The 72089-nt window shown below is 44.4% G+C and overlaps 4 long non-coding RNA genes across 5 annotated transcripts; all 4 read right to left on the reverse strand.

Moving 5' to 3' along the window:
* Window positions 1-13219: 13219 nt before the first annotated feature.
* Window positions 13220-16874, reverse strand: LOC131401896 (uncharacterized). 2 transcript variants are annotated; one of them, XR_009218094.1, is made up of 3 exons: window positions 16806-16874; window positions 15515-15564; window positions 13220-14372 (listed from the first exon to the last, which is right to left on the reverse strand). It is a non-coding gene; the product is annotated as an uncharacterized LOC131401896 (long non-coding RNA). The 2 variants fall into 2 exon arrangements; XR_009218093.1 differs by having other exon boundaries at window positions 15515-15596.
* Window positions 16875-34912: 18038 nt separating this feature from the next.
* LOC131401895 (uncharacterized) lies at window positions 34913-44964 on the reverse strand. Its single transcript, XR_009218092.1, has 3 exons — window positions 44947-44964; window positions 42655-42819; window positions 34913-35184 (listed from the first exon to the last, which is right to left on the reverse strand). It is a non-coding gene; the product is annotated as an uncharacterized LOC131401895 (long non-coding RNA).
* A 1787-nt stretch (window positions 44965-46751) lies between these two features.
* LOC131401898 (uncharacterized) lies at window positions 46752-47676 on the reverse strand. Its single transcript, XR_009218097.1, has 3 exons — window positions 47508-47676; window positions 47181-47216; window positions 46752-46810 (listed from the first exon to the last, which is right to left on the reverse strand). It is a non-coding gene; the product is annotated as an uncharacterized LOC131401898 (long non-coding RNA).
* Window positions 47677-62299: 14623 nt separating this feature from the next.
* LOC131401847 (uncharacterized) lies at window positions 62300-63062 on the reverse strand. The gene is made up of 3 exons (XR_009218053.1): window positions 62996-63062; window positions 62693-62793; window positions 62300-62386 (listed from the first exon to the last, which is right to left on the reverse strand). It is a non-coding gene; the product is annotated as an uncharacterized LOC131401847 (long non-coding RNA).
* Window positions 63063-72089: the final 9027 nt, after the last annotated feature.

A 72089-nucleotide genomic window follows, 5' to 3' on the forward strand; every position in this document is an offset into this window, starting at 1 on the left:
CCACACGTTAGATTTTCAAAAACGTAAAGTAACACCAACTCTTGTCAGTAAAAATTGTTTGGCTTGAAAATTATATTTATTTTTTTATTAAATGTTATTTATGCTAACATTTGATCAGTTTATTATTGTATATTTTTTAATTTTTTATTGAGGTAACGTTGGTTTATAACATTATATAAATTTCAGATGTACATCATATTTTGGTTTCTGCATAGAGTATATCATGTTCTCCACCCAAAGACTAGTTACCATCCATCACCATACACATGTACCCTGTCACCCGTTTCATGCTCCTCCCTCTCCTCTTCCCCGTTTTTACTGAATTAATAAAAATATTTTAAAATCTCTTCAGTTTTAATTTCTAATAGGGTTAATATCAATAGATGTAACCGACTTTATCAACTCATTTCATTTTCCTGCGACAGAGTAATTTATTCATATCTTCTTTTTCCCTCAACTTTTAAAAAGTACACCTTGAAAAGACCACAAAAATAAAAAATAAAAAGAAATATAGGCCTAGCCCTGGAGTTAATATTTTCAACCCCAGGATAAATTTTATTTTGTATTTAAATTAAACATACAAACTTAATATCAAATGATGTATCTTGAACCAAATTTCTGTATAAGTGAATTTCCCTGGGCTCCTGATATGGTGATCCGCTATTTTGCAACTTGACCACCACACGTGAGCAGGACGGTCCCAGGCCTGTCAAGGCCGGGTCAAAGCAGATGTCACTGCTGTATACTTTCACACCCAGGACGGGCATGGCTAATCAATGATGATTTTCCCCAAAATGAATTTCCATTCCCTGGAAGATTTGTTTTGTTTTTCTTTAGTTGAAATATTTTGTCACAACAACTGTTCTCATCCTGAAGAAATTATTCAAATTCTGTGTTCCATTTCAACTTTTAATAAAGTAAACTGAACAAAAGTTGACCACTGAAGAAACAAAACACATAGTTGTAAGATTAATAGATTCTTCTCATTCCTACTTCCCTCTCCTGGGACCCAAAATCAATCCCCGAACCCCAAAAGACAGACAAACCAACAAATAGCGTCTTTTTCTCTTAAGCTTCTCTCTCGCTCTTTCCCTCTGTCCCTCTCTCTCTCTCTCTCTCTCTCTCTCCACCCTCCTCGGTCTCTCTCTCTCTATTTCTCTCTCTCTGTCTATGACTCTGTCTCTCTCTTTCCCTAAACCCCCACCCATCTCCTCTCATTGTAAGAGAGTGTATTTATCTTCAACCAAAATTCCCAGACAACTTTACTCAGTTCTAAGAAACCCAGATATGGAAAACTTTCTCTTTCTTTCAGATGTAGAAAAGCAACTTTTATGAGATTTTCGGCTCCTTGGTACACCATTTCAAATTCTTGGCTTTTGTTCGTGGAAATTATAGGAAATATTTTCCCACATGTTGTAAATTATCATCAAAGATCTCAGTCAAATTTTATTTTTATCTTCATAATCAAACTAGAAAAAAAAAAAGAAATCCACAACCCCCTGTCAATCATAAAGCATTGCAGGTAAAATATTCCTTGGGGGCCTGGCCCATGCACCATCTAACCATGTTGGAAAAACCAGATCTGTCTTCTAGCCTACGTTTTACTCTCCATAATTTCCTGTCATGAAATTAACACAGCCCTTTCAATCCCCTTGGTGAAAAAATGTGTTTTTCCTGGCTAAGGGTCTGATTTAGAATGGCCGTAGGAAAGCCACCTTTGTCGTAGCCTTTCCTGGTCGGTAAGATTCTCAGTTAGTTCTCTAGCTGCCCCCAATTTTACATATGACAGAAACGTCAGCTCTTGACAGCATTTGCAATGGCCATTTTGTAAACCTTTACCGATAGTCAATTAAACAGCACAATTACTCTTTGCAGGCAGGCGTTTACGTCCTGAGGATGTTTTCTGTATGTTGCTTTGTTCTTTGATAGATTGCTGATTAGGTTTTAGTACATATGTTGTGATTAGTAAGAATGTAACAATATCGTAAACAAAGAAATTGGCATTTATTACAAATTCAGATCCCCAATGTGGGGTCCCTTCAGAGTAGAGAAATCCCTATGTCGGCAGTATGGACCCAGCCTTCCTTTTAAAACGAGGGGCTCTTCTTCTGAAGAGCGTTCCCTGCTGTTTACCCACCCACAGATCTGCCTAGAATATTGACAACCTAGTGCTTCCCGACCAGTGCCAGAAGTGGTCCTTTCATGAACCAGGTTCCCCCAAATGAAGGCCAGATGCTTTACAGGTGACTTGAGAGAATGCCACAATTCCCCGATTCCCATAAATAATAGGAGAGCTGTCAAGAAGAATAAGCAAAGATAGATCATTTTAAAGTCCCTCAAAATTTTTGCTTTTTTAACTCTTCGTCATCTAAAAAGCCTTATTTTCTTTGTACTGAAATAAAAGAAATGGTGGTAATGGATGACAATTTTTGGTAACTTTTTTTGTAGTGGAATAAATATGGCTTTAATCTTGGCATTAAGAATATACTAAGACCCCTTGTGGAGCACTGCTGTGGGGCAGACAGAATGTATTGGGAGGAACATGGGGATCTCTTGGTGCAGTGACCACCCAACTGGGTAAGGCCGCAATCTCTGTTTCCTGGTCTCCCCGACTGGGTCTGTTTCTCTGCAGAACCCTGACCAATACACAACCCTAGCCCCAGAAGCCATTGATCTGCTCTCTCTACACACTTGATTTTTCTCTAAATTTCCTGTAAATGATATCCTATGATCTGTAGTCTTTTGTGTCTGCCTTCTTGTTTCTGAATAGTGTTTTTGTGATTCATCCAGGTTGTTGAATACATCAGTAGTTTGTTCTTTCTTAATTGGTGAATAAAATCCCACAGCATGGCTACACCACCACAATTTGTTTATTCATTTATCTCTTGATGGACATTTAGGTTGTTTCTATTTTGGGCTATTATAAATAACGGAGCTGTGAACATTCAGGCGCAAGTCTTTGTGTGGACATATGCTTTTATTTATCTGGGGATATCTTCATAAGATTGAGTTGCTGGATCATATAGTAAATAGATGCTTATCTTTTTAAGAAACTGCCAAACTCTTTTCCAAAATGGCTGTACCATTTTACATCCCCACCAACAATGTATGACGGTCCTAGTTTCTTCGCCAACACTTGGTAATGTTACACTTTTGGGTTACAGCCGTTCCACGAGTGTGTGGTGGTATCTCATGTGGTTGGTGTTTGTTTTCAATGGATAGATTTGCTAGGTATAGAATTCTTGGCTGACAGATTTTTTTCTTTCAGCACTTATGCTGTCATTTCATTATCTTCTGGCTTCACAGTATTGGTCAAAAAGTCTGCTGCCGTTCTTTCATTTGTGTGCCCATATGTGATGGGCTACTTTTAAGATACTCTCTTTATCACCGGATTTCAGCAATTTGTTTGTTAATATGCCTTAGTAGACATTCTTTGTGTGTCTGTGTATTTGTGTATGTATTGTTTCTTCTGCTTAGGATTTATTGAGTTTCCTGGATCTGCTGATTTAGAGTTTTCGTCAAATTTAGAAATGTATTTGACCACTATTTTCTCAAATATTCTTGTCTCACTCTTTCGGAAATTCCAACTATAAGTGTCTTATACCCCTTGATATTATTCTACAGGTTGCTGAGACTATGAGTTTTTTCCCAGCTATTTTTCTCTGTTGCATCATTTGAGATATATTCTACTGCTATTTCTGTAAATTCACTAATCTGTTTTAGGAAAACATATGGTCAAACTCATTTGTATAGGGTTGGAGAATAGATAAAATTTTGCAGCTAAGTTCAGGACACCATAATAGTATTTAACTACAAAAGGTGTAGCAAAACATGCTCTTGGGCTGGCTGCCTGTTTTTTTTTTTTTTTTAATAAAAATTTATTGGAACACAGCCACACTCACTCATTTATGTGTTGTCTATGAATTCTTGTGAGCTACAGTGACAGAGCTGAGGAGCTGCAACAGAGGCCACATGTCCTGCAAAGCCTAAAATAATTGTCAACTGACTCTTTACAGAAAAAGTTGTAAGAACCATGATCCAGGGAATTCTGTAGGGGACATGCTGCAGTAGACAAGGATATGATACTTAGGGCGTTGTCTGCTTTTTCTCACACATAACACCATTCTTTCCCATTTTAATGTAAAATTTACCTTAAAACAGCTTGATGATATTTAATATGATATTTATTGGAATACATAAACTCACATGTGATTTGTTTCCTTCACTGAATTGCAGTCATGAACAGTCATTGCCTAGTTTGACTCTGGTTCTCTGCTCCTCTATGAAAGAGACAGGCTTAAGTGTCCTTGTGAATTGCAGCTTTTAAGTGTTAAAAAGCCTCAAAATATACACACAATGCCCCACGTGCTTGAAGTTCAAGTGGCAATTTAGCCTCTTGGCTAAGACTGTCACCTTTGCAGGTTTACAGCTGCTGCAGAGTTCACATGCCTGGTAGGAGCTCTCCCTGAGCTGTGGTTGCCTCTACATGTGGCAGCCAGAGGCACAGCCCTCTCGAAGGGAAAGAGTGGAGCCTGGATTCTAGGACTGGCATTTGCCTCGCTTGAGCTGTTCTTAGAATGGGAAGCATTTAAACGCCTGCGTGAAACTTATTAGAAAGAGGTTATTACGTTGGGGACTGCCATTGAGCTCTCTGAAAGTTCCCTGGCAAACTCTTTGCGTAACAGGAAATCTGTTTTCTGCTATGATTTCAAATTGGAGGTGTGAGAGAGGAGTAGGAGACAAAGGAATTCCATAGCACAGAAGCTTATTAAAAGAACTGTTATTTCTCAACTAGAAGAAACACTTCCTTCATGCACATGCATGCATGCAAATGAATAACTAAAACTGACATGCTGCCCATTGTCTTTAGTATATTCTCTGGGAATTCAATCTGTTTTCTGTCGCTTTTCTAACACATAAAATGTCAGAACAGTGTTAAGCTTTATTAATGATGATGATAATAGCTAGCAACTTTTTCTATCTCTTGAAGTAATTTACATGTGTCATAGGAGGTAATCTTCACTGCTTTCCTGGGAGGTACGTGCTATCATTATTCCTATTTACAGACATGGAAATCAAAGCTTGGAGATGTTAAATGGATCCAGTCTATGATAGCATGTGCAGTATACCATTCTGTTGAATGAATATACAACTGTTTTCCTATGTCTGTGCACATATATTGAGAGCGGTAGGAGAGAATGTGTAGAAAAGATGATTTCTATGGAATTCCATAAATTATATCAAATAGATGACTTTATTTATAATGCTGTTTCTCAAATATTTCATTTTTTCTTCTACAGCTTAATTTTTCAAAAAAATCTATCCTAAAAGGCAAAAATGTCATAATCACACTGTACATCCTTGGATTATGTCCATTGTGCCCTTACTCACAACACATGCATTTGTTTATTTAAACTTCCTGGGCTTCACGTTCAGGGAATAGAGGTATGACAGGTGCTGCGGGAAATCCACCTGATTTCCTTTGCAGAGATAGTGAGCATCGCTTCTCTCTCTTTACATGAGAAGAGTAGCTGTTCCGTTGCCTTGACTGCCACTTTGTGTAGTCTTGACCCAGACCATGTCCGGCCAGTGATGGTTGTCAGTACTCACACACTGAGAAACGGCCTCCCTGGCCTAGTGTGTTGACAGCCACATCAGCCTGCCATCAGCCTGGAACCCAATTTCCGCAGGCTGGGCAAGGCTTTCAGGCTGTATATGATGGGGTGCTGAGACGTGGGCTTCTCTATCCCCTGAAAAGACCACTGGAATCTTACCAACTTCTGGGAAAATGATCCCATTTTTTTCAGATATGTAAGGATGCAGTTTCATGCATGACAGTTCAATAAAGCATATTTAATATATTCATTTCTTCAAATTTAAACCAGATACCTGGCTTGAGTGAAATTTCCAATTAATTTCTATCCCTCCAAGCCTCTGACATTTGTAACTGTTCACGTTAACCCAAACCACTCACTCACTCACCTTAGTAAAAGCATATTTTGGGATTTTATGTGCTGGGATTGGACATCAAAGAATTGCTTTTATTATAGAGCTTTTACTAGCCAAGTCTGAATTCAGAACAGACCTTGCTCAGCAGCAAATGGATCTAGTGAGTAGTTATGCTTAGTAATAAAACAGGTGAGCTGTGATCCATAAGATTCTAAATTGAAATCTTCCCCCCACTTGGATCTTCTAGGAAGAATCCCTGAACATTTTGTAAATGAAATTTATCTTTCCTTCCCTCAGATTACTTTCACTTTCATTTTCTCTCTCAGAAGTGACCTTTCTGTAATCACACCAGCGTCAGAACTGCCCAATGAGAGTACCTAGAAGGTCTCAGATTTACAGTCTGTGAGCTGCACTGGAGGACTGTAGCTTTGGATCAGACAGAAATATATCAAATTCAAAGAACATTAAATGGAAAAATAGAACAAAGTCCCTCTTGAACTGTGAAGAAGAAAGTATCCTTTCTCTGCCCCATCCCACGGCCAGACCCTGCCCACTCTAAGGTGACCACCAGCTTTGTCCTGGCGGCATCATCTTAAGAAGTGAGCAACTGTCATTGCTCACATCCACCTGGGATGGAGCATCACTGAGACCCAAGGAGTGAGGTGGAAGACTACCCACAGAAATACAACCTTCAGCTTCATCCTTATTTTTCCAGTCCAGATCCCTAAAAACACCTCTGGAAATTAAAAAACCTGATTCCTCTGCTTAGATGGAGAAGGATTGCATATTCTTTCTCCTTCATCTCTTGGGACAGTCTCACAGCTGATGTCATTCTACAGTTGATAACACTCCCCACACCTCACCCTAGAAACAGTAACATTGGGGACATTGATTCTGATTCATCTCCTGTCTATAGGAAGGTAAATTCTAAGAGGAACAGCTACAGTCTTCCTCTAGGACAAAATGAAATATCTGTAAATCAAAGCCAAAGCTTTGAGGTTGTTTTTCCTGAAAATTCCAATAGGGCACTCAGTTCTAAATATTCCTCATGACTGAATAAGAAAGATTGTCCACATGTTCACACAGTTCTACAAATGTCTGTTATTAATCATCATCCTTCAACCGCCATCCCTTGCTAAGCAGCACTGTATGAACGGAAAGTGTGCTCCTGGCTCTCCAAAGGCAACAATGCTTCCAAAGATCTACTTGGGACAATCACTTTTTGTTCTTTTTTTCATACTGCTGTTTATAGTTAACTACGAAACAGACTCAGTAAAATGAGTTTAAATCTGTGCATAAAGGTGAAGGGATTGAGGTGGGGAGAAGAGAAGATTAGAGTCGGAATTAGCCTGTTGTTGTTTTTGACGATGGGAATGTTTTTGATAAAGACATGTTAAGAAGTAATTTTTCTATCCTCAAAGATTTAAAAAAAGAGGAAATTGACTTAAATCAAAACAAAAAGTAAAAGATCTCAGTTTCATGTAAGGGAAAACAACTGGAAAACAGAAACAAAAGTTGGCCCTTGAGGGTGCATGCACACCACGATGTGAGGGGCCTGTGGCCTCAGAGCCTGCTCTGTGGGGCCTTGGAGGCATCTCAAGAGAACAGAGGATGGGCAGCACATGCTGGTGGCCCAGGAAGCCTCAGATGCTCAGTGTTAACATATACAATTTGTCTGAAGTGATGTCAACGTGTTGAAGCAACAGGCTCCTTGGGTGAATCTTGGTAAGGGGCAAAGCAAGATCATGTCACCTCGAGAAGGGGAGGAACCTGGGGCCCCTCATCCACTGCACTACCTCCTACATCTGGCAGGTGGAGGGGGAGGCAAGGGAAGCCTTTACTCCAAAGACTTTCCAAAAAGTGAAATGTAGCATTGCATGTGTGCTGTTCAGTCACTCGCCCAATTCCATAGAGGAGACCCAATTCTTGTATCTAATAAGATTTTTCAGGAAATGAACATTACATTTGCCACACTTGAACATGTTGGCTCAGGATAACAGATGAATCTGGGCACATTTACATGGCGGAGGCTCACTCCTATGTGGGAGCAGAAGCCCAAAGAATTGTGGAAACTTTATCTTATATCTGGCTTGTCTCAAGTTCTGTGTCAAAAAATGGAAACCTCGAAAGATCTTAGTGAAATTTCATTCTTATAAGCATTAATTTGAGAGATCCGCTCAAAACCCAGAACTTTCTTAGGATACATTATTTATCCCATTTTATGTACTTTGAAGAGGCAAACTGTACAGCGTCTGAGATGAATGAATGCTTGAAAGTCACATAGTTTAATGTTTCCAAATGTTGCCCAGCTATCTAAATACCTGAGAGCATTTGTTATAAATTAAGAATCCCTGGGCCTATTCGGAAGTCCTGAATCAGGTAGGTTTAACAATTATCCAAGGTAATTGGTAATTATACCAAGATCACTCATGTTTAGGCAGAACTGATGTGGTTCCACTGAGATCTGTGATGTAATCTCCTCCCTGTCCTCGCACCCAAATTGGCCAGCTCCCTGTCCGGTCAGTCGTCACGCTCTCTGTATCAGTGAAAGTACGCATATTTCTGGGCTCTATTCCCTCCAGAATTTCCAGTTCTGCCCTTGAAACAAAGGATATTTTCATTGAACCACTATGTTAATCAAGAGACAGGTACCTCTCACAAAAGATGTTTTCCTAAGCAAGCAGTTCTTCAATCCAGTGTTGGGTTAATGGGTAACGGCCATGGAGACCCCAGTCCTTTTACCCTTAAAAAGATATTTCTACATGAGAATCAAAGGTAACCTGTTGCATGAATTCCTTTGAACAATATGAAACCTAAATTTTTATTTTGAAAATTAAAAACCAGCCGTTGAAACATTCAAATAAAAAAGTAAATTCCGTGCTGTAAAAGACAGCTGTTTCTGAATAGGTCTGAAGACTGACAGCTGCAGGCAACTGCACCAGGTGTCGGTACATGGGGAATCCTGGGGAATCGATGAGGTTAGGAGCTCCCTGTCCACAGAAACAGCCTGTCCCGACCGGGCACCTGGAACAGACCAAGGGCGCTTTATTCTTGAATCTTCTTCCAGGGAAAATGTGCTGAGTTCACTCCATTGATCTACAAAGGCACGTGAGGTCGTTTGTCAAATGTGAAATCTCATATTTACAGAAGTCTAGAGAAATCGTTTCTTACCCAGTGTTTACTTCTGTTTGTCAGATTAAATAAAGTATAAGAAACAATAATCATCGTCACCGCCCCTCATTTCCATCTTTTGTTTCCAGACGTTTGTTCTTTGTCTTCTGAAAAAGTCTGTCTTTAAGAGTTTAGAGTTGGAAGGACACTTGAGGTAGTGATCTCTGAAACGTTCTTGATTAAGGCACCAGAAACAAAGTTCCCACACTCTTTACGGGACACCACTGGCTTTCAAGCTCTCTGCTGCACCCTGAGTAACCGAACAGAGTCTGGGACCTTCCAGGGAGAAAAGAGGAAGCTGAGAGCATGGTTTCTTCTACCACACCCCCACATGTCAGATTTACATATTAAATTTCCTGCAAAAGTGCATTTTAAAAATTAATTCCACTGGAGGGAGCCCACCATCCTGCACAACCCACCTTCTCAAATCCAAACTCTTGACATCCTAAATTTTAATCTCCTATGTAAATGCTAGGTCCCCATGGTTAGGACCCCCAATCACAGTGCAGTGTAAAGGGATCTTACCGTAGCGATTATTTATCAGTGCACGCATCTGTACTGAATCATCATGGACTCCTCGGTGTGAATTGAGATACTCTATGGTATGCAATGGCAGGTGTGCTTTTCACAATTGGGACTCTCCCTAAGGTGATCTCTCGTCTCCTGAAAGAACGAATCTAAAAGGTCTGCAGGTATCGTATCCGAGGAAGGAGGGGGAATGGGCCACCAGGCGTGATGTCTGCAGTAACATCTGTGTCGGATGCTCTGACCGGTCAGTCAACAGCGTTCCCTGCAAGGCCGTGCTGGCGGCATCATGCAGCACACTACAGCTGCAGATGCATTTTCTCTCCAGATCGACTATCAACTGGCAGACGCTGAATAGACCAGTTTTATCATTTCCCAGAGAAAGGCTCCTAAGTGGCTTCAATGATTCAGTCTGCCCTTTGTACCTCCTGCATGTGAAGGCAGACAATGTCCTGCTGGCTCAGATATAAATTTGTCCTCAGCTCTAAGGTGACATAAGTTTCTGAAAACTGAAACTGCAAAGATGTCCTTTGTCATCTGAGACCCTGTCTTCTTTCCGCCTGGAGTGCTAGCTGTGAGAGACGTGGGTCTGCCTCGGGTCTGCTTCCTGAGACTAAGCGTGTCTCACCCTCACATGCTTCTTTCCTGGCTCCACGTGGCCTGTGCTTTCTGCTGCTGGACTCATAAGATCATCAAGCTCTGCTTGATTTCACCTTTGTCTTTTAAAAGCATTTAAAAACAAAAAGGTAACAAGGTTCTTGTTTCTAGACTTGGTCTGGGCTGAGTTGAACGTTCTCTGAGGCAATGCTGACCACTTGAACAGCAGGCAGGGGACTCTCCCCTGGAGAAAACAGGGCAGCGCGTCACTGCTCTGCTGAAGGATGAGGGTCCGTGAGTTTCTTAAATACATCCGCCTTGTCCATGGGCCACCTCATTTAGACCTCACTCATCAAACCCCGAAAGCCCTTCAAACCCTGAGTTCTCACCTCTTGCATAGCTCTCTTGACAACATAAACAGATGCTGAGGTGTCCGAGGCCTCAACAATCATGACCTAGATTCTGCACATGCATGTCAGAAAAGAAAGATGGTGTCCTGGCAGACGAGATCCTAAAGGGGAGAGTTATCAGGGCTATGCTCCCTGCAATCTGTAGGATATCAAAAGCAATTGGAATAATGTTTCCTTTTCTAGTTCCACGCCTTATAAAATATCATCTTTAAGAAGTCCTGGATGCCATAGGCCATCAGTCCCACGATGCTCAGTCTCCCATAGTTTACCATCTCAGATGTTAGGATGATTTGGCAAACCCGGCATCCTATGGTGTTTGTCCAGGGACAGTTGTGAGAGGTGTCACTTCCACTGCATGGAGAAAATTGGGGGTCATCTCTGCAGGTGTGGCTGACCAAGGGCGACCTCTGGGTGTTTCAAGCAACAAACATGGAAAGGCCCATCTGAGAAAGGCATGTGGTCCCCCACCATTGCTTAAATGTACTCCATTCATGTCTGGGAGCTCAAGGAAGCCACAGCATCAAAACTTGCCGAGCGGTGTCAGCGGCTGGGAAAACACCGTGGCCGTGATTAGAGTCTCTTCTACGAAATGCTTTCACAGGCACTGTAGCCACAGTGGGCAGCCATGGTTAAGTGGAAAACATGGGCATTTGTGGCTCAGTCAAGCATGGTTGGAACAACTGTGCTCTGAATGTGAATATGTTTTATGATGCCTTCACCAGCTCACTTACACTGTCCTCTTCATGCTTTCCAAATAACGATGTATCATACTAGTCTTTGTCTAAATATATGGATTTACGTGGGTATAAGTAGAGCTATTTCAATAAACACATTGAGGAACACTTTCAATATGTATAAAACATCTAAGTCATAAAAGGGTATTTTTTTAGTTTAATCGGCAGTGCATTTTCATAAATAATGGCGAGTCTTTGAACTGACGGCAAGTCAGTGAAACAGAGAGTCATTGAAATCCAGCACTGAAATGGGACCATCTAGTGCGATGGACACCCAGTCTCAGTCACTGGATGTCAGGCTTCGAGGCCCCACGTGGTGCGTCAGGTCCTGCGTCCCAGTTAGCATCTCTCACGGCAGCCTGGAACGACCCACAATCCAAATGAAACTCCCCGTTTGCTGGCACACCTTTGAGCCGGGTGTCATAAGCACCTCCTTCAATGAGATTGCCTCCTTCAACCCTCTTCTGTATAAAATCTCATGATCTCAGGAAGGTTTAAGCACGCCGAGCCTCATTTTCCCACCTATAAATTCACATAGCCATGCTGTCTTCACACTGTGCTTCTGTGGTGGTGTTGACACAAACTCAGGCCGACGTGCAGCAGGGACGCACGGGCTCCCATCTTGCCATCTACACACCAGGCTTCCCCAAGTCTCCTTGGATGGTTCCAGGCTCCCAGAGGCACCGACACGGCACATGGATTTGTGTATTGTTGTTGTTATTTTAATCAAAGTCCAGTCCACCAGAAAGCTGTAGATATTTCTACAGGAATGTCTGGAGTCTGGTTAATTCAGAGGTTCAAGGATTCTGTTTAGCGTTGTTTAATGCTGGTAAAATAAGTAAATATGCACCCAGCACTGACACGCTTTTCTGCAGATGAGTGTCAGCAGCTCAGGGGTCGGATGTGGTCACCTGCGGAGCAGCCACCCAGCGTGTCCAGCCTTCATCCAACCTTCTCCCTTGATTGGGAGGAAACCCATCCCGTGCTTTCTCAATCCTTCAGACCTTCTCTACAATATGCATCTACGTCCTCTGTCCCAGCACCTCGCGGGTGGAAAGCACATGCTTCTTACAACAGCCGCCTAACTGAGCTCCCTGCTCTCAGCACTGGCTCCATCAATCTCTCCTTGATCCTTCTGACAAACTGGTTTTCTGACCGCCCAGCTAAGGGCTTTCCTGGGGCTCCCCCGACCCTTGAGGGGCTCGCTTTCCTCACCAGCTTCACGCCCTGCTGTCCTGCTGTCTCCCCTCCCCGAGGACGCCCCCACTTCTTCACATTCCCCTATCTCCACCCTCTTCTGTCTTCTCCTATATTCTTCTCATCTCCCGGTCCTTGTGTGGGTGAGGCTGGCTCTGTGGGCTCCTCCTGCTACCTCCCGGCCTGCAGTGGAGGCCTGCCCTCCCCCCGCCTGGGCCTGCTGCCCGTGCCTCCCGGCAGGTCTGTCTCCCCTGCCAGCCCCTGTGAGGACCTGCGCCTGCGTCAGTTCAGTGTTTTCATCCAGATGCCACACAGCACCCGGCATGTTGTGCGTGCTCCAGAAACACATATTCACTCCCCAAAACCGATGAGATTGCACACTAACGCCCAGCCCCTGCAAGGACAGGCCTTAGCTTCTCCCTGTGCACGTCCTTCCAGGAGGAGGCCTCCTCTCCTCTTCTCTGGGGCCACCTGTTCGCTGAGCCTTGGAGTTCTGACTGCCATATCAGTGCTCACCCCTCTCTTCCTCCTGCTGCCTCCTGTCACACAGCCGGCACACATCTGGTGGGGCCTGGGCGTGACCTGGAAGCCTTTCTTCCCGTACATCAGGGCAGCAGTCACTAAGGCCTCGCGGTGCATCCCTTATTCCATCCTGCCCTTGACCTCTGCGCTCACCATTCCGTGGAGAGTGAGATCTCCGAGGAAGCCCCTAACGTTCTGACCCTATCAGGCCTCTGGGAAACGTGTGGCCCCACAGGGACCCTCCTTGCTCGGCTTCATGGTTCACCGCCCTTTCCTGACTCTGCTCTCCCCTCTCCAGCTCTCTCTTCTCATCTCTGAAACCGGCCCTCCTCTTGATGAGAATTGAGCACCTTCCAGCACTCTCAGGCCGGCCGACTTCTCCTCAGAACACCTGACAGGCCCAACCCCCTCACCCTGCCTGTGTCAGTGGCGACAGTGTCGTGCCCACTCTGGCTGTGCCATGATCATGGACTCTGTTCTTAGGCTGTGTGTGTGTGAGAGACACGCCTTGGCGCATGTGTGTTGAGCACCATCACTGAACTTGTGTCATGTCTAAAATCAAGCTCCCCGTGCGTCTTCCCAGCCCTCAGAGAAGCCCAGCACGCATCTGTCCTCACCGTCCATGGAACACTCTTCTTCCTGGCCGGAAACCACTGCACATCTTCACCTCTCCTCCTCAGGATCTCTGCCTAATTGGTCCCATAAACCTTCCAGTTTGTTCTTGGAAATGACTCTGGGTCTGCTTCTTTCACCTCCAGTGGCCTTTCCACCACTGTGACACCACGACCTTGGTTCAGACTCAACATTCTCACCACTCGTGCCGCACGCTCTGACAGGTGACTTCCTGTCAGCGGTGTTCTCGTCCTGCGACTTCCCGTGGACGGACGTGGATTTCTACGCACTGCAGTCGGCAGAGTCTTCTGACCGAACAGAGTCTGCCACCTGCCCGGGTCACAAGCTCTCGGTGTCAGTCACCACGCGCTCCTCCATGCCTGCCTCCACGGGGCCTCCCCTCTGAACTGCCCTTCCTTCTGTAATCCTGCAATGACTGACTGTCAGATACTCCACGTGAATACACGGGGACGTCACTGGTGTTTCTTTCAACACCCAGCACGAGAGGCTCAATCCTCGATGAATGAAATGTTCCCCACTCCTGTGTCATGGACCCTTAGAGTCTAACATACTCCAGAGGAAGAGTGTGCTCTCAGTCCTCCCCAACACTCTAGTCCTTGTGACATCATGGGAACAGCAGGGTTAAAATGTTTTCCTGGAAAGAAAAGAGCCATATGTAAATAGTCTTGCCTAAAAGCAGATCTTTCTCCTTGAATGATCACGTTCAACAAATCGGGCAGTAGGAGGCCCTATCGTGTCTTGCAAAAAACATTAAAACATTGTTTTACGGCAGTGAATAAGAATTCATTTAACTGGTTCTTGAGATTTCAAATAAAGGTCTAATTAACATCGAGAATTTCATTTTACTTTACACTAAAATGAGCAATCATTGGTTTTTAGGGTTTTTTTTTGAATTTGACACAGATTTACTCTCACCATGTCTGAGTATATTGAAGAGGTGTTGGGGAGAAAGAGTAAGGATAATGGGCACATGCCTGATCTTTATTCCACTGAACAGGCATCCCCAGGCATCAGCTGCTTGTGAGGCAGCAGGGGGTGTGTTAAATCTGAGGCTGCATGTGTCTGTTCACAGGGCCCTCGCTGCACTGGGATGAAGTACATGAAACGGACTCTAGGAGAAGAGGAAACGTCTTGGACTTTTATAAACCTTAGAACACGTCTGTTTTGCTCCAAGGCATCTGAACATCTGGGCAGCCGTTTCTCAATGGATTAGTCTGGACAATGTCTTTCAAACACCCTGAGTGGCAGAGTTCTGCCTGAGGGGCAGACGGCAGCTGAAGGGCAGGTGCTCCACACACCCGTCACTCGAGCTAGGGGTATGTGAGAAAATGCATCCCCTTTCATGTGTGGATAAATAGTTCCATTCCTTTGATTTCTTTTGTACTCTCTGGGGCCTACGGCATTGTGATAGCGTGAACATTCAACTCTCGCTGACCAAGTCTCAAGATGATGTGCTCACTCCTGATCGTCATTTCGCCAAGCTCCACTCTGTTGCTAATGATCTCAGAGAGTTTTCTGAAGATGAACTGCATTTTCCTTCAGTGTAAGATTATGCAGTATAAATACAAAGACACAGACCATGCAGCATCAGAGTCTGCAAAAGTGTATGTGAAATGTGCTGGTTGAGATATTGAAAGTGCAGCTGAGAGATGAGAAACAGGAAAAGACACAGCTGTGGAGTGTGGGTGTCCATGTGGGTCAAGTATGTGAGTAAGAGAGTTGAGGTGGAAGACAACAGGGACTGATGTGGAATTAGTCACTATGGAAACTCATGACCTGTCTTAAGAGGCAGCCTCTACTTGCTTCCAGCCAGTTGGTCATTGTCACTATGGGACAAGAGTGTAAAATCTTCTGATTTCTAATAGGAGCATGAAATGTGTATTTTACATAAAAGACCTGATTTCCAAAACCTTATTTAGACAAAACAACCTATGATTCACCAAAGATGGCCCCCAGTGTGCCAGTTTGCAATTTCTTGTCTAGAGCACTTGTTTTTAAACATTTTTCAAAGGCAGAGTCTACTTTTCAAATGGAGTCATGCGTGAAACTCTAAAATAAAAACTGACAGAAATACTTTTCCATTGCTATAAAATTATTTTGTTTGTTTAACTTTCTCATATTTATTTGCTATAATTTAGAAAATGGTGGCTCTGTTTTGATAGACATTTAAAAGTTGAAATTCTGGAGAATAGATTGCTGTGGCTGTTTTACATAGCCTCAGGATCCAAGTTATCGCTATATTTTGTTTTGGTGACACTATAACAAAAAAGTTCTGATTTACACAGAATCAGAAATATAGTTGCAAATAGTGATTTTTAAAGCATGCCTTACAATCCTGGGATACGTCCAAATTAAACTAGATCTGGGGCTTTAAAGAGGGGTCATAGGAAATCCTCACTTCCAAGATAAATTGCATAGCAAAACGTAACCACTTCTTCTCTCCTTACCACAAAAATAAAAGTCAGCCAAGTAGAACCCAAAACTCACCATAAGCACCAAAACTATCTATATCCCAACCCTGTCATGACTCATGGTTTACGGCAGAAAGAACATGCATCTAGCTAACACAACTCTCTCTGGAAGTGAATAAGTCACCGTTACTGGGTATTCCCACTGAGCTACCTTCCTGGAGAAGATGTGCACAGACCTGGGTTCTTAGTAAATGAAGCTGCAGAGGTCTGATCTTCATAGTGAATGACATATTCACAGGTATACAGGGATGAAAGGAAATTTTCATTTAGGTTGTGAACAAAACTGAGGTCATTTGCTCAGAAGCAAAATAACGTGCTAGCATATCACGAGGAGCTGGTTTTTTAAAAAAAAGGAAAAGAAAACGAAGATTTGGGCAGAGGGCGTGTCTGGATACTCAACAGTGATTCCACTAAGCCTCACTACTTCTCAGCTGGAGACGACTGTCAGTTACCGACCGCAATGGGAGTGTGAAGAGCGTATTGTTTGAGGGAGTTTGGCTCGTGATAGTCATGAAGAAGTGTCAAAAATCTCTATGCTTTTATGTATTTGGCCCATGACACAGATTTGAAAATAAAAAAAAATAAAATAGGCTAACCATTTTCATTTGTAGTCACATGTCGCTGTTTAAAGAAATGGCTACATGCTCTTCTTTAATCCAACAGAATGAGACCCACCAACAGTCCATTATTCCAGAGGAAAACCAAAGAATAAACTACCATCCATGTCGATATGGATCCAGTCTTGGGATATGACCCTGAAGAAGACAGTCAAGATTGGGCTGGATTTTAGCCATACCCTGTGGAAAGTGTGGGGAGTGGTTGAGAGCATTATGAGTGACCCATCCAAAGGGAGGAAAGTAGGTGCTCCACAGGGGCATGGTTTTTTAATTTGCATTTGGGTCCCACAGCCAGCAGGATGGCTTTCCTGCTGGGTGGACTCCTAGCTCTTCTCACCTATTGGGAGGACACTTGGGAAGAGTCAGCGGTAGAGCTGACATTGGCTGGTGATGGTCAATTGCCTCCTTGACGACCAGATGCTAGAATCAGCCAAGCGTTTTTTGAGGCCCCTTTTTCAAATCATGATAGAGACTGCTTTGTTCTGGGCAGGGGCAAATGTTTCCAGTCAGATTGAAGTCGTTTCAGGTTTATTTCAACTGCAAAGAGTATAGTTAGGGAAAGCTGACAAAGACGCCCCTGCACACCGGCCAACGTCAATACTTGATATGATACAATGTTTGAAAGAAAGAGGAAACTCGTCCTCTTAGGGTCTCCTGGTGAGGCTTCCTCGGAGGCAACAGTAAATTGATGGAGATGTTCTAGCCCTGCCCCTTCTGCTGTCTCCACCCAAATTCTCAAGGCTCCTCCTGCACAGCGCAGGCCCCTAACAAGGAAATGAGGTTGGGATTCCTGGGACTCTCGTGGTCAAGGCCGATGGCTATGTGGGACTGCTCACCCGAGACATCCACTCACTCTGTCCCTGTCAGTCTGGGTACCAGGTTTGCCTGTTGGTAAGAGCAGATCCTGGAAGCTGCTGGTCTCGCTTCCTCTCTTGTCCCAACAGCCATACCTGACACATGGTTACAATGGCGAGACAGAGCGAGAGAGAGGTGGTAAACCTAATCGTTATTCTGCGGGCTATGGATCCAGCAAACGTCTGGTGAAACGAGAAGAACTGAGGGACAAATAACAGTTTGTGACATAATGGTATCTTTTATTTGAATTCATATTGTAGTTTTTTATTTCCGTAAATATAGAAGTTTCTTCCTAAACTTTTTTCTTTTCTGTTTTTTCCCTATAACATTATTCGTCATTTAATCAGTAAACAACATAAACTTCTACATTCTTTACAAGGAAGAGATTATCTGGGTCACGACTTTGCGATGAGCCTGGCTTCCACTTTATTCCCTAGTTCTAGTATCTGAAATCTTCCATCTCTGTGACCACATTTTCTATTTTTTCGTCTCCTGCCTCGGTAACCTATTTAATCTCTGGTGCCCTGAGAACGATGATCAGCTGTGCTCTCATCAGCACAGAGGTTCCTTTTGTTAACATGTTGTTAAACTTACTACTTCTGTTTGCCAGCATGTTATAGCCTCATAAGGATGTTTCCACCATAGTCCTTCTGCCTTTCTACTCTTCCTCTTTTCCTTTCTTTCTCTTTCTGTCTCTTCGTTCAACATTTTTCTCCTTTCTTTTCTGCATTTTCTCTCTACTCTTTCTCATACTCTCTTAAAACTCTCTTCTACATTTTCTTCCTCAATTCATTCCATTTTTTTCTCCTTCCCTGTAATTTTAAGACAACATTGTAGTTAAAGTGTGAAGAACTTCATTTAGGGGCCAGTCCCCTGGCTTAGCGGTTAAGTTTCCGTGCTCCGCTACTGGCCGCCTGGGTTCGGATCCTAGGCGTGCACCAACGCACCGCTTGTCCGGCCATGGTGAGGCAGCGTCCCACATACAGCAACTAGAGGGATATGCAACTATGACGTATAACTATCTACTGGGGCTTTGGGGAGAAAAGGTGGGGGAAAAAAAAGGAGGAGGATTGGCAATAGATGTTATCTCAGGGCCAGTCTTGCTCAGCAAATAGAGGAGGATTGGCGTGGATGTTAGCTCAGGGCTGATCTTCCTCACACACACACACACAAAAGAACTTCATTTATAACAGCCTGCCTGACGTCTCCCAGGAGCTCTCACATCATCTATCAATCAACTGCCTGTGGATACAGATGTTCAGGCAACCAACTTTCCCTCTCCAATCTTCGACCCTTCCTTCCTCATGTTGGGCCCTCGGAGATCACAGCAGCTGGTATTAATGCCTCAGGGAAGAATACTTCCATTATGATCAGTCTAGCAACTCTACTCACAAAGGGACATTTAAGGATATTGTTAGACATAGCATGACCTACCTAGAAAACCTCTGTGTCACTTCATATCACTGTTGAATCAGTGACAAGGTCATGCTTTCAGAGTTTCCAGTTTCCATCTTGAATTCTTTTTCAATTAGAGGAACAAAACTAGCCCATTGCTATTTTCCTAGCCTCCCATATATGCTACATACTTCCTCAAACATTACTGATAATAGTTGTGAAATCATATTTTTAATTTCAATAAGTATTCTCAAACATGATTAGTGGCTCTGCAGATTTAACTCTCTTTAAACAACTATTTATGGCATATCTCTCCATTTATTTAGGTCTGTTTCAATTTCTCTCAACAAAGATTTTTAGTCTTCAGTTTATAAAACTGCATATTTTTTTGCTAGATTTTTACTAGGTACTTGAATTATATAGTGCCATGGTAATGTTTTGTTACAGTATATAGAAATGCAATTAATTTCTGCAAATTGGCCTTGTATTCTGCAACTTTGCTAAGTTCACTTACTAGTTCAATGTTTCTGTAGGATCCCGTGGGTTTAGGATGTATACCACACCATTAAATGTGATATTTTCTGTACAATATTTTCTAAATGCACTTTTTGAGATAGAGGAAATTCACTTCTATTTCTTGTTTGCTGAGGGTTTTTACTATGAATGGACATTAAATTTTGTTAAATGCTTTGTCTTCGTCTATTAAGATGATCATATGATGTTTTTCCTCAATTATGGGAAAATGTGGCAATTAACATTGCTTGCTTTCCAAATTTTAAACCAACTTAGCCATGTTGTTAATATATTGTTGAATTTGATTTGATAACTTGGTTAAGAATTTTTGCATCTATGTTCGTGAAGAATATTGGTCTTTTTTCTTTAGCTATCTTTCTTAGCTTTTGATATCAGGGATATGCTGGCTTCATAAAACAAATTGCATCCTGTTCTCTTCTCCTCTATTTTTCAAAAGAGTTTATGTTAAAATGGTGTTACTTCCCTCGTATATGTTTGACAGATTTCACTTAGTGAAGTCATCCAAACCTGGAGTTATATTCATGGAAAGGTTTTTGATTAAACATACAATATCTTTAGTAGATATGGCCTAATTAAATTGTATGCTTTTATGTCAATCTTGAAAACGCAGGTCTTTCAAGAAATGTATTCCTTTCCCTTAAGTTGTCAAATTTATGCTAACAAGTTCTTCACAATATCCCATTATTAACCTTTTATTTTCTGTAGTAATGCCTCCTCTTCTGTTACTGATATTAGTAGTTTGCAATTTCTCTTTTGTCTTGGCCAGTTTTACTAGGAGTTTATTAATTTTTCATACTTTTTGATTTTCCTATTATTTATACATTTTCTATTCTATTGAGTTATTCTCTTTATTTTATAATTTGCTTTCTTTTAAATATTCTGAATTTAATTTGTTCTTTTTTTTCCTAGCTTCTTAAGTTGAAGCAAAAATCAATGATATTACAACTTTCTTTTTCCCTAATATAATTATTTAAACCTATAAATTTCCCTCTATGTACTGCATTTGGTACATCCCACAAATTTCAATATCCTATGTTTTCATTACATTTTAATTAAAAATATATTCTAATATCTATTTTATTTTCTTCCTTGCCCATTTTTATTCTGAATAATTTTGTTTAATTTCTAAATATTTGAGAAATTTTGAGATATCTTATTTTTATTATTTCCTAATTTAATTCTGTTGTAGACAATTTTTTTTCTTAATTGTTTCAGTCTTTCAAATTTACTGAGATTTATTTTATGGTTAAAAATATAATTTATCCTTGTAAATTTTCATGTGCACCTGGAAGAAATATATTTTCTGCATTCGAGTCTAGTGTTCTAGAAATATAAGTAGTTTAAGTTGGTTCATGCTGTTGTTCCAACCTTTTATATATTTTCTAATATTTGAATTTATTTAAAATAGTGTTCATTTCCTGATATAAATTGGACTTAAGTCTCATACTATGTAATTTTCTTTATTTTTTCAGTAAATTATTGTTATGTATGATAAAAAAATAGAAGCATACTATAAGTTGAACAGATGCCTTCTCTATATTATTTATCATTTATTACCACAATAGTAATATTTAAAGGACTTCACTTCTGCAAATGTCATATTTCTTATCTGCCTCATCATTTTCACATTTTCTACTTGATCAGTGCATAAACACGCTTTACTGTCCCCCATTTTAAAGAAAGCAAACAAACAAACAAAAAAACTTCCCAACCCTTGTCCCCTCCAACAAGAACCCGAATTTTCTTCTCTCCTTCTCAGCACTCTTCCTTCAAGGAAAGGACTAAACTTGCCATGTCCCATTCTCATCTTCCATTCTCCTTTCAATTCATTCCAATTTACTTTCTTTCCAATAACCCACTAAAGAGCCATTATGAAGGCCATGTATTTTTTTTTTCATCTTTTTAATACAACTTTTAATAATCTGATTGATTGTGAAATGCAGTGTTCAATTCTACAAATAGTAGAAGAAATAGCAAGATACATGAGACTGTTATACATAAAAAGTTTTCTTACAAAACATATGCAAACAGCTTTGAAAAAAAGACTGAAGGCATCATCCTTGATAATTTTCTTCTATATTAAAAAAATCTCATAACTAATGTTATTTTTAATTTTTCTTTTAAAAAATTAGATTTAGGTACAATTTGCTGATGTCTTTTCTATATACTTCTTTTACATGAACTTTTACTAGTATTTGATAATTTTGACCACTTGAAACATCTCTTCCTCTATGTTTTCAATATGCCACACTCTCCTAGTTTTTAACCTTCTCTTCTTAACTTCTAAATTTTTAGAATATAAAGTCTTGTCCTAGTTCCTTTTCGTTTTTACTAATTGATCCCAACTATTTCCATGGCTCTATATATCATCTCTATGCTTATAATTTTGGATTTGTATCTCCAGCCTGGCCTTTTCTCCTGAGCTTTAAAATGGAGTATCCAACTGCCTATTCCAAGAGTCCGTGTGTATCATAAGGGACAGCTCAACTTTAGCTAGGCCCAAACCAAAAATGTGATTCAACCTTTCTTAACACCTCATTCTTAAATCTACTCACTGTTCTTTCAAGCTTTCCTCACCTCAGTTACTTGGGACAAAAATTTGGAGCTCAATTTATTCCTTTTTTTCCTCATTTTCCTGCCGTCTGGTAGCCATACTGTCTTTCAAAATTACCAGTCTGATCATGTTACTCTCTGCTGAAAATTTTTTAGTGATTTCCCATTTCATGTGAGGTATAAACCATGTGTACCCTGGTCTCTAATGCTCTATGTGATGTGCTCTCCTTCTGCTCAGATTTCACCCCCTCCTCTCTTCCTCTTTATTCTCCAGGCTCCAGATGCACAGCCGTTCTTTATGTCCCCCAAATACTCTAAATGCAATCTCATCTCAGCACATTTGCAGGAGTTAATCTCTCTTCTTGGGATGATCTGCCTTCAGATCTTCTTAGAGCTGCCTCTTCATTGTTCGATTGTTTACACCAAAGTTACCTTCTCAGAGTCCCAGACTCACCCCATACCCCACCCTGGCTCTCTTCCACATCCCCTTTATTTATTTCCTTCATGGTACCTGAGTACCTGGCTTTACTGTCCATCTTCTTCCACTACAGTAAGTTGTTTCCTACTGATCACTCAGTTTAGATATGTCTCTGACACTTAGAAAATTCTCAGATGATATTTTATCAATAGAACTTCCGCCTTCACAAAATGGAGAGAAATGAGCATGGCTTTTAGGGTTAGATAGTCTACCCGGAGCTTGACCTTAACTTACTGTGACCTGAGTGAGTGACAGAACCTCTAAGGCTAAGATTCTTCGTCTAATATAAGAATAATAGCATCTACTCAATATGGTCATTCTGAGGTTTAATGAAATAAAATGTGTGTTTCACTAGCAGGTAGTAATTATCCAAAAAAGTTAGCCAGAGAAACTATTTTTGTTGTTCTTAGTAGTATTTACAACACTAGGTTCAATATGGACTTTACTCTTTGTTTTATAAATTCATTTGACTAACACATAAGAGAGTATCTACTAATTTATCAAACATTATTTGGGGACCAAGATGTATGAAGATAAAGGATCTCACAGTCTTCTAAGTAAGACATGGGTAATATGAGTCATATATAAATATTCTACTAATACACACTCTATGATACACATTTGTGCATATATTATATATCTAGCCATATATAGACTATTTAATAGATTACACATACAAAATGTAACTGCAATACTAAATGGCAAGTCCTGTATAAGCACAATAGTAGCACAAGGCGAAAGTGATGTATTTCACTTAATGTCTTCCAGTAGCATAACAAGTGTACTTTTGTCATTGTTTTAGTCATCTCCCTTTTTTTAAGGAATGTATTTAGAATCTGAGCTCGTCAAAAAGATTCTGTAGAAGTGACATCAGCGTCATGGCGGAGCGAGCTTTCCCGTAAACTCTTCCCCTGATAAGATACAACAAAAGGAACAGTCACAGACCAACAACGGAATGCTAGACAGTGAAAAGCAGGATCGGGAAGATCCACACTGCCGCACATCTGAGAGTGGAACGTGCTGGGCCCCTGGAGGAAGTGGGGAGAGGTAAGGAGAACTTTTCTCCCTCCCCATCAGACCAGCGATCCTGGTCTGCTCGGCTCCCAGAGAGGGGGGAGGGGCGGCCCTCTGCAGGGAAACCATAGCTCTTTGGGCTCTCTCAGCCAGTGGCAAACTCCCACACAGAGGACTCAGAATTGCTACAGGGTACCATCAATATCTGAGCACCCCAGAGAGCGGATAACGAGGGGCGAAAGAGAAGCCCCCAACGCCAGGGGCCCAGCGGGCAAAAGAGAGAGCACCCCCCTTCCCGCAAACCGGACCCTGCAGCTCAGCCGACCAAACCAGACCAAGTGACCTGTGGATCGAGGATGGCAGTGAACAGCCGGGGCAGAGGACAGGGGCCTCAGATTAAACAGCCCTTTACCCCCACACAGTGGCGGCGGGTGGAAATTACAACCAGAGATTTCCAGGATGAGGAAAAACAAAGCCAACGCAGGAACCGCAATGCAAAGATACATGAAATCCCCAGACCAGAAGGAAAATGACAAGCACCCAGAAACCAATCCTGAAGACAGAGAAATCCATAACCTAAATGACAGAGATTTCAAAATAGCTATCATAAAAACACTCAACAAAATACGAGACAACACAGACAAACAATTCAATGAGATTAGGAGTTTCTTCACAAAAGAGATTGAAATCATAAACAAAAACCAATCAGTGCTGATGGAGATGAAGAACACAATGGAGGAGATAAAGGAGAATCTGGAGTCTTTAAAGAACAGAGCTGACAATATGGAGGAAAGAATTAGCATTTTAGAGGATAGCAATACAGATATGCTCCAGATAGAAGAGGAGAGAGAACTAAGACTAAAAAGAAATGAAGAAAGTCTCCGAGAAATATCTGACTCTATTAGGAAATGTAACATAAGAATTATAGGTATTCCTGAGGGAGAAGAGAGGGAAAGAGGAAGAGAGAGCCTATTCAAGGAAATAATAGCTGAGAATTTCCCAAATCTGGGGAAGGAGCAGGAAATACCAGTAAGCAAAGCCAACAGGTCACCTAAACATGTCAACAGGCAAAGGCCCACACTATAACACCTAGTGGTAAGGCTAGCCAGAGTCAATGACAAAGAAACAATATTAAGGGCAGCTAGAGAAAAACAAAAAATAACGTACAAAGGAACTCCCATCAGGGTCTCAGCGGATTTCTCAACAGAAATTTTACAGGCTAGGAGAGACGGGAATGATATAGTCAAAATACTGAAAGACAAAAACTTTCAGCCAAGAATACTCTATCCAGCAAAAATATCCTTCAAATATGATGAAGAAGTAGTAACTCTCCCAGATAAACATAAACAAAAGCTAAGGTAGTTCATGGCCATGAGACCCCCACTACAAGAAATACTCAAGAAGGCCCTCCGGCCTGAAAAAAAGAAGAGAAAGGGAATACAAAGCTTGGAGCAAGGAGAAAAATAGGTAGATAAACTCAGAAAAATAGTAGATCTTTACCAGAATAGGTTAGCAACCACTTAAATACCAAAATCAATGATCAAAGGAAGTTATTCAACAAAAATAAATTTAACCTCATCACTGAAAATACATAGCCACAACACAAGATAGAATAAGGTATAACAAGAGCAACTTAGAAGGGGAAGAGGAAAGTGACTGAATTGACTTAGTATAAGGAAATAGGAGGCTATCAGATAATGGACTATCTCATACACAACATTTTTTACACAAACCTCAAGGTAACCACTAAACAATAATCAAAACAAAATCACATATGATAATCAAAGAGAAAACTAGAAGAGACATGAGACAGAACAACCAAACTGAATTGGCAGTCCAAAACAAATGGGACAAGAAACAAAGGAAATGCAAAAGAACCAGAAAATAAGTGACAAAACAGTAACATTAAGCTCTCATATATCAATAATTACCATAATGTAAAGGATTGAACTCTCCAATCAAAAGATACAGAGTGGCAGGATGGATTAAAAAGCAGGACCCAACAATATGCTGCCTCCAGGAAACACATCTCAGCTCTAAAGACAAGCACAGGCTCAGAGTGAAAGAATGGAAGACAATACTCCAAGCTAATGGCAAACAAAAGAAAGCAGGTGTTGCCATACTCATATCAGACAAAGTAGACTTCAAGATAAAACAGGTGAAGAAAGACAAACAGGGAAATATATAATGATAAAAGGGACACCCCACCAAGAAGACATATCACTTTTAAATATATATGCACCCAACATAGGAGCACCAATGTACATAAAGCAACTATTAACAAACCTAAAAGGAGACATTAATAACAACACAATAATAGTAGGGGATCTTAATACCCCACTTACATCAATGGATAGATCATCCAGACAAAAAGTCAATAAAGAAATAGTAGAATTAAATGAAAAACTGGACAAGATGGACCTAGTAGACATACAGAGCACTCCATCCAAGAACAGCTGACTACACATTCTTCTCAAGCGCACATCGAACATTCTCAAGGATAGACCATATGTTGGGAAACAAAGCAAGCCTCAATTAATTTAAGAAGATTGAAATCATAACAAACATCTTTTCAGACCATAATGCTATGAAACTGGAAATGAACCATGAAAAAAAAAACTGGGAAAGTGACAAAAATGTGGAGATTAAACAACATGCTACTGAACAACTAATGGATCATTGATGAAATTAAAGGAGAAATCAAAAACTATCTGGAAACAAACGAAAATGAAAATATGCCATACCAAACCATATGGGATGCAGCAAAAGCAGTCCTGAGAGGGAAACTCATAGCGATACAAGCCCACCTTAACAAACAAGAAAAAGCCCAAATAAGCAACCTTAAATTACACCTAACAGAACTAGAAAAAGAAGCCCAAAGTCAGCAGAATGAGAGAAATAATAAAAATCAGAGCAGAAATAAAGGAAATTGAGACCAAAAAACAGTAGAAAGGATTAATGAAACAAAGAGTTGGTTCTTTGAGAAGATAAACAAAATCGACAAACCCTTAGCCAGGCTTACTGAGAAAAAAGGAGAAAAGGCTCAAGTAAATAAAATTAGAAATGAAAGAGGAGAAATTACAACGGATACCACGGAAATACAGAGGATTATAAGAGAATACTATGAGAAATTATATGCCAACAAATTGGAAAATCTAGAAGAAATGGATAAATTCTTAGACTTATACAATCTCCCAAAACTGAACCAAGAAGAAATGGAGAATCTGAATAGACCAATCACAAGTAAAGAGATTGAAATAGTAATCAAAAACCTCCCAAAAAATAAAAGTCCAGGACCAGATGGCTTCTCCGGTGAAGTTTACCAAACATTCAAGGAAAATTTAATACCCATCCTTCTCAAACTATTCCAAAAAATAGAGGAAGGTGGAACACTTCCTAAATCATTCTATGAGGCCAACATCACCCTGATACCAAAGCCAGACAAAGACAATACAAAGAAAGAAAATTACAGGCCAATATCGCTGATGAACATAGATGCAAAAATCCTCAACAAAATATTGGCAAACCGAATACAGCAATACATTAAAAAGATCATGCACCATGATCAAGTGGGATTTATACCAGGGACGCAGGGATGGTTCAACATCCACAAATCAATCAACGTGATACATCACATCAACAAAACAAAGAATAAAAACCACATGGTCATCTAATAGACGCAGAGAAGGCATTTGACAAGACACAACATCCATTTGTGATAAAAACTCTCAACAAAATGGGAATAGAAGGAAAGTACCTCAACATAATAAAGGCTATTTATGACAAACCCACAGCCAACATCATGGTCAACGGGGAAAGACTGAAAGTCATTCCTCGGAGAACAAGAACGAGGCAGGGCTGCCCACTCTCACCACTCCTGTTCAACATAGTACTGGAGGTTTTGGCCAGAGCAATTAGGCAAGAAAAAGGAATTCAAACAGGTAATGAAGAAGTGAAATTCTTCACTATTTGCAGATGACATGATTTTATATATAGAAAACCCTAAAGAATCCATTGGAAAACTATTAGAAATAATCAACAACTACAGCAAAGTTGCAGGGTACAAAAATCAATCTACAAAAATCAGTTGCATTTCTGTATGCTAATAATGAACCAACAGAAAGAGAGCTCAAAAAGATAATACCATTTACAATTGCATCAAAAAGAATAAAATACTTAGGAATAAATCTTACCAAGGAGATGAATGACCTATACAATGAGAACTACAAGACATTATTGAGGGAAATCCACGATGACATAAAGAAACGGAAAGATATCTCATGCATGTGGATTAGAAGAATAAACATAATTAAAATATCTGTATTACCTAAAGCAATCTACAGATTCAATGCAATCCCAATCAGAATCCCAATGAGATTCTTCACAGAAATAGAAAAAAGAATACTAAAATTTATATGGGGCAACAAAAGACCCCGAATAGCTAAAGAAATCCTAAGAAAAAAGAACAAAGCAGGAGGCATCACAATCCCTGACTTCAAAACATACTACAGAGCAATAGTAATCAAAACAGCATGGTGCTGGTACAAAAACAGACACACAGATCAATGGAACAGAATTGAAAGCCCAGAAATAAAACCACACATATATGGACAGCTAATTTTTGACAAAGGAGCTAAGAACATACAATGGAGAAAGGAAAGTCTCTTCAATAAAAGGTGTTGGGAAAACTGGACAGCCACATGCAAAAGAATGAAAGTGGACCATCTGCTATCGCCATTCAAAAAATTAACTCAAAATGGATCAACGACCTGAAGGTGAGACCCGAAACTATAAAACTCATAGAAGAAAATATAGGCAACACACTATTTGACATTGGTCCTAAAGGAATCTTTTCGGATGACATGCCTACCCAGACTAGGGAAACTAAGGAAAAAATAAACAAGCGGGACTTTATCAGATTAAAGAGCTTCTACAAGATAAACGAAACCAGAATCAAGATGAACAGACAACCCACCAGCTGGGAGAGAATATTTGCAAAACATACATCTGACAAGGGGTTGATCTCCATAATATATAAAGAACTCACACAACTGAACAACAAAAAGGCAAACAACACGATCAAAGAACAGGCAGAGGAAATGAACAGACACTTCTCCAAAGAAGATATACATATGGTCAATAGGCACATGAAAAGATGTTCAACATCATTAATCATCAGGGAAATGCAAATCAAAACAACACTAAGATATCACCTCACGCCCGTTAGAATGGCTATAATCACCAAGACAAAAAACAACAAATGTTGGAGAGGATGTGGAGCAACAGGAACCCTCATACACAGCTGGTCGGAATGCAAACTGGTGCAGCCTCTATGGAAAACGGTATGCATATTCTTCAAAGAATTAAAAATAGAGATGCCCTATGACCCAGCCATCCCATTACTGGGAATCTATTCAACAAACCTGAAATCAACAATTCAAAGAGGCTTATGCACCCCTATGTTCATTGCAGCATTATTCACCATAGCCAAGAAGTGGAAGCAACCTAAGTGTCCCTCGACTGATGACTGGATCAAGAAGATGTGGTATACTACTCAGCCATAAAAAAAGACAAAATCGTCCCATTTGCAACAACATGGATGGGCCTGGAGAGTATTATGTTAAGTGAAGTAAGCCAGAAGGAGAAAGACAAACACCGTATGATCTCACTCATATGTGGAATATAAACCAACACATGGACAGAGAAAACTGTATTGTGGTTACCAGGGGCTATGGGGGTGGGGGGTGGGCACAAGGGGTGAAGGACAAACAAAAATGTACAACTCATTTCACAGTGTTAAAAACCATTAAAAAAAAAGATTCTGGAAAGCATACATGGCAAACCAAAACCTGTATAAGCCCTTCCTTTTGCATCCTCAGAAAGAAACCCGATTATATAAAATTACAAAGATGTGGCTAAATTAGTCAGATGTCTACTGTAGTAATCAATTTATTAATTTTGATGTACATACTAATTTAAAATAACACCTCATGAAAAATAATATATTTATTATTTAGAGATACCTTTTTTTACTCTTCCATTTCACAAAGTAAGTTTATTCAAACTTGTCACAGGTATTCTTCGAAATCAGTAACACTGTAATCATCAGAGCCACTTTCTTCCAGAGCATATTATCTTCTAAGTTGTTGGATCTGAAGCAATTGTTAAAAGCATGTAAGATGCCATCACTGGAAAATTTATGCCAAGTTGCAAGTACTATTTCCATAACATATAAGTAGCTTGTTTTTATTTTCCTTTTTTCTTTGTACTATATTTTCTTGAAATTCATAATATAACTCTTTCTAAATAGTTTTTTAGAGTGTTCTTTAAATGCATATGTACAACTGTATCCAATATTTGAGACCATAATCCCAGGAATAATTACTAAGTCTATGTTAAGATTCTTTGCATTTTTAAAAACTGATTTCATCAGTGACCTCTCTAAGCTTCCAAAATTAGCATCAGTTGACATCATTTCAGGTAAATATGTCTCTCTCAGACACTAGTTTGTCATCAAAATAATTAAGGAACACTGTAATAAAAATGGCTAATATTCATTGGGTGCTCACTAAATGCTAGACACTGTTCCATAGCCTTACATGCACTAACTCATCTAGTTCTCTCAGTGACCACATGGGGTGCTATTTTTCTCTTTATTTTTATGGATGAGAAAACTGAAGAATGGAGAGGTAAAGTAACTCACTAAGCTCGCACTGCTGGTCCAGACTGCAGCCAGATTCGGCAGGAGCAGCCAAGCTCTGAGTCTTACTCTGAACTACCATCCAACACATCCCCCCGGGTCATGAGGGCACAACACGAAATAGTGTAGAAGGATGCAAACCAAATTACCTGATGGATAACTTAGGGAGGAAACACATTCATCCCCTTATCTTCAAGTGTATATTGTAACTGATCTCATTGATGTAAAACTTCTTCCAGGTCTGTCCATAGGCACATCTGTAAACTTTGACCGTCTACCCTGGTGGCTCTACTGTCCCTCGCAGGCCCCCAGTTCTCTAGGTGTCTACCTTCCTTTGCACATCAGGTCCATACTTCTCTCTGAGAAGGGTTTCCTTCTTGACAGTTCTGCAACGGACTGAACGTTTGTGTCCCGCCAAAATTCATATGTTGAATCCTAACTTCCAATGTGCTGGTGTTAGAAAGTGATTAGGCCATGACAGTGGAGCCCTTGTGAATGGGACTAGTGCCCTTCTAGAAAGAGGTCAGAGATACTAGCTTGCTCTCTTTCAGCCACGTGAAGACACAGCAAGAAGATGTTCATCTGCAACATGGAAGTGGGCTCTCACCAGGACCAGACCACGCTGGCACCCTGATGTCCGACTTCCAGCCTGCAGAACTGTGAGAAATAAATGTCTGTTGTTTATAGGCCACCCAGTCTGTGGTATTGTGTCATAGCAGCCCAAACAGACTAGGACGAGTCCCTAGTTCAAATTCTAAATGATGGGAAATAAATGCCCAGTTCTTGTGTCCTTTGCATACTGCTGGTGTTGGAAGCTGGACGGCCTTGAAGGGGCTTCCTTTCTGGTGAGAACCTCAGGGTGATAGTCGAGTCCCCTAGCTAGAAGGGAGACGGGTGGAGCAGTTTCCTTTGGAGGAGGAAGTGGGGGAGCAGGCACCAGCTGTCACACCCAGTACCTTGCCCACTTGCCAGAACCAAGTAAAGCGAGGAAAAGTCCATGTGAAAGTAGTCACACTGCCAAGATGAGGTGTTACAAAAATCTCAAAAGCCAAAAGTGCTTTCAAGGTTTTCTTTGTGCCATTTTAAGGATTGCTCTGAACGACAGATAGCACTCTGCAGGGCATGCTGGTGAATTGCTCTCTTTTTGCTTGTATACATAGTTCTCAAACCACTGTCTGTGGACTACTTTTGGACTGCGTGTGTCCGAATACATAGACAGCTCCTTAAAAATTCAGATCCTGGGAATTTACCATGAGCAATTTTGCTTCAGCAAGTATAGACTTGGGCCTAAGAGTCTAGATTTTTAAAACCTCCTCTGGGGTAATTCTGACAAGCAATCAGGTTTAGAACCACTGATATGGTGCCAGATATAAGTATACATTATTTCTGTTCAGAACAATGAGTCTAATTCCATTCTCTTTTTCTTCTTGTTCTCTCAACTGCACTGCACTCTCTTTATTGGTAGAACTTGCTTCATACAACAGAGAACCTAACACAGTTGCTCAGCCTACTTCTCATGCTCAACTTTAGCTTTGTGGAACAAAAGCCTCGAGAGGGCTGTATTCAAAACACTCGGGAGAAACGCAAAAACCCAGTCTATGCGCTGGCTTCGCAGAAGACAGAGGGCTCGGCGCACCTTAAACCTCACCTTAAACTTTTTTGATCTTTCATCTTGTTTCAACCTCAAACTAACTCACATGAACTCAGGATTGCATCTCACAATCCATGCTTCTAATTCTAAAACTTAACCAAAAGGAATGAAACACTGGGTTTTCAGATAAAAAAAAAAAACAGCTTATGACAGGAAGGTGGCCCAGGAAGGTTAGCAAAACTTTAAAGGAACCACCACAGCATTGCTTAAATAAATAAATAGCATTGGCTTTTATGAAAAGAGAGAAAAAGAAATGTTTAACACTTAACAGCTTTTCTCCACCGCAAGGAGAACTCCTACAAGTGATATATGACAACCCTTCTGGAACTCTTTAAACCTCTCCAGCCTCAGTTTAAACTTGAAATATTTCTTTTCCAGTGTATACACGTTGACTTTTGAACCCTTGGGCCCAGCTGACTAATCTGAGCTTCAGAGAATGAAGCAGAAAAGGGGAACCTGAGACTGCCAGGCCTTCAGTGGGGGAGGATTATGGAGGAACCGAGAGGGTTGTGATGGCTACACAGAGTCAAGGGGAGGGATGTTCCAAAGTTTCCTAAGAAGGGAAACCTTGCACTGAAGTGGGAATTCGATTTTACATGATGGCAATGTCTGTGCTGGTTTCACCAATTCTGGTGTCCCTGAGGGATGAACTGGTGTGACACCACAGGACAGAAGTTGCAGTCACTTTCAGGACTTAAGAAAGTTGAAACCTTTCAGCTTAGTCCCCTGTGAGCCAGTCAGGGGCCAAGTCTAGAAAGGCTCGGAGCCTGTGTCCGTCCAATGTGGTTTCGTTCTGTTCCAGTCAAGCTTCTCCAGACCCCGTCTGGGAAAAGGGGACCTCAGATCTAGTCAGATCTAGTCATCGCAGCTTCCGTAGGTCGCCATGAGGCAGGTAATAGACCAGGCGTCGTCACTGGACCTCACAGTCGCCCTCCTTCTTCCGCCGGCAGACAAGTGACTTGTGAGGTGAGGAGAGCGCATCAGAATGGTCCAGTCAGCTGCCCAGTATGGGAGACTCCAGGGGAAGGAGATGCCAAAGCCACAGAGACCCGATGCCTCCTGTGTCTCCCTCTTCCTTTTGTCCACTTAATTTTCACCCTCAGTCCTTCTTTTCCTTGCCTTTTCCCTCTTTCGGCTCTCTCTCCCTCTCTTTCCCCTGCATGTTCTAGCTTAATTGAGGTATTAACGACATGCAGTAAACTGCATACATTTAAAGCGAATAATGTGATACCTTTTGATTATAACTTATTGAACCATCATCACAATCAAGAAAAGGAATGCCCATCCTCCCCAAATTTCCTCATGCTCATTTTAATTCCTCCTTCCCTGCCGTTTGCAAACACATTCTGATTCCCAGGCAACCAGTGTTCCGGTATATGTCCCTATAGATTTTCCTGTATTTTCCATGAATTTTTATAAATGGGATCATATACTACTCATTTTTTACTGTCTTCTTTCACTCAGCATAATTATTTTGAGATTTATGCTTGTCATTAGACGTACTATGAAGTCATTCCTATCCCCAACCCTTCCCTGGCAGCACTGTGCACACGCCCGAGCGCTTCCCAGGTTGGCGTGAGAGCCAATAGTACTGCTGCATCCCCAAAAGTAGGAATGCGCCTGGTGCAACTCTGGGAGGGGTTGTCGGCAGCCCTGGACCCGCACATGAATGCTTTCCTGGATGGCTGGAAAGCCCACCGTGCCACTGGAGTCCCAATGATCGGCCAATGCTCAGACCCATGAAGAAGCCCCACCCACCAAGCACAGAGGCTGCCATGAGCATGAGAAAAGGCAGCAGCAGATACACGCGCACATGCAGATGCTTTCCCAGATGCACACACACCCATAGTAGTGCTGCGGTCTCACAACTGGGTACTTGCCTCCGTGTGGCGGCAGCTCTGAGCCCAGTGTGAATGCTTTCCCAGCGGGTGAGAACACCCACTGTACCCACACAACTTCCAGCATATGGGGGGATCAGAAACACAGCTCATGCTTCCCCCACAGCAGTAGCAGGTGGAATCTGCGACCTGATACTACCACAAATACGCAGGCAAAAGATTAGTTCATCAAACACCATAAGAAACTACAGTAACAATTCAGAGCAGAAGGAAATGACAAATCTCCAGAAACCAACCTTGAAGTCAGAGAAATTTACAATCTAAATGACAGAGAATTCAAAATAACTGTCATAAAGAAACTCACCAAGTTACAAGGATGTTCAGACAGTTCAATGAACTCAGGAATAAAATTAATGAGGAAAAGGAATACTTCATCAAAGAGACTGAAACTATTAAAAAAAAAACAAGCAGAAGTTCTAGATATAAAGAACATAATTAATGAGCTAAAAAAGAATCTAGAATCCTTAAAAAATAGAGCTGATATCATGGTTGAAAGAATAAGTGATTTAGAGGATAGAAATACAGAAATGCTTCCAGTGGACGAGGAGGAAGGACTCAGATTTTTAGAAAATGAAGGAATTCTTGGAGAAATATATGACTCAATTATAAAAGCAACATAAGAATTATACGGCTGGGTAGACGTATGTAATTATTAAAGACACATCCAAGCTATTTTTCACCAGCACTCGATGAGAGTTTCAGTGAACTGACATCTTCAACAACACTTGCTATAGTCAGTCTTTTTAATTTTAGCCATTCTCAAGTGTGGTGGAATCTCATGATGACTGTCACTTTCATTTACCCAAGGACTCATGTTGTGAAGGAGAAGGTAAGCCACACACAGACTGGGAGAAAACATCTGCAAAACATATCCCTAGAAAAGGACGTGTATTTATAATATATAAAGAGCTCTTACAACCCAATAGTAAGAAGACAAGCAACACGTCATGGCTTACCAGGAGACAGCAGACCAGGCCTGTGATGAGCACCAGGATTCCTGTCAAGCAGATCAGGATGAGGGCCCAGACGGGGTGGTCTGGGGAGACAAGTGCTGGGGTGAGCCACCTCCTGTCATCACCCCAGGGCTCCTGCTGACCCCACTGTGCCTCAACCGTCCTTGACAAGGGTTGGCCAACTTTCCTCATCATCCAAGACCCTGTGCGCATGGTTCTCTTCAATGAGGCACAGCATCAAGATACTCGCCCCCTACCATGGGCTGGGGCTTCCTGCAGGTTTACCAGGCTTCTCAGTCAAGGTGTCATCTCTGTTGGCAGAATATTCTGGAAGTGAATGAAATGGAGAATGCATGTGAGTGTGTTTCACTCTTTTTAATAAAACTTTTTGCACATAGAAAAATAAAGGAAACAGTCTCATAAACATACATCATCTAATTTAACCATGTATATTCCATCCAATTAAAACAATATTTCATCCATGTATAAATTATTAACACTTGCCACCCTTGATTCATCCCATGTTTTCAATGAAATATTAAAGTCAAGTAGACATCATCATGTTTCACCCCATTTTAGTTTCCATCTCTAAAAAGTGAGCACACTTTGCTACAAAATCCAAGACCATTATCACAGAACAAAAGTTTAATAAATTAAACCAAATTCATACCTCTGGGCACAGAGGCCTGAATTTGGGCTGGACTTTCTTATGACGGCCGGGGGGAGAATGGGTCATCACAGTTGGCAAGCCTACGGGATCTCTCTAAATTTGTAAATTCCCACTCAAAAGTGTTCTTCCATGCCTAGAAACACATTCATCCCCTTCTCCCTTATCTATTTGCTTAATATTCATTTTCTAGGATTAACCTACAATGTAATATCCTACAGGAAGTCTTCTCTGATTTGCACCTGCAAGTATGAGTTTGTTCACATCAAATAATTGATAATTTTCAATTCTCTATTCTTGTTATTGCCAGCTACAACATAAACTCCAGGAGGGTAGGACACGCAGCACCCAATGGGCATGGGAGGAGGGGTGCAGGTCCCCCTACTTGTACCTCTAGCCAGACAACCTCTTAGAGGTGTGCTGTCTGATATGGAGCAGCAACAAGTCTCTTTTTGAATTAAAATTAATTTTAGTTAAGAGGAGTGACGTCAGCATCATGGCGGAGTGAGCTTTCCCGTGAATTCTTCCCCCACAAGATACAACAAAAGTAATAGCCACAGACCAACAACGGAATCCCAGACAGTGAAAACCTAGAGTGGAGGGATCCACACTGCCGCACATCTGAGAGCGGAACGTGCTGGGCCCCCGGAGGAAGTGGGGAGAGGTAAGGAGAACTCCGCTCCCTCCCCATCAGATCAGCGATCCCGGTCTGCGCGGCTCCCAGAGAGGGGGGAGGGGCGGCCCTCGGCGGGAAACTGTAGCTCTTCGGGCTCTCTCAGCCAGTGGGAAACTCCCGCACAGAGGGCTCAGAGGAGCCACAGGGCTACCATCAACATCTGAGCACCCCAGAGAGCGGATAAAGAGGGGCAAATGAGAAGCCTCCCACGTCAGGGACCCAGAGGGCAAAAGAGAGAGCTCCCCACTCCCCGCAACCCGGAGTCTGCAGCTCGACCAGACCTAGCGATCCGAGGCAGACCTGAACAAACTGGACTGGACCCGTGGATCGCAGTGGGGAAAAAAACAAAACAAAACAAAACTGCGGATCGCAGCAGAAAAACTGGGGCAGAGCGCAGGGGGCTTAGACTACACAGCCCTTTACCACCAGACAGTGGTGGCAGGTGGAAATTGCAACCAGAGACTTCCAGGATGAGGAAAATCAAAACCAACACAGGAACCACAATGCAAAAATATGTGAAATCACCAGACCAGAAACAAAATGACAAGCACCCAGAAATCAACCCCGAAGACACAGAAATCCATAAACTAAATGACAGAGATTTCAAAATAGCTATCATAAAAACACTCAACGAAATACGAGACAACACAGACAAACAATTAAATGAGATTAGGAGTTTCTTCACAAAAGAGATTGAAATCATAAAGAAAAACCAATCAGTGCTGATGGAGATGAAGAACACAATGGAGGAGATAAAGGAGAATCTGGAGTCTTTAAAGAACAGAGCTGACAATATGGAGGAAAGAATTAGGACTTTAGAGGATAGGAATACAGATATACTCCAGATGGAAGAAGAGAGAGAACTAAGACTAAAAAGAAATGAAGAAAGACTCCGAGAAATATCTGACTCTATTAGAAAATGTAACATAAGAATTATAGGTATTCCTGAGGGAGAGGAGAGGGAAAGAGGAACAGAGAGCCTATTCAAGGAAATAATAGCTGAAAATTTCCCAAATCTGGGGAAGGAGCAGGAAACCCCAGTAAGCGAAGCCAACAGGACGCCTATATATATTAACAGACAAAGGCCTTCACCACGACACCTAGTGGTAAAGGCTAGCCAGGGTCAACGACAAAGAAACAATATTAAGGGCAGCTAGACAAAAACAAAAAATAACGTACAAAGGAACTCCCAGCAGGCTCTCAGCGGATTTCTCAACAGAAACTTTTCAGGCTAGAAGAGACTGGAATGATATATTCAAAATACTAAAAGACAAAAACTTTCAGCCAAGAATACTCTATCCAGCAAAAATATCCTTCAAATATGATGGAGAAATAGTAACTCTCCCAGATAAACAAAAGCTAAGGGAGTTCATGGCCACGAGACCCCCCACTACAAGAAATACTCAAGAAGGCCCTCAGGCCTGAAAACAAGAAGAGAAAGGGAACACAAAGCTTGGAGTAAGGAGAAAAGTAGGTAGACAAAATCAGAGAAATAGTAGATCTTTACCGGAATAGGTTAGCAACCACTTAAATACTAAACTCAAAGATCAAAGGAAGAAATTCACCAAAAATAAATTTAACCTCATCACTGTAAACACACAGCCACAACACAAGATAGAATAAGGTATAACAAGAGCAACTTAGAAGGGGAAGAGGAAAGTGACTGAATTGACTTAGTATAAGGAAATAGGAGGCTATCAGATAATGGACTATCTCATACACAACATTTTTTGCCCAAACCTCAAGGTAACCACTAAACAAATAATCAAATTAAAACCACATATGATAAACAAAGAGAAAACTAGAAGAATCATAAGACAGAACAACCAAACTGAATTGGCAGTCCAAAACAAATGGGACAAGAAACAAAGGAAATGCAAAAGAACCAGAAAATAAGTGACAAAACAGCAACATTCAGCCCTCATATTTCAATAATTACCCTAAATGTAAATGGATTGAACTCTCCAATCAAAAGATACAGAGTGGCAGGATGGATTAAAAAGCAAGACCCAACAATATGCTGCCTTCAGGAAACACATCTTAGCACTAAAGACAAGCACAGGCTCAGAGTGAAAGGATGGAAGACAATACTCCAAGCTAATGGCAAACAAAAGAAAGCAGGTGTTGCCATACTCATATCAGACAAAGTAGACTTCAAGATAAAACAGGTTAAGAAAGACAAAGAAGGGAAATATATAATGATAAAAGGGACACTCCATCAAGAAGACATATCACTTATAAATATATATGCATCCAACATAGGAGCACCAATGTACATAAAACAACTATTAACAAACCTAAAAGGAGAAATCAACAACAACACAATAATAGTAGGGGATCTTAACACCCCACTTACAGCAATGGATAGATCATCCAGACAAAAAGTTAATAAAGAAATAGTAGACTTAAATGAAAAACTGGACGAGATGGACCTAGTAGACATATACAGAGCACTCCACCAAAAAACAGCTGACTACACATTCTTCTCAAGCGCGCATGGAACATTCTCTAGGATAGACCATATGTTGGGAAACAAAGCAAGCCTCAATAAATTTAAGAAGATTGAAATCATAACAAGCATCTTTTCAGACCATAAGGCTATGAAACTGGAAATGAACCAGGAAAAAAAAACTGGGAAAGTGACAAAAATGTGGAGATTAAACAACATGCTACTGAACAACCAATGGATCATTGATGAAATTAAAGGAGAAATCAAAAACTATCTGGAAACAAACGAAAATGATAACATGCCATATCAAACCATATGGGATGCAGCAAAAGCGGTCCTGAGAGGGAAACTCATAGCGATACAAGCCCACCTTAACAAACAAGAAAAAGCCCTAATAGGCAACCTTAAATTACACCTAACAGAACTAGAAAAAGAAGAACAAACAAAGCCCAAAGCCAGCAGAAGGAGAGAAATAATAAAAATCAGAGCAGAAATAAATGATATTGAGACCAAAAAAACAGTAGAAAGGATTAATGAAACAAAGAGTTGGTTCTTCGAGAAGATAAACAAAATAGACAAACCCTTAGCCAGGCTTACTAAGAAAAAAAGAGAAAAGGCTCAAGTAAATAAAATTAGAAATGAAAGAGGAGAAATTACAACGGATACCATGGAAATACAGAGGATTATAAGAGAATACTATGAGAAATTATATGCCAACAAATTGGAAAATCTAGAAGAAATGGATAAATTCTTAGACTTATACAACCTCCCAAAATTGAACCAAGAAGAAATGGAGAATCTGAATAGACCAATAACAAGTAAAGAGATTGAAATAGTAATCAAAAACCTCCCAAAAAATAAAAGTCCAGGACCAGATGGCTTCTCCAGTGAATTTTACCAAACATTCAAAGAAGATTTAATACCCATCCTTCTCAAACTATTCCAAAAAATAGAGGAAGATGGAACACTTCCTGAATCATTCTATGAGGCCAACATCACCCTGATACCAAAACCAGACAAAGACAATACAAAGAAAGAAAATTACAGGCCAATATCGCTGATGAACATTGATGCAAAAATCCTCAACAAAATATTGGCAAACCGAATACAACAATATATTAAAAAGATCATACACCATGATTAAGTGGGATTTATACCAGAGACGCAGGGATGGTTCAACATCCGCAAATCAATCAACGTGATACATCACATCAACAAAACAAAGAATAAAAACCACATGATCGTCTCAATAGACGCAGAGAAGGCATTTGACAAGATACATCATCCATTTATGATAAAAACTCTCAATAAAATGGGAATAGAATGAAAGTACCTCAACATAATAAAGGCCATATATGACAAACCCACAGCTAACATCATACTCAACGGGGAAAGACTGAAAGCCATTCCTCTGAGAACAGGAACGAGGCAAGGCTGCCCACTCTCACCACTCCTGTTCAACATAGTACTGGAGGTTTTGGCCAGAGCAATTAGGCAAGAAAAAGGAATAAAAGGAATCCAAATAGGTAACGAAGAAGTGAAACTCTCACTATTTGCAGATGACATGATTGTATATATAGAAAACCCTAAAGAATCTGTTGGAAAACTGTTAGAAACAATCAACAACTACAGCAAAGTTGCAGGGTACAAAATCAATCTACAAAAATCAGTTGCATTTCTATATGCTAATAATGAACTAACAGAAAGAGAGCTCAAAAAGATAATACCATTTACAATTGCATCAAAAAGAATAAAATACCTAGGAATAAATCTTACCAAGGAGGTGAAGGACCTATACAATGAGAACTACAAGACATTATTGAGGGAAATCCACGATGACATAAAGAAATGGAAAGATATCCCATGCACGTGGATTGGAAGAATAAACATAGTTAAAATGTCTATATTACCTAAAGCAATCTACAGATTCAATGCAATCCCAATCAGAACCCCCATGACATTCTTCACAGAAATAGAAAAAAGAATACTAAAATTTATATGGGGCAACAAAAGACCCCGAATAGCTAAAGAAATCCTAAAGAAAAAGAACAAACAGGAGGCATCACAATTCCTGACTTCAAAACATACTACAAAGCAATAGTAATCAAAACAGCATGGTACTGGTACAAAAACAGACACACAGATCAATGGAACAGAATTGAAAGCCCAGAAATAAAACCACACATATACGGACAGCTAATTTTCGACAAAGGTGCTAAGAACATGCAATTGAGAAAGGAAAGTCTCTTCAATAAATGGTGTTGGGAAAACTGGACAGCCACATGCAAAAGAATGAAAGTGGACCATGTGCTATCGCCATTCACAAAAATTAACTCAAAATGGATCAAAGACCTGAAGGTGAGACCTGAAACTATAAAACTCATAGAAGAAAATATAGGCAACACACTATTTGACATTGGGTTTAAAGGAATCTTTTCGGATGACATGCCTACCCAGACTAGGGAAACTAAAGAAAAAATAAACAAGTGGGACTTTATCAGATTAAAGAGCTTTTATAAGACAAATGAAACCAGAATCAAGATGAACAAACAACCAACCAGCTGGGAGAGAATATTTGCAAAACATACATCTGACAAGGGGTTGATCTCCATAATATATAAAGAACTCACACAATTGAACAACAAAAAAAAAACAACCCGATCAACAAATGGGCAGAGGAAATGAACAGACACTTCTCCAAGGAAGATATACAGATGGCCAATAGGCACATGAAAAGATGCTCAACATCACTAATCATCAGGGAAATGCAAATCAAAACAACACTAAGATACCACCTCACGCCTGTTAGAATGGCTATAATCACCAAGACAAAAAACAACAAATGTTGGAGAGGATGTGGAGAAACAGGAACCCTCACACACAGCTGGTGGGAATGCAAATTGGTGCAGCCTCTATGGAAAACGGTATGGAGATTCCTCAAAGAATTAAAAATAGAGATGCCCTATGATCCAGCCATCCCACTACTGGGAAGCTATCCAACGCACCTGAAATCAACAATCCAAAGAGGCTTATGCACCCCTATGTTCATTGCAGCATTATTCACCATAGCCAAGAAGTGGAAGCAACCTAAGTGTCCCTCGACTGACAATTGGATTAAGAAAATGTGGTATGTATATACAATGGAATACTACTCAGCCATAAAAAAAGACAAAATCGTCCCATTTGCAACAACATGGATGGGCCTGGAGCGTATTATGTTAAGTGAAATAAGCCAGAAAGAGAAAGACAAACACTGTATGATCTCACTCATATGTGGAATATAAACCAACACATGGACAGAGAAAACTGGACTGTGGTTACCCGGGCAGTGGGGGTGGGGGGTGGGCACAAGGGGTGAAGGGAGTCATATATGGGGTGATGGACAAACAAAAATGTACAACCCAAAATTTCACAATATTAGAAACCATTAAAACATCAATAAAAAAATAAAAAAAAATTAATTTTAGTTAAATAAAATAAAAATTCTAACCTCAGTAACATTAAAAATCAGTAACAATAAAGACCAGTCACAATACCATCTTTCAAGCACTCAACAGCCACATGCAGCTATGCACTGGACAGCACAGATATAGAACATTCCACCACTGCAGAAAGTTCTAGTGCATTGGTGCTCATCTAGAGCGGGACTTGGCAAACTATAGCCTGTGGATCAGAAACCACATCCACTCCCAAACCTGTAAGTCTGCTTCACACACAGCTGGAGGCCCTCATTGACCATCGGGCCCAGTGGCTCTCAGTGCAGAGATAAGGAAACAAAAGTCCAGAGAGGGGAGGTGACTAGCTTGAGGTCACAGAGCTGTCTAGGAGAAGGTGAGGGCCTCCCATACTACACTGGTGTCCTTTTCTCTCTCTCAATGGTGGCTAAAGACTGGGGGACTATGCCACATCCTGCAAGCCTGAGAAAGTTCAATGTTCTCTCAGCCCCAGGCCTCCAGAGTCCCCAGAAAGGCCTCACTTCCTTTCCCAATGACCAGGGAGCCTTACCATCCCCAAGGACATTCTTTCCGTCCAGGGTAAAGTTCTGCAGCTGGGTACCCTTCTGGTCAGCCGCAGGAATTCCTCATAGATGGCAACTCTGTCCAGTCTCTGTGCCAAGGCGGCTGGGTACACAGTGAATCCATTGCAGTGTGGTTACCATGGGGGACCAACCTGGAAGGACACAAGGGATGAACAAGGGTGTCTGGAATTCTACCCTGATTCTAGATTCCCTGCTTCTGGGTCCTGTCCAAGAGAACTTTCTGCAATAATGTCAACATTTGCCTGCACTACCAAATACACTCATTATTAGCCCCATGTTGTTATCAAGCACTTAAAATGTGGCTAGTGTGTGTGAGTGAGGAACTGAATTTCTCATGTAATTTCATTTCAAGTAATTAATTTATAAATAAATAACCACAGGGAGAACATTTTTGAAACTCTGGAGTAAGGACGCCTGCAAATGCATAAAAACAATGAGAACACTGGTAAAAATGGTCAAAATCAACTTTTCAGAAGTCTAGAAATTAATCAAAGGCTTGCAAGAATCTGAGGAGGGTTTAGTGAAGACACACGGTGGAATCTTGATAAAGGGAGCAAACTTCGTGGCACTATAACTTGCACTATTCCCATCCTGCTCTCACAACATCCTCCATAACTGTGAAAACCGTCAGTCTCAGAACCATGGTGGCTGAGACAACCAGCAGCACAGCAGCCATAATGGGTGTGGAGCTCTGAAAAGACCCCTCCCCACCCAACTGCAACTAGCTGACCTGCCTGGCAGCTCCCCAAAAACGCCCCATGTTCAGGGCTTGTCGTTACTAGACTCAGAGCTTGCCCAGGGAGGAAAGTCTGTCCCCAAGGCACTTGCTAAAAACAATCAGCGCTAATTGTTTTCTATTGTAGCTGCCTGAGGGAGTGATACCAGCTGAGGCAGGCAAGAGGTGAGCCAACAACTTAGAAGAAAAACTGGGGGAATGAGATGTCCACAGGGGGCTTTGAAAATCTCCAGGGTATTTGCGGGCATCTAGAAGGCCACAAGGGCTCAGGCCTGTGGCACGCCCAGGAAAGATTGAGAACATCTTAATCTCTCACCTCTAGTTGAAGAGTTGGGTTAATATCTGAAAACTTGATTATGTAATACACCATAGTAATAGAATAACGGCCAATACCACACAATCTCGACCACATATACAGAAAAGAATTTCACAAAATACAGCGCCCTTCATGTCTAAAACAGAAAACACTGAACAAATTAGGAATAGAAAAAACTTTCTCAACCTATAAACAGCATCGATGAAAAACCCATGGATAACACCATATTCAATGGTGAAAGACTGAAAATTTCCCCCTAAGACCAGGGACAAGACATTGATGTCTGCCCTCATCTCGCATGTTAATCACAGGCACCAGAGGCTCTGATAAGGGCAATTAGGCAAGAAAAAGGAATAAAAGAGACCCAGATTGGAAGGGAAGATGTAAAACTATTTGTTTGGCAGATGAGAAGATATTGTATCTAGAAAAACCTAAAAAATACACCCCACACACACACAATATGTGCATCGTATCCCAATAGGTGTATAAAAAATTTTAATTGCCCCATCTGGTTAGTGGCTCCAATATTGGAGAGCACAGGTAGACCACTAATATTTGTTGAACTTTTCCAGAAGAGGAGGAGGAGGAGGATGCTGGAGGTTGGTGGCCCCAAATGTTAATGCTTTTCTCAACCCCCGACAACCTATGGAAGGAGATGGTAGGATTAGCTGACAGGGATGTGGGGCAGAATGGGCACTATGTCAGTGACTTCCAGATCAAGGATGTGTCACGGGAGCTCAGAGCCATCAGCCACCAGCTCAACCAATGCTTCCAATCTCCTCAACCTACATCAGGTCGGTGACCAGACAGGAGTGGAATATGTCTCACAGCTGGCTGCCTCTGTAGAGCTTGGTGACCTAGAACAAACGCGAGGGAGAGTGGGTGAGATGGAGGTCTCCTGGAGACGCAGGGGGCCACTGGAGCCAGTGAAAGATCACAGACCTTGGGGCAAGGGAGACCTGACTTCAAATCCTGGCTCTGCCCCTAACTCACTGTGTGACCTTAGGCACAATAATCCCCTTTCTGAGCTTCAGTTTACCCATGTGAGAGATGGGGAAGGCAGCTAGGACATCACCTCTGGACACTGAGAGAACCCAGGCACGCAGGGAAAGTGAAGGGTTGAAACAATCACGTAACAGATGTAAGTCAGACAGAGGAATGACGGTGCCCTCAGGGCAAGGAGCGATGCGAGAGGGGAGACCCCACCTGGTCCTGGGTGTCCCTCAGCAAGACGGTGTATTCCCAGGATGTGGGCTCCGGGTTGCTGAGGTTCCAGCTGATGATGTGGAAATGTAGCTGGTGCTCTCTCTGGATGGATAAACTCTGGGATGCAGAGCCTGGAGCCACCGAGAGGAAGAGCAGACAGGTGGAGACTCTCCGCTCCCAGCACAGAGGCATGGTGGCCCACGGGGTCAGGATGGTGGGTGCAGACGGCGTCCACACTGCTGGCTTCCCCATCCTTTTCAGGCCTGGAGAGAGAGGGATGTGGGGACTCTAGAGAGAGGTCCTGAAACCTCTGGGGTGCAGGCCAGAACAGGAAGGAGGAAATGGGAGGACAGGGGGGAGACAGAGAGGGGTGGTGACAAAAGTGGTCATTAGGGGCAAATGCTCAGGGGAGGGTCTCACCTGAGGGAGACCAGTCTGCAACTCAAGGAGAAGAGGCCCAGGCTGCTCTTCTTGAACAAGGATCCAGCTGGGGAGGAAGGAGGAGGAGGATGAGAGGAGGGACAGGGAGTGGGGGAGGGGCTGGGTGGGATTTAACCCAACAGGAGCTGCTGGAACCAGGGTCTCCCCAGGCTCTGCAGGACCCTCTCAGTGGAGTTGAACATGGCTGAGCAGTTGCTCCTGTCTTATGAATACCGGAGGGTGGAGATGGGGAAGGGGACTGTGAGGGTCTTCAGGTTGTGCCCCAAAGCTGCAAGACGAGAGGGAGAGCGATGGCCATCACTGAGAGCTGGCCTGAGACCACACCAGAGTCCTGCACTCATTATCATCTGTCGTCTTCTCTCCCAGGGGCACCACCACCCACCCGTGTGGTCACCCAAGTCAGAACCAGCACATCTGCTCAGCTCCTCCTCCCTCCCAGTAACACCAATTCCAGTTGCACACTGGTCCTCACATACACTCCCTCTCTCCATCCCTGTCCCAGCTCAGGTCTTAACTTCCTTCACCTGGACCAACACCCCAGCAGGCTCACTGGATGCTCTGTCTAAAGGATGTTCTACATGGACCACTAGAAGGATCTTTCTGAAATGAATACCTCACTAGGGCCACCACTGCTCTAGTACCACCCATGGCTCCCTATGGCCTTCAGTGTTTAGTTCAACCTTCTTGACCTGGCACTCAAGGCTCTACTCAATCTGGCTCCTGCTCACCTTTCAGTCTCATTTTATCCATGTACCGCGGGTTAAACTTTATGCTTCACACAACCCAAATTCGTTTCAATTCTCCCCATATGGCATGTTGTTCTGACCGGAGCCTTTCATCATGGAATCCTCTCTGCCAGGAAAACCCTTCATCCTCTAGTTTCCAGGGTCCCTCCTACTTATTCTCAAAGACTCCATTCTGGTGAAACTTTCTCTAGCAAGCTCTTCCCCTCCAAATCATGCCAGGCGCCTCTCCCCGAAACCTCCCACATTGTACTATAATGGTGTGTTAATTTCACAAGATTAGGGGCTCTCTGAGGGCTGGCCTTAGACTGAATCATCAGTATAATCTTTGTGATCAACATGATTGCCCTAAAACCAGAATCTCACACTGTGGCTTCCCAGCTCCTGGATCACAACTGGCTGGTGGAGGTGTGGGGCTGGAGAGCTTCTCTTGGGAAGGAAAAGGGGCCCCCAGACACCTGTGGTGGCTTCTGGTGGCACAGGTGATGATGAAGTATGCAGGGACGTGGTGGCTGGCTCGGCAGCTGTGGCGAGGGCTGTCATCAGGGAGGGACAGAGTGGGAGGAGCCCCCAGGCTCACCCGGGCTCCAGCAGTGGCTGTGCCAGGACCACCATTCACAGGTGAAGCATAAATGAGAGTGAGGGGAGGGGTGACTGTGTGAGTGGAGAGATGAGCAAGCCTGTGGATGAGAGGAGCCCAAGAGAGAGAGATAGGTGAACAAGAGAGACTGAACACAGAGGAGAGACAGATGGACGGGCAGAAAACTGGACAGACGGATGGGACACCTGGAAAAGGAGGACCAAGGGCGGGGCTTCAGGAGAATTAAAGTGAAAACCACGTGGGGTCAGAATGTGGTGGAGAACACGTCTGTGTCTAAGGCTTTCTCACACTGGGCTGGGACTCTCCACCAGAACCCGGGAGGGAGAGAAGGGATGAATTAGGGCCCTTCCAGGTGCTTCCCTCACCAAGGACAGTGGGTGAAGGAGAACAAGTGCTCCCCAACCCCAAATGCGGACGGGACCCAGGACATCAGGGCCAGGAATACTCACCGGTGGTAGTCGGGGCTGCGGCTCCATAGGTGTAATCTGTGGAGAGAAGGCGAGAGGAGCTGAGCAAGAGTTGGGGTGAACATAAAGGATTAAGGGAGAGGGAGGGTGTAGGGAGCTTTGTGGGGAAAGCAGCGGGGAAGAGGGGAGTGGTGTTCAGGGGGGAGGCAACGAGATGGAAGGTGGCTGGACCCAGTGATCACACAGTGATGAGGAGACTGATCCCAGACCAGGAGCATAGAGAGATGGATCATAGCTCACTTTAGAGCAACGGAGGCAACACAGAACTCTGACTGGGAGAGAGAGTGTGGCTGTAGCACAGCCCCTCACCACTGATGTAGAGGCTGTCCCCGTCCAGGGTGAGGGAGCCCAGGTGGGTGACGCCCTGGGTCTCATGGCACGGCTCCCAGTAGAGTCACTCTCTGTCCAGCCCAGGACCAGCGGGGGTCAGAGTGGAAGGTGCAGATGATGTCCACCCCAGTGGCTGCCCCACCCTTCTCAAGCCTGGGGGAGGGAGAACCTGGGGACATGGAATACTGAGCAGGGGTCCTTCTGAGGGTGGAAAGCGAGAGAGGGGAAGGGAGGAGGCTGAGGGAGAGGCTGAACGGGCTGCTCTGATGTCTGGAGAGGCTCTCCTCGGTGTCTCCCGTGTGAGACAACCCCCTCACAAGTAAGGCCTGACTTCCTTTAGGATGTGGAGGGGGGCCTGTGAGTGACAAAGAGGGGTGAACACACAGACCTGGGTGAGGGGGCGCCTGCAGGTCTGCACGGACAGCAGCGAGGAGAACAGTCAGTGCCCTGTGCCATTTGACACATGCAGGCAAGAAAGTACCGTTACCTTCTCGCGGTTCTACACTCCAAGGTCTTTTCTTTCTACTTCTTTCCTGCTCCACAGCCATCACCCAGGCCTAGGGAACAGTCACTTTATTCCTCATCTTATTCGCAGCACCTCCCATCTTGCCTCTTCAGTCTACATTCTTAACCATGAAGTCCATCTGAACCCACGTGCTTAGACCAAACGCTAATCACATCATCCTTCTACTCGCATCTCTCCAGAGTCTTTCCACTGGTCTTGGAACAGAGTCCCAAGTCACCCCTGATCTGGTCCTGCCTGTCCCCCCTCGCCGGCGTGGCTCACACCCCTCCCCCTGTGTTGACTCGGCTCAGCCATCCCTCTTCTCAGTTCACGGACACACCAGGCTCTCTGCTTCAGGGGTGTCCTCATGCGGGTCCCTCTGTCTGAAACGCTCTCTTGAACACACTCCCACACCCTCACTCCAGTCTAACCCTCCAACTAGCTAAATCCAGTCCCAACTCTAGCTCTCAAACTAAATATCAGTCCTTCTCAAGAGGGCTTCCCTGCCCCCTCAGGTTGAGTCACCTTGTGCCAAACTCCCACATCACTCTCATCAGGAACTGTCTAAAATCCAAATTCCCAAATACAAGATAAATTCCACGGAGGTGGGACAAGGTCTCTCTGGTTCTCCAGGTCCCCATGCATGTGGCCCAGGGCCTGGCTCGTCAGATGAGGAACCATCCCGGTTTGTCTAGGACTGCCCTGGTTTGAACACTAAACGTCCTGTGTCCTGGAAATCCCCTCTGTCCTGAATAAACGAGGATGGTGGGTCACCATAAATTATAAACTCAAAGACTATCTATTACATGACAAGCACACATTCCCCTCAAGAACATCACAGGAAAGCTAGAATGAAAAAGCCACACACACATACACACACAATTAGTAGAGGCCAACAACTAAATACAAAATTACTTAACAAGATTCTCTGCAACGTGAATCACCAGACTGGTATTTCAGAAAAGTTTCAAGAAACAAAGTTAATTCCCTTTAGAAGGCAAAGTGGTGAGGACAGTCTTTTTAGAGACTAGTGCCCTGCCCTGTAATCTACAGTGTTGCTTAGTACTCCTCCCAATGATTTGAAATGGCATAAAGAAAAAAATGCTCAAAATAAATCTGGCTACTGGCAAATTCAATGTTAAATTTGTTATTAATACAAAGAAGTTCCAATCATCTTTTTCCCTAAATGCTCCTATATTTCAAATTTTTGTGGAGGATTTATAAGACTTTAGAAGTCAAGTTGAATGGGTCTAAGGAATGTTGCTGAGTATCCCTGCTAATATTTAATGGGACGTCTTCTAATACTACATACACACGCAAAACATTTCTGTATTTATATTACATATAAATCCTGATTTTTGAGTATTATGCAATGCCAGTAAATCTATATTTTCTACTATAATACACATTTGCAGTTATTTACACTTGTTTTATATGTTCTTATTTGCATATAACTGTACTTACTGAAATATTTACCACATAGAACCACACACAGCTTACCGTCTTTCCCTTGAATATAATCCATCCAAGATCGATAATTTTTCTCAAGATACCCTCACTCTCAGTGTCCATGTGGTGACAACCTGAGCCCAGGAAAGCCCACTAGCAGGTCTTCTGCACAGTGGAGGCTGCCGGAACCTGCTGGTACCAGGTCCACAGGGTACTCACCTGGTCACACAGAAATCCATGGATCAGTGAGGACAGGTGGACCCTGAGGCTGGTTTCACCTCAAACTTGAGCTCCACGGATGTTTTCGTGTCTGAGGGGGAGAAACAAAAGCGCAAACAAGCTTTTGAGGCCTTTTCTAGGGTGTTGGATGGAAAGTTCACCCCATTCACTTTTCTTTTTTGTATTTACTGATTTAACTGTAACTGTTGGCTGTGACTGGATTTTCCCGATTCCTATCCAGTCACCTGCTCCCCAAGATGGGAGGAAGCAGCTTGGTGCTGTGTGCACTTGTGTCGCTCAACTCACTTGGCTGGACAGACACTTTTTGGTGACTCTGGACCCTTTAAACAAGCTTGTCATTTATGGCCCCTGTAAGTAGCTCGCTGACTTGTAAACATTTCCCACACTTCATACAGGGCTGGGGAGATTTTCAGGCCCTGGAGCAGGTTTCCCAACCTCGGCACCACTGACATTTGGGGCCGGATGATTCTCTGTCGGGCCGTCCTGGGCCCCGGAGGACGCTGAGCAGCATCCCTGCCTCCCCCCCTAGATGCCTGGAGCGCCCCCATTAGTAACAACCCAAACACCGCCTCCAGACGCGGATAAGCCCCCTGGGGACAAAATCACACGGAGGACGGTGACGGGGACTCTGAGGAGGGGCCGGCGGCGCCCGGAGCCGGGAGGAACAGCAGCCTCGGGCGCCCTGACGAACAGCCCGGGGGAACCGGGGCTCCGGGGGGACGGAGGGACGCCGGGCCGTGACGGGGCTGCCCGCGGCCGAAGCTTCTCCCTGGACCGCGACCGGAGCCGGGACCGCCCGCCACTCACCGCGCCTCGCCCCTTCGGCCGAAGGTCCACGGGAATCCCGTCCGCGCCGAGAAGACTGGACACACCGCGCAGACCTCCCGCTCCATCCACGGCGCCGCCCGCGCTTCCGCTTCCGGTCTCGGGCGGGCGTTCTGGGAGGACGCAGGTTCGGGGAGGACGGACCTTTGGGGGCTGTGGGTTGAGGCCGCGGGGGGGACGGGGCGGGGCGGGGCGGGGCCTCTCACCCCAGCCTCGGGGGAGGTGTCTAGTTTCTAGAGTTAATGTGAGACCGGTCCGCGGGCTGGGTCAGCACCAGGGACAGGGACCAGGTCTAGGGGCGGGGCTGTGGGTAGAAACCAGGTCTAGAGGCGGGGCTGTGGGCGGGGACAAGGGTGCGGGCGGGGCAAGGGGCGGGACCAGGCTGTGGGCGGAGCCAGGCCCGAGTGCTGTGCAGAGACCAGTTCCAGGGGCGGGAAGAGGCGGGGGTGGGGCTGGAATAAGTCTGGCCAACTTCACAGTGGGAGGAAATCAGCTCCAGGGGCGGGGCTGGAGGCGGGGCTTTACGTGAACCCCTAGACTGTACAGGTAGCTGGATGTTGAACAGCTTTTCTTCATTCCTTTCCTCACGTTTATACAGCCTCATAGAATGATGTGCCCATATTTAGAATTATAAACTTTTTGTGCGTGTTTGCTGTTCTTAATTTCATTAAAAAATTGGATCATATATTCACATTTCTCTACAACTTACTGTCCCAAGCAGTATATAACGCTACTTTAATTTTAATTTAAAAATCTGGGGGGAGGGAGGCCACTACGTCGTAGATGCACGTATAGGAAAACTTTAAAGAGTGGTGCAAAGTCAGTAAAATATTCTCACTCTACCACTGTCTCCCAGTCCTTTTGCACAGAGATAAACATCCTTTTCTCCTCTATCCTTCCAGACATACTGTGTATATGTGGGCCTGTGTATATGTTCAAGCCCAAGAGGGAGGTCCCCAAGCAAAACCTGAAGCCCATGAATTGTCTCATGCGTCAGAAGTTACTGAAAAGAGATTTAAATTTCTGGTGGAAGGAGATGAACTAGTGATGAATCCATAGGAAGACAAGAAAGAAATAAGGGAATTTTACCATTTAAAAGGTCAAAGGAAAAAGTGAGAAAGAAAATGTGTTCATAATATCTGATGTAGCACATCTCTGGATAAGATTCATATGCTATAAAATGGTAAACACTTATGTCATAAAACAGTAGACATTGAATTTTGATTTATCCTAATTCATTAAATAGTTATATTGGGCAAGGGGAATTATGTTTTTAATGTATGTAAGAACTCTTCATGCTGATTTTTTCAGAGAAGAAAGAAACTATAAATAGTCAAAAGATGAAAAATGAAAAAGTGTATGAGTAGCTAATATAGAAATACAGATTTTCAACCAGATAATTAAAGAACTTGTTTTTGGAATGAGAGTCAAGAGTGGGGAAGGTAGATTTCATTAAAAGGCTTGAAGTATTATTTGAGAGATGTGCGTATAGACACAAACACACGCACACACAGGAGCCTGAATTTCCATTCCAAAGGGATCATCGAACTCTACAAATAATTTGTAAAAAGGATTCACTTTACAACAGTAGAACATATTTTGAAAACTACAGACTTCAAGCATAAAAAAAGCTCTCATCATCCCAGTAGAAAAATGAATGGGGCATCACTTTCCAACCGACATGGTGATAAGCATTTGACATACATTACTCTTGAGTATTTTCACAGCAACCCATAGGAAGATGGTATTATCTATCTCCATTTTGCAGATGAGGAAATTGGTGACAGCATATTGCTAAAATTTTCATATAATTTCTCAATAGATGTTGTTTTATGTTAAAATTGTTTATTGAATTTTCTTTTCATTAATAAAACAATATATGCCATTCTTACAAATAAGCAAAGAGTGTGTAAAAACAATTTAGCAAAACGACAGTTTTCTTTTGATATAATTAAATATAACAATCACTTTATTATTTTTCTGCTCTCTGCCTCACATCTAGGAATATATTTCCTATCCTAAAGGCTTACTAGAAAACTCTACTAAAAATCAAGTATCAGGGAATACCCATATTATGCAAGGTTCCTGAATACATGCAAAAAAAGCCATTATAACAAGTTTTTGTACAAAAATCTTCGATCATTCATGAACTGATAACAACACAAATCATGATTAGGCAAGGTATTTCTGTAGAATGACAAATATTTAAACTTTATACATTTAGAAAGTAGTTCATTACAGTAACTAATGTGTAGAAGGAGAATTTTTTCAAACTCACTAAGTGCCAGGAAAATGTCTGACAAAATGCACCGCAATATTATTCACAATAGCCAAGAGATGGAAACTACCTAATTGTGCATCTGTGGGTGAAAGGATGAAGAAAATCTGGGGCATCTGTACAATGGAATATTATTCAGCCTTAAAAAGGAAAGAAATCCTGTATTCAGAATTGCTTGCGCGGATCATTTCAGTAGTCATGTGCTTTCTTGCTTAGTCCCCTCTGGTCCATTCGCCAACCAGAAACCAGGGTGATCCTTTTACAATGTGAGTGCCACAACCTCTAATGGATCCCTAAAAGAGGCTTTGGAGGTAGGCTGCCTGGGTACCAGATGTGTGACCTTGGACGTTTATATAACCTCTAATGTTCCTCATCCATACAATAGGGGTTACTAGTATTGTCTCCATAACATTGTTGTGAGGATTAAATGAGTGAATACATGTCAGATGCCTAGAATGTGCCTGGCACATGGTAAGGCAACATGAAAAATTTCACTGTAATTATAACCAAATTAAATATTGTGATGGCCTATTAATTAAGTTGAACCATATGAAATTTCTAATATTCACCCATTTTGACCCATTATTATGGTTGAATAAATGATAAAACTCAGTCTAGGCAGGTTGTGTAGAGTCAAAAAGGATTGGATAAATGAAAATATTATTAGAAAAAATAAGCTGAAAAAGATGGCTTTGCAATTTACAAAGCAGTTTCTCATACTTTGTTTCATTTAATCTCTATAGAATGCTTTTCAGGGTATTATTACCACTGACCCTGAAGGAGTAACTGACTTGCTCCAAATCACACCACATTAAATAACACAATTAGAGTGGAAACATCATTTCGAGTATAAATCCCATATGATATTTTGTTTTCCCTTCATAATATCATCCATCCTCTCAAGAAAGTGATGAAATAATGCTGATTCATAGGAACTTAGTCTTAAAGAGACATACTCTCAGATGATAAACACTATGTCTTTGAAACAGGGGTGTTGCGAGAAGAAACATGGGACCCATGCTTTCTGGGTTTTCAAGTCCATGCTTAGAGTTCTGGGAAAGAGTAAAAGAAGGGAAAGGGTGAAAAACAGTCCAGAATGAAAAATGTTTGATGTATATGTAACTTTATTGATCACCTCAAGATTCTCTTTTTGTTTATGGTCTGTGTCACCCTACTAGAATATAAATGTTCTTAGGGTAGATCACTGCTATCTTGCAGCAAGTGGTAGGCTCTGAGTAAATATTTATTAAAGGAATGAAAGTGGCCTTGAATACATCTGCTCTTGACTCACCAGAGAACAGCCCCATACTAGGCAAATGGCATCATTAGTAAAATTTTAAAAATCATATCCTTATTAACTCGTAACCATGGATTCAAGGCTCCCATTTACTTCATACTTTCGAAGTACAGAAGAATTCTGGTGTATTAGGGAATGTTTCCACAGCCTTGCTGTAAAATAAAGCAAGACTTTGTGGCCCATTGATTGCTGGTTCCAGCAGGGCCCATCTCTATACTTACCTCTAAATAATTAACTATAGATTTGTTATCCCAGTGAACAGCGATTTGGTATGGAACCTGTTTTATCAGTGTCATGCAAAAGTAGACATTTGGTATGTCTTGAAGTGGTGATATGGATAATAATGTTGATGCAGAAGAAGACAACTAAAAATTCTCTCTGATCTTTGTTAAGTGTATCTGGGTGAAGGGTATCTTGGAATCACTGGATTTCAGAACTCAAAAAGACTCATCCAACTCTTCATGTTACAGGTGAAGAAAATGAGGTCTAAAGAGGTTGAGAGATTTGACCAGGACTAATTCCTGGGACTAGAGAGAGATCCTCTGATTCTCAGCTGACCACATTGTCATAGCATCTCCAGCTCCAAACAGCCAAGAGAAGCAAGTCTGTTGACTTCCAGGTAGAAGTGATTCCCCTGCACGTTTTTACTTTCTCTTAGATGCCTGCTCTGCCCTGACAAGGAATTTATCTGGTGTTTACGCTACACTTAAGAAGAGGAAAATGCTCCTGGCAAACATTATTGTGATTCAGTGTGGCACTGGAGAGCACAGTCATGAAAAAATGAGAATCAAAAGAATAAGAGGTAATTAATATTAGAGAAGAAGAAAATCTATTATTTGAGTGGGACATAACTTATAAAGTTTACAACTGGTAAGTAAGTTGAGTAATGTGAAAGGAAGCTAGATTCCTATATGAAACATCAAAAATACTGTTATATGAGCCAGAATTAGTTTAAACAAAAAGGAAAAGACAGGGTGAGTCCACTCTCTCCTCTTGACCTGGGACGCCCAATGTTCCCTGCCCTTGGACAATAGAGGTGCTGGTTCTCAGGCCTTCAGACTTCAGCTGAGTTATACCACCAGCTTTTCTGGTTCTCCAGCTTGCAGATGGCAGATTGTGGGACTTCTCTGCCTCCATAACCTCGTGAACCAATTCCTGTAATACATCTCCACATCTCTATGTTTATATATATTCTATTTCTGTTTCTCTAGACAACCGTGACTAATACACGTGGATGACAAAGTCCATAGTAGGTGCACAGAGAGGAACTTTCGCAAAGCAAAGGAGGCTCCCCCACCCCACAGGAGAAAGCAACTCATCCTATCCTGGCAGCATGCATCAGCACATGCACGCGCGCACACACACACACACAAACACAGCTAACTTTAGAAATGTACTCAAGCTCAAACTCTCTCTCTCTGCCCTATAGGTCATCGCAGTGGTTATTTCCACATGGCATGTTATAAATTCTTTGCAGTTTATTATGTCTTTCCTCGCGTTAAGACTAGGTCAAACAGGGGCGGTGAGTCTGTTTAGCTTTTTTGTAGATCACAGGTTTTACACCAGAGTTTTGCATGTAGTAGGTGCTCTATAAATAGAACGACCAAATAGTTTTCTCTCCAAACTGGAACATATTGAGGAATGAAAAGGGTAGTATTAATAATTATGATAGGACAACAGGAAAAATATCTGCTGAAGACAGAAATTGAGGATTTAAAAGGTAAGGTGAACTGATCAGTTTTACATTTTAAACAGATCACTGTAAGTAGAATCTCGTAGGCTGATTACAGGGAGAGAGGATTTGGAAATCTTAAGCTGTAATTGCCAATTTATTGCAGTATACCAGAAAAACTTGATATCTTTGCATAAATGTAGTTAAGTGGATGGGTTTAAAATATTTCAGGAAGTGAACTTTTAGTATTTGAATTAGATAGGTAGGTAGGTAGTTAGGTAGGTAGGTAGGTAGATAGACACATATAATATACGAGCTCTTTTTGTGTGCCAAGCCATATGAGAACACTGTTGAGGGAAACATCTAGAAAATCTACATTAGTCATGTCTATATGGAGTATCCCATTTAGTGAGAACTGAATATTGAAAGAAAGAGATGATGCACATATAAGTAAAATAGAACAAAATATCAACAAAGAGGAAAAATGGAGTTTTGTAATTTAGGTTGCTAGAGCAGGAGAGTTCACTGTGTGGGAATGGTATTTTGTGTCATTTCTGAAAGGTGATTAGAAATGATTCAAAAGTGAAGAATCTGTAGGAGGATTCAGGAGGGTGGATGGATGGGTCATTGATATGAATGTGGGGTGGCAGAGTGTCCAGAATGACACTCAGGGACAGACAGGATATTAGCACAAACAAGTGAATTTGGGAACACTGAGAGAGAAGTGAATTATTTGGGAAAGTGTTTTTTTCAATTTGGAACCTGGACACTGTGAGTCGAGTCATCACTGATGGGCTGAGTGGGCAGGTACATATTTGGGCCTGGGGGGCAGAGTCAGATCTGTGCTGATTCTTTGAACATTTTTAGCTCATTAGTGGTATTTGAAGCCAGGGAAATGGATATGATTGCCTAGTAGGAGGGTGCAGGTGGACAGCAGATGTCAGAGCAGGGCTGACTTCTGGGAAGCATCAGGCATTGTGGGTTGGTTATAAAGAGAAGCCAACAAGTGACTCAGGAAGTTTGGAGCAGGAGAAGGACAGTGTAGCACTGGTGGATCCCAAGGACAAATGAGCTTTCTAAAGGAACTTGAAGGCCACAAAGTCACATGCTACTGCAGGACATGTCAGACAAATAATGAAAAGGCCACATTGGAATAGTAAGACCCCTGACCTGTGAGCTTAGCAAGAGAAGCATCCACAGAATGGGGACATGGGATCAGTTGCCAGTGTGGAAACAGGCATTGGGATGTAAGTGAACTTTTCACAATGAGTCCCTGGCAGGAGGAGGAGAGGGAGGACATCGAGGGTGAGGGGCATTAGGAACAATGGATGAGGGATTGGTTTGTAGATGGTAGAGATTTGTGCATATTTGAAACATGAGGCATGATCCCAGTAGGGAGGTGATTGAAAGTACTGCGAATATTGAAAGCATAAGGTCATTGAAATGGAAAGATGAGATGAAAATCAGAATGGTTTTAGCTAAGAAAGAAATATATCTGTATAAAACAACAGAAATGGTGTGATAAATGAATTGCTTATGCGGAAAATTTCTAGATCTGATGACTAGAGTGTGAAATAGTTCTTGTGTGGTGGTTAACAATTTGTCTGTGAGATATGAAGTAGGTCAAGAGAAAATAGTTTTATGGAACTCAAGAAATGGAAAGAAATTAACAGAGCATTCAGGAAGCGTTAGAGAATGCATGGAGGCCCATTGGTTGCTGTTGATTCTCTGTTGGGACCCCCAGGCTCCTCGTGTGCTCTCTCTTCAGCGGTGATCCTCAGTGCAGGTGTCAACATGGCCTGGCAGGTATTTGGAATCATCCAAAGTCAGAGGCTTGCAGGGCAGATATGATGAGAGTAAAGAATTAGGGAGCGTTGTCAGTGGGTTATTGAAATGATGGACCACAGAATCCAAGATTAATAGGGAGGAGTAGGAAGAGAGAAGGAAGAGAGCCTTGTTAAGATACTCTAACTGGAGTAATCTATTTTCTTAAAGAAGGGTTGTATACAGTAGAGTTCTTTGTGTAAAAACTAGAAATGTGGAAATGTGTGGTGGGAATGTGGTGTTTCTGAGTTACTGATTTGCAAGCAGGAGAATTTTGGGTGAAAACAGGCTCTGGGTGTGGAAGTGAGTATCTAAGGGTGGAAGAGTGCGTGGTTTCATTAGAGATGGGACACTCAAAGGAGTTATGGAGTCCTTGGATCTCTGTGTCCCAATAACGTAGGTTACAGGGTACCAGCATGTGTATAGTTGACAATGATAGAGAAGGGAAGAGAATAACACCCTTAAGCAAGATGGAGGAGGCAAGTTGTTCTGGATTTGCACTGATAGTGACACATCAGCTTGATAGGGTCCCAGAATCCCAATCTCAACGTGTGATGCCTATATCAGCAGCATCAACATCAGCTGGGAACGTCTTAGAAATGAAAATTCTCCGTTGCCTCCCCAGACCTACTTGGGTTGAGTTCCAGCAATCTGAGTTATAAAAACTCTGCAATGATTGTAATGGACAGTATGATTTGAGACACGTTTCTCCAGGGAGAGAAAGAGGGTGCAATATCCAAATGAGCTGCGAACATTCTCCATGGATGGTAGTCTTCATCCTCCTCTTTGTTCAAATTTTGCATTTTATTCTGTTTTTAAAGAGAAAGCTCAAAAAATATGTCCTAACTTCATAGTAGAAACAATGAGACCATGAAACTAAAACCAAGTAGAAAACTGAAGTTCTATACAGTCTGAAGGCTGAGCAGCTGTATATTCCAGAGGTCAGTTACTAGAATCACTTCCCATCCTGGCAGTGAGGTCATGTGCAGTCAATGGGAGGAGACCTTGGAGAATCCCCAGCAAGTCTGTGGATACAGGAGACTGTAGGGACTCCAGGCCTGCAGCAGTGAAGGAGAACTCTTAAGTCCTTTGGATTCACAAATACCTTAAAAACAGTTGCACTGGGGGGTCCAGGTGAATCCCTGGGCCGTGGCTGGAGCTGAGGGGTCTGCACACCAGCCCTGAGCCCACCCCTAGCCAGTGTCCATATTGGGCAGAGATGAGTCCTGTTTTGGGTCTGGGTCTCTCATAGCCCCTCTGCAGGCAACGAGCATCTTTTGGAGATATCAGGAGACAGACACAGAAAGTGAAGAAAAGCATGGGAGGGAGTGACTGTGGCCTCGAGGACAGACGAGATTGCCCGGGAGGCAGAGAGAGCAAGGAGCCAAGAAAGGCATCCTGAAAACACAGTGAGGAAAGCAACATCGGTGCTGAAGAAAAAGAGAGTGATGTGGTTGAGAAATTCCCCATGAGACAGGCTTGACTCTCACAGCATCTCTTTGTCACGTCCATCGTGATCTTTACCTTTCATGATAACATCAATTTTTATTTACGATGATTTTTCTTCCTTTTTATATTAAAATTGATAGGATAATCGATGCTGAGGAATTAGTGTTTTGAACTTATATCTGTTTTTTCATTGAGTGTTAACTCAATGAAGAGATGATACCTACTTGAATGAGATTTATCTTTTAATATATATTAAATCTGATTCCATAAATTATTCTCATTTTGCATGTAATTTTTTTTTTTTTTAGCTGAGGGAGATTCACCCTGAGCTAACATTTGTTGCCAATCCTCCTCTACTTAGTATGTGGGTCACCGCCACAGCATAGCTGCTGAGTGTTGTAGGTCCACACCTGTGAACAGAACGTGGGCTGCCAAAGCAGAGCTTGCCAAACTTAACCACTAGGCCAGGGGCCAGAACTATGATTTTGCATCTAATTTTAACATAAAATCCATCAATCTTTCTCTTCTTTGTCACATGTTAATTCAGACATAGGTCATTTCTGTATCATGAATTAAGTATCTCTTGTTTGTTACCTGGCAAACCTGTGTAGCTTTGATTTTGGAATCTTAAAAATGAGCATACCCCCTGGAGGCATTATTTTCCCCGTAGAGAACCTTGGCAGCAGACTCATTGCCTTCCTTCCCACACGAGATCCAGAGTCGTGGAAATGTGTTCACCTTGCACACAGCACAGAGCACATAGGAATTACTCCACAAACATGTGGTAAGTGAACAGTTGGTGGCATCATCAGGTCATTCACAGAACGAGACTGAGAGAGAGCTTCCTTAGGTCAGGAAGGAGAAGCACTCCTTTATATTTTCAATCAATGTTTTAATTTGTAACATTGTAACGTGAACACCGAGTATACTATTTGTATCAAAATTGTGTTCTGAAAGTTTTCAAAAATCTCTAAATCTCAGAGTAGAGGAAAATCAACCTCTGTGAACCTGTCACTTGCTTCAAAAATTATCAACTCGTATACCATCTGGCTTCGTTTATCCTCACACCCACCCCGCTAGAGTTAACCAGCTGAGATGACTGAGAGCACATCATTTCAGCTGTAAATATTTTCAGTTTCTCTTACAGATGAGGGATTTTTTGAACACAAACACACTAATGTTATCACACACAAAAATAAAAGTGTCATTCCTATAATCAACTATCTGGTCAGTATCCAAAGTCCCCCAGTTTTCTCAAGGTGATTTCCTGGTTTTGCATTTTATTGGAGTCAGGATCTTTAAAAAACCCTTTTTTTGCAATTGGTTGATGTGTTTCTGAAGCGCCTTTTACTCTCTTACTAGTTCATGCATCTTGATGCTTGGGTGGGATATGCCTGTGTGTGTTTACATGTCTACACCGAGGTGTGAATTCTTTCTTTCCTGGATGGCAGTGCCCTGGCAGGAAGGGCCTGGGCTGTGGGAACCAGGATTTCTACTCTGCATCTGGCTGAACTGAAAAGGCGTCCCTGGGTGACACTTGCAGCCTTCAGAAAGGAGAGGGAAGAAGTACCAAGGAATTCAAGACAATGGCCCTTGTCTTACAGGGTGTTTCCAGGGCATGATGTTCAAAATGGCGGGTGGTAACCCTTTAGCTCCTAGTCGTAGGGTGGGTTCTTGGGGTGAGCTCAGAGTAGTGTCTGTTTACTACCCATGTGGGAAGCGTTTCAGTATTTTAATTGGTAAGATTGTGTCTGTTGTGTCTGTGTTGTCTAAGATGGGTTGCATTCCCCTGCTGGACCCACTCCTATACCTGCCGCTCTCGTGCCTCATCTTTCAAAACACCCAACAGGCAAGATTCACAGCCCTGTAACACACATCCACATAACCACAGCACAGACTGGGGAAAAGAACACAGTCATCCCAGGGGCTACGTGCTCTGTGCGCTCAGGCCCAGCTGCCCCTTTGGGACAAGTCAGTAACAACACGACTGAGTGTGTAAACTAGTGATTGTCTGAGACCATGGACCTCAGAACACCAGGGTCCCAGATGTCACCCTAGGCAGCAATGGACAGTGTGGGTCATTCAGTGGCCAGGATTAAGGTCTGTTATCTTGGCAAACCAGAGCTCACCCCTGATCCATCAGGCACAGCCAGGGAGGAATGGCCACGATGTACCTGACAGAGAGGCTGGGGGCCTTCTAGGGAATTTCTGCCCAAAAAGAATCATATAAGGAAGTGCGGGGATGCTGGAAATCCTAGTTCACGGGAAGTGGTGAGGTTTATGGAAGAAAGTCCTGTTGTAGGTTTAAAAGCTGCATCATGAATCTTTTCCTCTGGATATGAAACAAGTGGGAAAAGGACTTCCATGGCATGGGCCAGGATCCCAGGAGGATTCCAGTCTAGGCGAAGGGTGAACAGGGAGCCCTAGAGGCGTCCTGATGGGGATATCCTGTCGGCCCTTATTCCATCAGCACATGGTCTTCCTCTGACCTTGTCCTTTCCACATGCAAACTTTTATCTTTTTACATTTTTTCCTCATTTAGTGTTGATGCAAATCCAGAGACTGATTAGAAAACGGTAACTTCCAATATTTGATCAAAAGAAACCTCAATGGGAGAAGCAGAAAACATTCCTTCTTCCTGGAAAGCTGTAGAAAGACAGCTGCTGTCCTGGGGACGGACATGGTCCTGGCAAGTGGTATTTGAAAGACACCCACATTTCAGTGGTTGTTGCTCTGCCTGGGAAAGTCGCTCCAACCTCTACATCCAGGGAGATCTGAGGGGCTGTCTCTGCTCCTGGCCCAGGTGAACCACACTGAAATGCACCTGTCCTCTGAGGAAGGGGGACTTGAGAGTGTCATTCAGTAGCCAGGGAGGGGACTGGCCGTCCTCCCTTCTCCCACATACCATAAGCTCTGACCATACATGAGTTCTTAATTCAAGGCAGAATGTGAGATTCTGTGTCTCATTTACATGAGCATGAGAAGTGAAAGAACCACACCACAACACCCAGGCTGTGACAGAAACAAAACTTACTGCAACATTCAAATCTGATATTTACTCTTAAACATATACTAATGCTCTTCCTCAATGGATAAACAGTCCCTGGGGTGGAGATGTCAGGGATTTGGAGGGGGGTCGTGCCCTCCATCTGGGGCTTTAGTGGAAACCAGGGAAAGTCTTCAGATGTCCTCCTTTACTTGGGATGGGGGGGGAAGAGCTGACCTGGTGCACCCCGAGGGTCCCAGTGGCCCTGCTGCTCAGGAGGAGCTGAACTTGTGGTCTCCAGAGGGTTATGGCTCATCGCCAAGGGCACGGTGGCTGAAAAGAAGAAACAGAATATTTTGGGGTGCCTCTCTGAGATTCACGGCACACCTCCCTGCCCCCCTTCACTCTTATCCAAACCCTGTGCCGAGTGCTCAGTCCATCAACAGCACCCTGTTTGTCCCTGATGCAGGAGGCATCATTTAGCATCACCCATTTCAGAGGAGGCAACCGAGTCCCAGAGAGAAGAGGGGAGCGGCCTGTCCCAGGCCTGGTCAGCACTGGAGCTGGGATCTAGGCCCATGCTTAGCCCGAAGCTGTACTGAGCCCCTGGATTCAGTCGCTGCTGCTCCTGACACTCACTCGGCCCTAAACTGGAGGATGTCCGGTTCCTCTTTCTCCTGAAGAGCCGCATTTTGCTCGCCTTCTGGTGTGCGGGCTCCAGCCGGCAGGAGACCCAGTAGCTACAGGACAGAGTGGACCTGTGAGCTACCAGGAGCCACACCTCAGGTGCCCCTCCCCGAGTCTGCCAGCAGCTGAGTCCTGGTGCCCCATGAGTCACCACGCTACGAGTTCTGAGGCTGATCAGCGATCCAGGCCACAGGCTCTGGAGCTGGTCATCAGAGAGAGTCTGCCCTGCCCTCACCCAACTCCTGTCCCCCTCACCTCTCATGGACACTGATGGGCTCCATGGCCTGGAACCAGGCCCCAAATCGCTCATCGGGCTCCAGGTCATATGAACTTGCAGCCTGCTGGAGCAGCTGGATCCTATGGATGACTTTGAATTTCTGGGAGGAAGGACACGATGCAGACAGGGCTTGGGTGGGGAACGCTGCCAGGAACTTGTGCGGAGTGAGGATCTGGTCTGGGGTCTGTGCTCACTCGGGAACCCTCCTTCCTTCCCACTCCATTCAGGACTTGCCTGTCCTCACAGTTGGCTTGAATTAGTTCCTCATCCAGGAAGGTGTCCTTGATGCCAGCCCCTCCCGCACCCGCCAACGTGATGGGATGCCCAGCTTTGTGGATCTGACTCTCCCAATAAATGTAAGACCCAAGGGATGAGGCCAGAGAAAGTCTTGCCAGGGGAGGTCTCTGATTTCCACATCCCCACCCTCCCCATAACTGCTCACGTCACACCATTTCTGGAAGTTGACCCAATTTCCCTGGAAGGGAGACAGCCAATGTCCATCAGAAACAGCCCCCTAAGCCCATAACCAACCCCCATCCCACCCCTTCTCAGGCTGCAGGAATGTCAGGGCCCAGCAGAGGGCAGACCTTCCACAAAGAGAACTTGACACTGGGCCAGGCTCTGGGCTCCAGGGCAGGAGGGACAGGGGAGCTGAGGCCAGAGACCTTATGTAGCACACCCTCTCTGATGACAGACGGGGAGACTGAGGCCTCAGGGAGGAAGGGACAGCTGGAACACAGAAGTGCTTCCTCACTTGCAGGGGCTGATGGCACTCCCCCAGGGGCAGGACCCGAGGGGGAGGCTGAATCCATCTCAGACACAGCCTCCTGCAGCTCTGCAGGCAGGCAGCTATGAGCTTCACCAGCCCAGGTAGACTGGTGGGGGGCTTATGCGGAGCATCTATTCACGCATTGCTAAGATGGGCCTGACTCCCCAGCTCCCAGGGGTGGCTATGGGGCTCTCATGAGAGGAGGTTTGCCAGATACTGAGAGCTCAGGTCCCAGTGCAAGGCTCTCGCCTCCCAAACCTCAGGATCCTGCTCCCTGGCCCCACCTCCAGGCTCACTCACTTCCAGATCATCCTCCATCCCAATGTCCAGCAGCTTCAGGTGATTGAGGAACGTGCCCAGGAAGGGGACGACACCCTGTGAAATCAGGGTGGGAGTGGTGAGATGAGTCCCACCTCTCAGGTGCCCCCATGGACCCTCCCCCAAATCCCTTCACCCCAGCCTCCTGCCCACCACAGACTCCCACAGAGAACAGCCTAGGACCCTCAGCGGCCTCCCCCCAGTTGCCCCCTCCAGGACCACCCAACTTCCCCAGTCACCTCCCAGGGGCGGCTTTTGGCAAATCCCAGGGTATGTGGTACCTGCCCCTCCCCTCCCTAACCCATCCTGGGCCCAGCCCTTCCAGGCCTCCTCCTGGTCACTTCCAGGGCAGGCATTTCAGGCTCTTGGGCTCCTGGAGCTGGGCTGGAGGAGGAGGGACCCCTCTCTTAGGGAGGCCTCCAGCCGTGAGGAGAGTGACCCCTCCTCTGACACCTGGACCCTCCCCCTCAGGCCACCTCACCTGCTGCTGCTGCCTCTCCTGGGCTCCCTGCGGATCCATCTCATGGGTGGCCCTCACAGATGACACCTCCTGCAGGGTCAAGGACAGGCTCAGGGAGGCCATGTTCCCTTCCCCGTGTCTCCCAGGGCCCTGATCTTGGACCCTGGCCATCTGGTGTCTATGGCTGCTCCCATCCCAGGGTGCCCTGATGCTAGATCACTCCCAGCTCCAACACTCCCTCCTCTGTGCCCTTAGGCCTGCCCAGGCCCCTAAGCCTCTCTCCTCATCAGGAAAGTGTGACAAGGACTCCCCATGCCTCCCAGGGTCCCCTGAGGACTCAGTGTCATCTGACTGTCACCAGTGCTGTCCCCTCCCCCATGGAGGAGGAGGAGCACAAAGCTGCTGCACATTCCTCTCCCCCTTGTACCTCATCACCCCTGTGAGGCCTGCACCACAGATCATCTCCCTCCATTTCCCAGATGAGGAGACCGAGGCCCACAGAGGGGCAGTGAATTGCTAAGGGGCCCACAGAGGAGACCGCTGCCCCTCGCAGCCAGAGGCCCTGGCCCCCGGCCTTCACTCCTCCTCCAGACACACCTCTGACCAATGTCCTGTCCTCTGGACTCTCGGGGTGTGTTGAGGCCCTCAGTCAACCTGAGCCATGGATGGAGAGGCACAAGGTTTCTCGGTGTCCCATGCAAGTGGCTTCTGTGTTTTCCAGCCCCCAGGGATTTTCTGACACCAGGCTGGACCTGAGGCCATGCCAAAGGCCTCAGCTCCCTAGAATCCCCTCAGGATGGTCCCTGCACAGAACTCCTCCTTCATTCACTCAGGAAGGGGACCCCATTGTGCCACATCTGAGTGACAGTGTAGGGGGTGACCACGGCACTGTGTAATGGTGACATTTGCATCCTTTTTCACTTGGAAACTTCTAATGTCCCTTCTCCTTTCTCAGCTCTCATGTTTGAAGTCTGTGGTCTGAGCCTTTGCACAATCCTTAGGCCCCTCCTGCCAGGGCCTCGATGGAGGCCATTAAGAATCTGTCAGGAAGGTCCATTAAGAATCTGTAGGTTCCCTGATAATTCTCATTGCCATCTGGGGCGTATCCTTGACGACAACGCCCTGGGGGAGACTCACTGGTTTGTCAGCAGTGACCACTATCGGGCTAGAGTGCACAGTCCCAGAGAGCACACAGTTCTGTCCCAGATCCACCATTTGGCCCAAGGCTGTGCAGCCCCTATGTTCACAAGGCCTGTGTGACCTCACAGTGCCCATCCCTGGGACAGGCAGAGTGCCCTCCCCTGTGAGGTGCAGTGAAGACAGAAGGAGCAGCAGGGGCCTGGCTTCCTGAGGACAGACTGGGCTGCTTTAGGAAGAAAGGAACCCCCACTCATTCCATCCACCCGCCAGCCTGGAGGATGATGAGGGCCAGCTGATGGGTTCCCATGGAAGCCAGACACCTGCTCATTCTGCCAGCTCCTCACCTCTTGGAACAGTCCAGGCGACACCACTGTATCCCGTGACCAAGGCCTCCTGCCCCAAACAGTCCCCACCTGCCCCTGCAGCTCACACCCCCGCTTCCTGTCCAGCTGGACAAGACAGACCATTATTTCTCGGGGAACCTTAAGTGAAAAACTTACCAAAGCACATCCTGCCTGGTCCCTCCCCACCTCACCTCCCGTCCTTCCAGATTTCCAGCCTCCACTCACCTCCTTGAGAAGCTTCCTGCTCTCCCGGTGGCATGTTTGGAAGATCTTCTCAACTATTTTACAGTTCTTCCTGAGGAGGGAAAAAACGAAAGAAACACTGTGGAGTGGTTTTAGGGTAAATCCCTTTTATTTGAAAACCCAGAAGATCCAGAAAGCCTGGATGAGCATTTTCACTGTGTCCTCTGAGCCCTGAGGTGTCTGGGACTGGGGAGGGGCTCTCCTATTGTCACCTGGGGCCTCCATTCTCTTATTTTCTCAGCAGATGTGTTTTAAACAGTCGTAATTTCACGTGGACAGAGAGTTCTGTTGCTGCAAACACTTGAAAATCTTCAATTTGGTTCAAGCCATGATCTGTCACTTAGGGAAACTGATTCCTGAAGCAGAACCACTGGCCTAAGTTTTCAGAAAGACTTGAAGCCTGCCAACCAGGTCAGACCCTAACCCCAGGGTTTGCTGTCTCCCAGGAGGTCCCAACTGACTGAAGGGCAATGCCAGCCCTGTGGGGGGTGTCTGGTCCACCCAGGTGGTGCTCGCATGGAGAGAGGCCTACCCACCTGGACACCTGTCTCCACGACTCTTTTAAACGTTGAATGGAGGGGCCCTCCAGAGCCCAGAAGATTGCATGGAGAGAGGAAAGGTTCCTCAGTCCGTGGCATTCCTGGGGAAGGGAAGAGAATGAGCTGTGAGGGGGAGCTGGAGCCCTGCTTCTTCTGGCTTCTGTCCCCTCATTGACGTCTCCTGTCCTGGATGAGACAGCGGCTCAGGGAACCCGGAAAAGGCACAGCTGGAACCAGATGAGGAATACTTCCAGGGAGGATGATTTTAGCTCAAGCCAAGAAAGGAGCCCAGGAAGGGGTGAGCTTCCCACCACTGGGACCAGGAGTCAGGTCATCGAGGCCTGGCAGGAGGGGCCTAAGGTTTGTGCAAAGGCTCAGACCACAGACTTCAAACATGAGAGCTGAGAAAGGAGAAGGGGCAGTTCCCCCGACTCCAGAGAGGGGCTCCCAGGGCTCCCACATCTTACCTTGGCCACCTGGATCCAGAGCTCCACCACCCTGGCCCTGTCCTGGGCCGTCATGCTCGGGTCCCCAATGCAGGTGGTGATGATACATTCGACCACTCTGTTAAAGTGGGTCATGGTGGCATGGATGGTCGGTGCCAGGTGCTCAATGCCCCTGTTGTCACCCTGGGACCAGATGGAGTCCAGGAATTCGTGGGGCCTCACTGTCTTGAACAGCTCCTGGGGAAGACAGGGAGTGTCACCCAGCCCTGCCACAGCCCAGCTCAGTGTCCACAGCCCCCAGTCCCAGGCTGGGTCAGTGGTGAGAGCTGGAGCTCAGGAAGCTGAGAATGTGGCCTGAGGCTTGTGGGAGTCCCTGGGTGTTGCCTGTGTTCCCTGAGGGCACCCAGCACAGGATGACCCAGGAACCGATACTGTGGCGCGGGATAGTGACATTTGCTCCCAGCCCAGTCTCACTTCCTCCAAACACCAGAACTCGGCTCCTGCATGACCATCTCTAGGGGCATCTTCCACCCATTCTGACCATCCTAGGGTCTGACTCCTCTTTCAGATGCACATTCCCCCAAGGCAGCAACAACAAGGGGCTTTGTTTGTCTGCCTTGTAGTCATGTACACATTAAGTGCCTAATTAGTGTTGAGGCTGTTGAGGCCTCCTGGGCAAATGAGTGAAGTACCCAAGGACAAGACAGCACTTCAGTGTGCTCCCCTCCCCCACCAAAGCGCAGACTCTGCCCAACTTCCTCTCTGCTCCACCTCATCCATCTGCACAGCCACTCTGCATGGCAGCTGCTCTCAGTGTCAATCTCTCCTGTCCACATGAGGACAGCAAAGGCTCGAGAGTTAAGAGGGCTGCTCAGGTCACATGAGGGTATGTGGGGAAGCAAGAGGTTGGACCGAGATCATGGGATTCTGGATCAGGAAATGGCAGGTCTGGGGCAGCTGATGGCACAGGGAAGGCCTGCCCCACCTGCCCTGAGAGCCCCGCTGCTCACCACATCCATCAGTGTCAACTGCTCTGCCACCAGCCAGGGAGGGAACTCCAAGAAGTCAGGCTTCTCCTCCCTCAGCAGCTTCTTGGTGGTCACGTCCCAGGGGCAGGCGGGCTCTGGGACTGGATCTGGCTCTGCTGTTATCTCTCCAGGTGGAGGGAGGATTCTCCCTGGAGCCAATGGTGGAGCTGGCTCCAGCTCAGGAGCTGGCACTGGGGCTGGAGCTGATGGTGTTGGTGGCTCTGGCCCTGGAGGGACTAATGGAGGTGACACTGGCTCCAGCTCTAGCACAGGTGGTGGAACTAGAGCTGGAGCTGGATCTAGCCGTGGAGCTGGCCCTTGCTCTGGCGCTGGAGCTGGAGGGAGCTCTGGAGATGGTACTGCAGGAGGAGAAAGAAACAGTGTCACTCAAGTAGCTGACTTCCCCTGTGCCTGTCAAAGCCAGGAAAGACCCCACTGCCTTGAAGTGAACCAAGCCTCTGAACATTCTACAAATTGTCATCCGAGACTGCAGTCGCCTCACCTTCCAGCTCTGCCTCAATGGGCCGTGGATGCTCCAGCTGGACCTGGAGAAGGTAGGCGTGGCCCTGCAGCCCCGAGTAAGGCAAGCTGAGATGCAGAGAGGCCAGCTTCATGCTGAAGCAGAGATAGTGCAGGAGCTCGCAGAAATCCTGCCCTGGGTTCGGGCAGGTTCCCACCAGAGAAGAGATGGCACTGGGGGAGGCAATTGGGCAACAGAGTCAGAGGCCTGGCCTTTCCCTCCACGCTTCTCACCCAAGGCACCCTGGCTTGTGACTGGACCCTATGCCTGCCCCTCTCCATCCAGGTGAGAGCCACATGGCAGCCCTGACCCCTGTGAGGCTGTCCTGGCAGTGGCAGGCCTGCTTATCCAGCAGGTTGACACAGAGTCTGTTGTGACTCTCTTCCCACTGACACTCTTCTCCTGAAGGTCTGGGACACAGCCCACCCCAGCCCTCCATGCACTTGTGCAACTGGATTGAGCACTGAGACAGATTTGTGACCAGGTTGCTCACACACCTCCTGTTCTGGGCCTGGAGGCGGTGGTCAGAAGAGGTAGATGTGGAGAAGGGGAGGCAGATGAAAATGGGTCTGTGGTGGGAATGGGTTTCTAGGGGAGAACTCAGCCCAGCCACCCCTCTGGTTCCCAGGGGTCCTGGCACCCATCCATAGCTCTTTGACTCCTGTCCTCCTGGAGTGGAAGCCACCGGGCCTCTGCCTTCCCATGAGAATCAAAAGATGCGTGAGATGCGGCTTCTGACAGGCTCCCCTCAGCCACAGCCTCCATCTCTCCCCCGACAGCTTGTTCTTTAGAGACAGGAGGCCGTCCTTCTGCACCCAAAGACCACTCACTTTTTTAGGTGGTCCTGCGCTCTGCCCTCCTGGCTGGAATAAGGGGAGATGCCTTCAGAGGTAAAGGAGGCTATGAGGGCATCCCTTGGGATGGACGGTGGATGACAAGACCTGCGAATGATGTCGAATGTCAATGTCTGACTCTCAGACGGAAATTGAGGCCACACATTGTGTCTCCTTCATTCACTGGGTTTACTGTCTCCAAATGTCCTGCATGCAGTAGGTGCTTAATCTACATGGTTCAATGAATGTAATCCACCCAGAACCATCCCAGACACCTGAGTGGGCCTAGGGCCTCTCTGCTGCCCCAGAGATCCTTGACTGGCTACCCCAAGGAAAAGGACCAGGACCAGCTGGATGGAATCTCCAACTCCTTGACAGGGTGGTTTCCATGTGCTTTTCCAAACTCAGAAAGGCCGCATCTCAGACATGGGTGAGGCAGACTACTTTTCACGGGGAAGAGAGAAATAAACACCATGAACAACCACAGCACGTCCACAGCCCTCTCTGCAGAGCCAGGCACCAGGTAAGCACCCACCATGGCTGATCCCATTAGTTCCTGCAAGATCCCCATGAAATTTATCCTCTCCCAACCTACTTTTCAGAGGAGCAAACTGAGGCTCAGAGAGATTTGGTGACACTCCCAGGACATACAGCTGGCAGGGGGCACAGTCACCACTGTGTTGAGGAGGGAGTGGGCACTCACCTAGTAAACAGCTGGTCCAGGACCTGGTGGGATGTGTCTAAGGCCGAGTAGTTGACCATGAAGGTGGTGAAGCTAGAGATGTTCCTCCTCAGGAAAGCTGGTGCGATGGACTCTGTCAGCTTCTCCATCACTCCTGTCTGGAGGGCCCGCATCCTGCAGGCCTCATTGAAATTCACGGTGGACTCATCCTCACACTGAGGGAGAGGAGGAGGTACATACACTCAATGACATCATGGTGAACCAGCGGGAGGATTGAGGTGACTTTCTACCCTCCTGTGTAGCTGGTGGGAAGGAGTGGAGGTCCAGATTCCTTTGGGAGTGGGGCTGTGGAGCACTCTAATGAGAAAATCCTGGGGGGTTCCAGGGGAGACTCAGATTTGAGTCTGCATTCTAGTAGTGCCTTGGTCATCTCAGAGTCCTGGGTATGAAGACCCCTCTGCACCCACACTCACCTCAAACCAGCCCTCTTCATTGATGGACTGGTGCACCTGTGTCCTCTCCAGGGAGATGGCAAACTGGAAACCATCTACCAGCTCCTCAACCATCACTTGGGTGCAGCTCTGCAGTGACAGTGCCCAGAAGTCAGGCCAGGAGGCATCAGGGACCTGCCTGGACTTTGCCACAGAGGGAAACCCCACCAGAGTTCAGGCACAGAGGGGCATCTGCATAGTCTCCATCAGGGAAGGAATGTGATGACACCTGGACGGCCTGGGATTCACATGTGGGTAGAAGAGCTTGGTCCCCAGCACTCACCATCCTCTCCTGCAGCCAAGATCTTCAGTATGAACATGACACACCACCAGATCTCCACCATTTAGCTACCTGCTCCTGCTCAGGGTGGTTCCTCCTCATACTACCTTCTCTAACTCCACCTCCCACGTACACACACACACACACACTGAGGGTCAAGGGGTGTGGGGCTGTCCATTTGGGATCACAGTTGTGGCCTGACCTAGAGTGGCCTGCCCTGGGCTACGCTGTTACCTGATGGTTCCTCCTGCCAAAAGGCCACAGACATTCGAGGTGAGGGCTGAGCCAATGTCTAAAGCGACTTAACATGCTCTCATTCTTGGCTTTCCGGGAGCCAGAGCCTCGGAAAGTCACAGGACAACACGAGAACATCCTGCTGTGTCGAGTGTCTCCACTCAAATGAACTGGACAGGAGGCTGTGGTTACAATGTGGGTGCCTGGTAACCAGAGTTCTAAGTTCTGTTGGGGGCTGTCACCAAGGAAGTGAGGTCACTTCTTCAAGGTTCTATTACTTGGCCCCTTCCTTCAATCAGACCCACCTAAAGCCCCCGCTAGGCTGTTGGCTGCTCTCCCTCCTTGCCCATGTCATCTCCATCACTGTACACAAATATCCATCACCACCCTCCCCACAGCTCCTTGGGAGTGGAACCAGTGGCCAGCTTTGAGGAGACAGAGCTGAAGTCACACCTCTTTTATCCTACCAGTTCTGTGTCCTGGAAAAGCCACTGTGCCTCTCAAGATCTCCCCAGTCTCCCAACCTGCACAATGGGGATGGTGCTAAAAACAGCTTTCTAGGAACATCGTCAGGTGTATATGAGATAATACCTACGACACCTGTGGATTGGTGTCACATGTGTCTAATGCTGAACCTCCCATCTATGTCAGTTCCATCTGTGCAGCCTCCACAAACCCCCACTCCATACTTCTTGTCACACATCATTGGCCTGAATTTGGTCTGGTCACTCTTATCTGCAAGAAG

The sequence above is a fragment of the Diceros bicornis genome (assembly GCF_020826845.1).
Source record: "Diceros bicornis minor isolate mBicDic1 chromosome 21 unlocalized genomic scaffold, mDicBic1.mat.cur SUPER_21_unloc_1, whole genome shotgun sequence".
Taxonomy (NCBI): Eukaryota; Metazoa; Chordata; class Mammalia; order Perissodactyla; family Rhinocerotidae; genus Diceros; species Diceros bicornis.